Raw genomic sequence first — 72089 nt, 5'->3', positions numbered from 1 at the left:
CATAGAATGCACCGTCTTACCACCCGGTAATAACAGAGAAGCAATACCACTAGAAGCAACATTTATAACAATCTTTTTCTCAGATCGCAATCTAGCTGACAAAACTCTGTATAAAAAAGTTTTTCCAGTGCCACCAAATCCGTACACAAAAAAGAATCCATGCTTCTTATTCGAAACACAGTCAATAATTTTATCGTAAACCACACTCTGTTCTTCATTTAATTTTAAGATATTTGTATCGTGCTCACGAGACAAAGAAATAGTATCATACTGCAACTCACGCAGTAGTATCAAATTGCTAAATTGAGAGACTAAAGAGTTATCAGGAATCGGCATGCTAGCATAATTTCTCAATGATTTTCCATTACTCTGCAATAGTTTCTCAATCTCCAACAAACAAAACATTTGTAACTCATCCTGACTCATAGTTAGATCTACGTTTAACAATAATTAATAAATATTAGCACCATAATATCACTTCTCTACTGTGTGCATACGTGTGTGCCCACCTGTCATGTAATAAATTCACGATGAACAAAAATCTTACCAGGATATTGTAGGTCATGTCTTCTACAATAAAGAATATCATCAGACAAATAAGCCCAAGTTTTCTCCCAAACTGACAGAGGTCTTCCCATAGAACCAGATAGCAGCAACATCACAAAAAGCCTCCTTAGCTGTGCAGCTGACGCTAACTCGGCAACTTCCTTAATAGCAGAAACATACTCCTTATCATCTATCAAGAATCCCATGGTGGAACATGCCTCTTGAAATGTATCATAAGTAACACCATTCACAGTTCTTATACTTCGAAAACTGGTACAATCTCTCTGCACATTCAAAAGCATCTGCATGTAGAAAAGTTCACCGGATGAGGGATGAGCGAAACTCAATCTTCCAATTGAGAATCCCCTCTGTCTTGGCTTCCACTCCATACTCTTCAAACAGTAGACAAATTTACCTGAATATTCAACATATGTTAGAGACCGCCCCTCCGGGATCCGCCTGTTGGCCATCATCCAACCCGTAAACATCGTCAGCAAATCTTTGTTGCGCAAATAAACATGAGTAGTGCTATCAGCATCATCGAATACAATATGTTGCTGGTTTGGCAAGTGAAAAGTCAACCTCTGTACCGACGGCCATCTTTGATGAATATCGTAAGCAAAAATTCTCCACATGGATTCAGACGGTGACAAATAATGACAATTATAATACTGTTTGATCTCATTAACCACCTAAGAAGATTCACCAACATCATATCTTTCTCCAACAGTTGCAGTCACCCGATCTGGACCCTTATTAACATACTTAAAAAGATACTTAATGACGTTTGACTTGTTACAGAACTCGAGATTTATGTGAGCTTGATATCTCATTAACAACAGTGGATTATATGGCACAACAAATCTGTTGTCAATATCAACATCGTTGATTTCACTGTGACACCCATATTACGATGTCTATATATTGGATACCCATCTTCATCAAAACTCGTTTGGTCAACGAATCTTTTCGGATAAAATTTTGAGCACTTACCATCTTTCATGCAAGGAGAACTCGGTCTAAGTCGACCACAGGAACCATGGATCATATACTTGGTGACGACATTATAAAGAGATGGAAATTTCTGTGGATTGGGTAGCTCGGCACAGATGAATTCATCAATAATTTCAACACTTTGTAAATTGCTTTCCCCATTAATCCAGAGTAACATGTGTGCATGCGGTAGACCTCTTTTTTGGAATTCAATAGTATACATACCTAAAAAATACAAAAAACATACTAAAGAACCAAACAACTACATGTCCAACAACAACAGACAGAAATTGAAATGCTAAGCGAGAAAAGAACATACCTGCATTAAGTGGACCAAAAAACACACCTTCCTGGAGATCGCTAAGGAGGCACTTCAACTTGGCATGAAATACATGACAAGAGATATCAGGACGATTAGCGATGGGAATTCGCTCTCGCTCTGTGAACCGCTGAAATTCAGGCCAATTTGGATTACATGTAATAGTGAGGAATAAATCTGGATAGCCAAAATGTTTACAAATTGCCATGGCATCCTGACAACGGTTAAACATATAACGTCTACCACCAGTGAAGGAGGAAGGCAAAATGATTCGTGTTCCAATTGAAGAAGCCTCATCATCGCCACGACGCATAGCCTCCTCTATTCCTTGAAGGACTTCTCCTCTAATTGTACTTTGCTTCATTCTAATCTCATACAATCTCTGGGACTCAATCATCATGAAACAATCAACAACAAATTGTTGAAATAACCGCCTACACTTGTGAATAATTCCATCTTCGTGCTCCATAATATGGAGACAAAAACATATGAATTCCCTGAGGGAAACTCTTGTTCTCCTTCCAGGAACATATCCAGGCTGTTCACCTCGATAACCAATGTTTAGCTGATAACCATCCTCACCATATGGAAACAATAGAGGATACTGTAAGGGCCAATACAGAGCATGAGTTTCATATATACGTTGCAACCGACCACTAGTAGATCGAACAATAATGTCATGACCATGGTCCGACGAATCAAAATCTCCAACAATCAAAGCAGCAACTTCATCGCAAGAGGGAGCACTGTACATTCTTCGATCAACGTTCCATTGCGAATACAACTTCAATGAGAAAATCTCAGATGGATGACACTGATAGAATTCTCTAACTCTTCGAAATGACTGTGCTATGACATTATGCGTATCGATAATTTGCAACAACTCAGTTATCAATTCTTTATCTATCTCAGATGTTTGCCTAAAACAAATATATATTAACCACAAAATATATTTAAAACCCACACAGAATACAATTGTAACATATTTTGATATATAATTATTAGCAAAAAATGACTAATAGCATATTATAAATGAAACAAAACACAGTATAACTATGAAGTCACAGCTATAAACCTGTTTTCCAATACAGATAACACTAAAACATCAGGAAAATACAACAAAAAGGCTAAACAATAATGTTTCAAACACACATACCCAAAGATTCGCTACCTATGCATTATCTCATGCTGAGTGTCGTATATGTATAACTGCGCAAATTTAGGCTTCTCACCAGCATCTGGGAGCAAACTTCCAATTCGATGATAATTTTGACTACTTATTATAAACTACAGTGGACCCCTCCCATCATTCACTGAATCCAATACCTTACCGCCAAGAGACGTGAAGGCAAACATACTGTTATAAGATCGAATATTTTTTTGGAAGTACAAACTCTTGCTATCATGTCCATTGATCAAATCATATAACAGATCTGGGGGCTTTTGGAGATAAGGTAACTAAATTTTTCCCTTTGAGCAACAAACAGTAAAAATAGGACGATTAACTGTAAAATCTCTTTCAACATGTTCTAATAACCAGAAATACGCGCCACACATTGAACATTCATAGTTAGGGTCACCAACATCAAGGCAACCTGGTAAACATAAAATTGAGAAAAATATACACAACAATAAAAGAATTTTATCTGAATTATATGACACGAAATAGATTCAACACAAAATAAATAAACCATTAGTATAAAGATATAATATAGACTAAATACTTGACTCATTTGAATGTTGTGAGAAAAATATATCACAAAACACTATTTCTATTTTACACTAATTGAATAATATCTCATGACATAATCACAATCGGATGTTTTAGAACTAAATAAATAAGGTTTCTATTTTACTATTCTTGAATAATATATGATTTAAGAAAGAGAGCGTACCTTGTATCTCACTTTGCAAGAACAGAGGATGATCAATAACAAAACCAACTTGACTGAATGAATTTATGGAAGGATCATATATTTCTAATTGGTCTATATCATCCATTTTGATTTAAAATAAGACAAACTTATGTAAAGATATATTCAACAACCAAATATAAACAAAAATTAATCATGCAATAAGAAATCGATTAATTATCTAATAATGAACATGCAAGCTGAACACTACAAATATAATAAAGTATGAAAATCAATAAAAATTAAACATTCATTTATGAACTAAGTAAATATAAATAAAACTAAATGCACATTCAAAAAGAGTTTCACTTTTAATAACATTAGAATAGACTTTGTTTTATTATTTTAATCACTGATACTAACTACGAACGTTCAAATTAAATAATCTAAATTACTATTAGAATCATTTTGTATTTTTTTAGACGCTAATGAATCAATTGGTCCTTAGAATTTTGTAAAATTTTAAAACAAGTGCCTATATTTTTGTTTTTAACTTTAATTGAGTCATTGCACAATTTTTTTTCTTAATTGGCTACGAAGGCATTCTTTTTCTCTTACTTCAATCCATGCACCACATTATTTTTTGTAAATACCTCGTCATACAATTGATGAAATCACTATCGAGAGAGGCATAATTGAAGAAACTGAAAAAAAAATTTGACAAAGAGAACTAAAAGAAAAAATATTTATATGGAACTAATAGAAGATTTGTAAAAATTAAAGGAATGGACAGAATAATTAAACCTTTTTTTTAATGTACAACTACTGATTATGACATAAAACCATAGCTGTAAGAACCGGACCGGACCTGCCGATTCAGCCGAAAAACTGATAAATCAATCGAACCGGCAGTTCAGCCGGTCCGGGTTTAGATTTCAACCGAAGAAGGATGTCAACCGCCTAAAACCGGCCGATTCCTCACAAACCGGACAAAACCGGCCAGTTTGATGCAATCCATGAACAGGTTGTGCTCACAACAAATGCAAGTCTTGGATGCTCCAACAGCATTTAAATATTGGATCCATTATTCAAAAATGCTTCCAATGGGCATTGAACCAATGTCTCCTTACTAGGCAAGCATAAGGAATACCATCAAGCTGTTGTGTTCATTTGTAAATCTACATCTTGATTATTCTATATATTATATACATACACAACTGAATTATTTTATTTTTATTTGATTTAATTTTAGTTTTATACTCAATTTTTTGAATTCTTTAGAATTTATAGAATTATTAAAATAAGTATCAAATATTTTAATATTTACATTTACATATTAAAATCTTAGTAAAGATATCTATGTGAAATTTTTTAGAGTATTGAGTTAATAAGTCTTTGAAGATTTTGCCCTATGACAAATTAGTAAGAACATCTAAGCATCACCACTAAATTTCACATGATAAATTAATGGAGAGACGTAATCTGTTCATGGTTTACTATCTTGAAGGACCAAATTCATATTTATTTTTTTTTCAAGGGCTAATTAATCTGAAGTAGAAAAATTTAAGGATGGACCTAATTGTCACTTTATTCAATTTTTTACTATTTTATATCTTTTATTGACGTACAACCAGTTATATCGGTTCAATCAGTGACTCACCGGTTGAACCAATGAACCAGTGACCCAGTAACCTGAATAGTTCAATCACCAGTTTAGTTCTGAGAACTACACATAAAACTAAGAAACTTTCAACAAATACCCCTGGTCTATTATTTAGCTAGAAAAGTTAACTAATTAACTAATTACGTGATTCCAATCACATAACCAACAAAATTTTCATATTCTTCAAGACAAAAATAAACACTAATTAAACAATTTAATAACCTCTAGTCCTTGTATATGTTTGAAAGAACTATATAAATTAAACCTATCTATTGATTGATCTAAATGATTCAATAAAGAATTTTATAATGGCATTAATTATGTTTATCACATGCAACAACTGGTCAGGCTAACGCTAGCTAATCTAATTACCTTCAATAACTGTACACTCTGAATCAATTATTAACTATTTGAATAACTTTCAGACATGTAAACAATAACAACTAAACAATTTCACGATTATGTTACCTAATTTAATAACAAGTTATCACAATTTAGGGTTATTATAATTACTTTAAATCATATCTAGAATTATTAAATCACGACTGATTCTAAAAATATTAATTGAGTTGTCAAATTAAAAAGAGACCAAGTACAGAAGTCTAGTCATATGTTTAATTATAAATTCTCTGGGTTACTAATAGTTAAAGTAACCCTTTTAGGTGTAACAACACAAAAAAAATAATAATAAATGACTTAAATACATTTGCTATTAGATATAAATCAAAGAAACTTAAAATATAATTTAACAGAAAAAAATCAGACGGGGATAAAATATTTAAAGATATTATTATACCTGACAAAATAAGATTTGAACTCTGATTAACATTCTGGGACACCTCAAATAAATTTTCTAAAACATAAGAAGAAATAGAAACATTGAAAACATATAAAATAAACAGATAGATTAATATAAACACAAAGATTAACTACAAAAATATAAAGAGAGCAATAAAAATTACCCATATAATCATTCAAAGAGAGAGCAGGCATCGAGGAATCAAGGACCTCTAAAACATTAACATTACAAAACGAAGAAAAATTACAAACACTCGCATAGATATCAAATCACTAAAAATTGGAGTATAAAACACTAAAAATATCATGAAAGTCAATTCAGTACTGACCTCTTGCATTTCGATGGTGACTTTGTGTTCGCTTTCTTTTCAAAGAATTTCGCCTATATTCTCTAGCACGAACAGAGTTATGAGACATCTGTGTTACTCATATTAAACAAAACAAGAGGTTGGAACATAAAAGGCAAGAAGTACGCCTAATTCATTCCCAAAAAGACATGCACATCATTAAGTTCCTATAAGCAACAAGTGAAAAAAAAAGGAAGGGGGAAAGAGGGATGGCTGGCAGCAAAGGTTGTCAAACACACCAACAAAGAACTCATATAACCATTCACACCTTTGATAACGTAGAAAATGAAAGAAATAGAGTATTATAATGAACACCAATAACTAATCAATATGAAAAGATAAAGTTGTACAACAATAAAGAAATACAAATAAGAACTGCTGCATTTCATTAAAATATTGATTGATAGTGATATTGACAATTACATATAGCTATCTCCCCTATGATAAGGAGTATTCCAACATCTGACCACATATCCTAGTATGTAACCTAAAGAGGGTACAACATTGAAAATATGTCCAATCCCTAGCAGAGTCACTATTACAAAAGGAGGAGTTGACAATAGACCAACTTGGCACATTACCCGAGCCATCACAAAAGGAAAACCCCTATATCTGACAATCCTATTTGTTGGACACAATCTAAAAAAGTCAAATCAAAATAGCGTCCAGCCAGCATGATTACATGTCCATCTATTTGGAATCACAAGCCTTCCTAAATACTTATAGATACACTATATAAAACACCTACACCTAGACATAGCAGCTCAATTCCACACCTTCAATCAAACTCCATTAACCTTGACAACCTTGAACACACGCCCATCTACAACAATAGCAGCCTCATCAAATTGAGGATTCAAATTCCTCTTACCCTTGGAGGTGACAACATGATTCTCATGAATAAGCTTCTCTCCATATTGCGAAGGTGCTTCAAGAACATGGGACAACATCTCCTATCACAAAGAAATTAAAAAAAGGCATGAAACTCACTCAAGAATGCAAAATACAATTAGAAACAGCACACATAGGAATGAGAAAAAAAATTATTATCCATCAGCACCTGAGTTTCTTTTTCTGCTGAGCTAAGCAATATATCCAGTTCAGCATAAAGATCATCACTAACAGTATCATTGCTGGGTGTTTTCTCTTCTTTTCCATCTTTACCATCATTTAAGCCAACAAACTCAGTCCCTCCAGAAACAGCAGGCCATTTTTCAGCAAAAAAAAAATCTATAAGAATGGGGGATTTACACAAAATCCCAGAACACTCACCAGCATCTTTCTCACTTTTGATAAAACTATCTGAAGACTCCTTCTTAATAACCAACATCCCCTTTTCCACAAGGAACAGATTTGTGTAAATCATGCTCCTATTCATATGCCATAAGAGTTTAAAAATACATAAGACCATAACAGAAATTCACCACAGTAAGATACATAAATAAAAAATAACAAATTAATGATGAATTAACACGATCTAAAAATATTTGTATGTATATCTAACCTTTTTTGGAGTAGACTCGTCATCAGCATTATAATCGAGAAGTTCAAACATCGCAATAATGGTGGAATCATCACAAATTCTCCTAACCCGAAAAGTCCCATAAAATGTATCATGTGGGACACCTTTGGTATCAACCTTGAGCAGCAACTTCTTTCCAATGAGCCCTTGGAATATGGGAGGATAAGTATCCCCACATATATAAGCTATTTTGAAAGTAATACATAAGAAATATAGAGTTTGAATAATAAATATGGCAAACCATAAAGTGAACAACACATAAAAGAAAACTAAAAACATACACTTGCATCTCTTTGAACCTCAGTAAATAAGTCAGCACATGATTTCTTAAGCAAATAAGATGCCTCACGATCAAAGAGAAGGAAAATACCCTCCCTAGTATGATCTTCAACTGTTATTTTAATTTTAAATCTGCATAGAGAAAAAAATAAAAAGAACACAATCATTCAGATAAATAATACCAAGAAACGTTATTTTTATAAACAATCCACTCTACAATATGAGAAGACATTTTCAACAAAATTTCTGACCTTGGAGTGACATTAGTTATGTGCTTCAAACAAAAATTATAGTAATATGCACCATTTTGAGGATAGATACCCTTTCCACACATACAAGCAAAATACCACCAACCTCCATCCTTAACAATACCTTGAATTGCACCAAAAATGATAAAAGAACCCTCCTATCCAATGGGCATTTCAGAGTTAATTAACAACATGAATGAAAAAACAGATCTGGAAATTCTTGTTTGATTTTATTTTTCGGTTTATTTGTGTATAAAAGAAACAGAAACATAACTAACTCAAAAGAAAACAACCTGATTGTTATCTTGAAGCTCTTCAATAGTGCATTTTCTAGTTAAACGCATGAAATCATCTTCCAAGGAGAGAACTTTACCCTCATTTGCAATAAACAGTGGATGGGTACCATTGACACCTTGCTCAATCATACTAAAAAAAATTAATGCAAATACTTGTACTTGTTACTCCAGATTGCTTGTAAATAAAGAATACAATAAACATCAACAAAATAAAGCATGCTAACCTCTGCCTGAATTCAACAACTTCAGGAATATCAGGATTAAATAACATTTGAGTAGCATACATCACATTTTGAAGACCTACTTGACCTACACAGCAACAAAGAAAGAGTCTAGCAATCTTTATTGGAGACAATACCTATAGCAGCCATGAGATGTACAGAAAAAAAATACCCCTAAAGAACTTGACTTTTGCAAGTTGAATCACTACAACAGGCTGCTCCACATAGCCAGAGGCAAGGAAATGATTTACTTGATTAACATAATTCCTAAACAATGCACATCACACTGTAAGACTGAAACTCAAAAGATGACAAAGAATCAAACAGAAAATAAGCAAAAAGATCATTAAAAGATAAAGAGAAAGCGCCAGAAATGACTCAATGAACATACTCTTTTGAAGTTAATTCCAATGCAATCATTTTCATAATTTTCCCCTCTTTTGCATATTCTTTCTCTTCTTCGACTGAAGTTAAAAGACCAATGATATCTATTCCAAATAAACACAATCTATTAACTATTCAAAGGATTTGTTAAAAAAACTTCAATAACAGAAAAGCATGAAGTTATACACACCAACTAAGAAATCATAATCTTGGGTCATGTTCAGCAGCTCAGAAAAAGGAAACATGTTGAAACAAGTCTTAGGGATAACATCTTCATCAACAGCTACAACAGTGGTTCGGTGAAGGAAAACCAATTTGAATTCATAAGAAGTTGCGTTATAACTACCATGATTTGACACAACAGTAAAATATGCCATTCTATAAACTTGTCCTTCAACTATATGATCCCTAAACCTATTAAGCAGTGGTTTCTTGACTGTAGCTTGTATTTTTTCACACTAGAAATGGAACAAAAGAACAAAATCAGAATAATAAAATACATAATTTAAAGTTGAAAACTTAAAAAACAACAAGTAAGACCATATTTAAAAGAGAAGCTAATAGGGGCTAACAAGCTCATCAAGGAGAATCATCTCCATTGAGTTAGGAACCTCATGGTTACCAAAAGAGGGTACAATCCAAAGTCTTAGAACCTTAACTTTTAGCCTCTAAGCCTCTCTAGGAGGATGCATCTTAGAAATCATATCAAATGGAGGAGGCATTGCAGTAAAAAGAAAGGAGATAAAAAGAGTTAATGAAATAGATCAAAATGTAAACAGAAAAATTCTGAAATAAATATAGCTTAGGAGCAAATACAACACAGCAGATGTTTGTGCATTCAATGTGCTTCACCAACAATCCTTTTATAGAAAAGATCCAGGACACAATCTCACATTTTTGAATTCAAATTCAGAAGGGAAATGGAGGGTATTGAGTTGAATAACCAAATTTTTCATTTAATGAGGAGGAAGCTATGAATCAATTCATATCAATCACATCACCACTCACTAAATAGATGAGATAGAAAGCACATACCTTGATAAACATTCCCACATTCTCATCTCCATTCAATGGCACATAGATAACTAATCATAGCAGCAAAAGCTGAAACAACACAAAAGCAAGAAAAAGAATTGATACTTTCGAGAAATAAAAAAATAGGGACCAGAAATTGAGATATCACACCACACCTACTACAGTGCAACTACATGTCATTAGACCATAGGAAAGGCAGTCACCAACTACCCCAAACAATGATTCTAGTGATGGTAATGAGAGTTGGTAAATGTGTTAGGTAGAGATACATTCGAAACAGCAGATAAATGGGAACAAAAGTATAGACAAACATGAATAAAAATCTGTCAATCACATCAACATTAATGAAATGGATGATAATGAAACCTGATACCTTCATAATGATTCCCAAATTTCCAATTTCCAATAAAGAATATATAGCACAACCTTATTATGTGTTGAGAACATATTTTCATGGGAAGACCAGCTGCTGGATAGTTTTTTCTTTGGCTAAGGACATGTGCTAGTTAGACAAAGAATACCATGAACCTATTTTACTCACACAAGGCCATTCTTTTCTCAATGAACATCTTAACTTGAGGCCAAGGAGGTGTATGTCCATCTAACAGCTGAAGTATAAAATAGAATTAACACCATCAACAGAAAAATGTAATCCACTTCAGTTGAACTTAAAAAATAAATAAATAAATAAACAATAGGCTACACATCAATTTTCGTGAATGACATCACCACTGATAGAATAGATTAGGTACAAAACCCATTCCTTCATAATCATCCACACAACTCACATGCAACAAGAAACACAAATAGTGGAGTGACGCCATCATTTTTTTCTCTAATTATCAATAGAAAATAAGAATGGAAAAAATTATGAAAGTTAGTTAAACTTTGGGGCAGACCTAGTAACAAAAATAGTGGAATGATACCATCTTATTCTAACAAAGCCAATTCCTTTGTGAATGACATCTTAAATTCAGGACAAAGACCACCATGTCTTTTAAAGAGCTGAAATACAAAATAATTTTTACATAAATAATTAAAAAAAATGAGAATGAAATTGAGTTGAATAACCAAATCTTTCATTCAATGAGGAAAAAGCTATGAATAAATTCATATCAATCACATCACTACTCACCAAATAGGTTAGATAGAAAGCCCATACCTTTATACGCATTCCCACATTCTCATCTCCATTCAATAGCATAGAGACAACTAATCATAGGAGCAAAACCTAAAACAACACAGAAACAGGAAAAACAAGTGAAACTTTTAACGAAACAAGAAATAGGGACCACAAATTGAGATATGAGACAATAGCTACTACAGTGCACCTACACGTCATAAGAACATAGAGAAGGCAGTAATCAACTATCCCAAACAATAATTCTACTCATGACAATGAGAGTTGGTATAAATTAGTTAGGTAAGGATACATTCAAAACATCAGATGAGCGGGGAAAAAAAGTATAGACAAACATGAGTAAAAATCTCTCAATGACATCAACATTCATGGAAGGGATGAGATTGAAACCTCATATGTTGATAATGATTCCCAAATTTTGAATTTCCAATGAAGAATATAGAGCACAACCTAATTATGTATCCAGACCACATTTTCATGCGAATATTACATCAAACATAGATAAGGGGACATGTTTCTGAACACAGAAAATAGTTTAAAAACTCAAGGGATTTGTTGAATGTGCACAAAGTAAAAAATTAAAAATATATTCATGAAAAAAAACAAAACACATGCAATAAACAATTCAGTAGGTAACAAATGGAGATATGATAATGAGTTCAAACTGAAAGTTAATGGTAACTCCAAAATATTATAACAAAGAAGATGAACCCACAAAAAAATTGAATAATCAAATTTTTCATTTAATAAGGAAGAAGCTATGAATTAATTCATATCAATCACATCACCACTCACCAAATAGGTTAGATAGAAAGCCCATACCTTGATAGGCATTTCCACATTCTCATCTCCATTCAATGGCACATAGACAACTAATGATAGCAACAAAAGCTGAACCAACACAAAAACAGGAAAAAGAAGTGAACCTTTGGAGAAATGAAAAAATAGGGACCAAAAATTGAGATTTCACACCACACCTACTACAGTGCAGCTACATGTTATTCGACCACAAGGAAGGCAGTCATCAACTACCCCAAACAATTATTCTAGTGCTGGCAATGAGTGTTAGTAAATGTGTTAGGTAGGAATAAATTCGAGACAGCGGATAAATGGGAACAAAAGTATACACAAACATAAATAAAAAGCTGTCAATCACATCAACATTCATGAAAAGGATGAGACTGAAACCTTATACCTTGATAACGATTCCAAAATTTTCAATTTCCAATAAAGAATATATAGCACAACCTTATTATGTGTGGAAAACACATTTTCATGGGAAGACCAATTGCTGGATAGTTTTTTCTTTGGCTACAGATATGTGCTAGTTAGAGAAAGAACACCATGAAGCCATTTTACTGGCACAAGGCCATTCTTTTCTCAATGAACCTCTTAACTTTGGGGCAGACCTAGTAACACAAATAGTCAAGTGATGCCATCTTATTCTAAGAAAACCACTTCTTTTGTGAATGACATCTCAAATTCAGGAAAATACTCCCATGTCTTTTCAAGAGGTGAAATACAAAATAATTTTTACATAAATAATAAAAAAACTGAGAATGCAATTGAGTTGAAAAAAAATCTTTCATTCAATAAGGAAGATGCTATGAATCAATTCATATCAATCACATCAATACTGACCAAATAGGTTAGATAAAAAGCCCATACCTTGATAGGCAATCCCACATTATCATCTCCATTCAATGGCATAGAGACAACTAATCATAGGAGCAAAACCTGAACCAACACAAAAACAGGAAAAACAAGTGAAACTTTCAAGAAATCAAGAAATAGGGACTAGAAATTGAGATATGAGATCATACCTACTACAGTGCACCTACAGGTCATAAGACCATAGGGAAGGCAGTAATCAACTACCCCAAACAATGATTCTACTCATCACAATGAGTGTTAGTAAATGTGTTAGGTAAGGATACATTCAAAATAGCAGATGAGTGGAAAAAAAAGTATAGACAAACATGAGTAAAAATCTCTCAATGACATCAACATTCATGAAACGGATGAGATTCAAACCTCATACCTTGTTAATGATTCCCAAATTTCGGATTCCCAATGAAGAATATACAGAACAACCTTATTATGTATCCAGACCACATTTTCATGCGAAGATTACATCAAACATAGATAACAGAACATGTTTCTAAATACAGAAAACTGTTTAAAAACTCAAGGGATCTGTTGAATGTAAACAAACTAAAAAATAAAAAATATATTCATGAAAAACACAAAACATATGCAACAAACAATTCAACAGGTAACAAAAGGAGATCTGATAATGAGTTCAAACTGAAGGTTAACAGCAACTCCCAAAAAAATATAACCAAGAACTTGAACCCACAAAAAAACCAAGTCACATACACAATTTGCAAATTAGAAATTTCAGAAATCATAGACAATAACATGTGCGTTAAACATCGAACATATATCCAAAACGATCACAATTTGCAAGATTAGGAATTTCACAAACCCTAGAGAATAAAATCTCAATTAACCATAGAACAGATACAAAAAATGATCAGAATTTGCACAATTAGGGATTTCACAAACCATAGACAATAAAACCTGGATCAATCGTGGAACATATGACAAAATTCACCACAAGGATTGACAGAATGAAGGAAAAGAAAAAGGATGAAGAGAAAAATAGGTTTGGATGCACCTGATTGATTGATCTGAGATCTTGAATCTGACCGAAAAATTGGGAAATCAGTAACTCGGATGAACGGCGACGAACAAACTCCCAGGAGAACACAGGTCGTAGACAGAGGTTCATACGGCAGATGAAACGAAATTTGGAGAAGAAAGCAAAGCTCCTAGGGTTCAAAGAAATCATTACCTATTCAAACAAATCCATCAAGAAGGAAGGTTGCCTCAGTGATTCGGTGAAAAGGATGAGACGTTGCGTGAGAGAGAAGGTGAAAGGGATGGCTGACGACTACTGTCAGAGGAGCACATGCATCACTGAAAGAAAGGGGCCAGGTGGAGGAGGTGCCACCGTGGAGGAGAGCCTCCATCTTGGACTAGAATCGGCGTGGGTTGCGGGGAGGTCTCTAGCTCGGAGATGAATCCACACCTATCTAGTGTATAATGATATCTGGTCCATCAACATAGAAAATAGAGTAAATATGAATTCAAAATTTAGTAATATGAAAGCGGTTGAAAAAGCAAAGTATAATTATCATATCAGAGTAATTTTTTTAAAACGGAAAAGATTTAAGATGCACGAACATTAATATAGATATTGGATACGACACAACACAGAATACATTGATACATGTACTTTAAAATTTTATAAGATATGAGAACACATATATATAAAATATAGGTTTATTTTATATGTGTCTTTAAGGACACATGTTAAGTTTATAAATTAAGAAAGTTTACATTTGTATTCTGACTTTAAGTAGAGATTTTCATAATTCTAACAAAAGTTTATGATGTGTAATTGACGGCATGATATATTGAATCATTTTTATAAACGTTAGGGGCATAAATAGAATGATTTAAATGTTTGGGATATAAATAGGACTTACCCCAAATGTTGGGGACAAAAACAATACTTTACTCTTTTATTTTTTATTAAAGTATAGTTGGACACAGCAGACATGCATGTTGGACGAGTGTCAAAAAATTTTTACGGTAATTCAACAAAGTTTCCGTGCTTCATAGAAAAAGATAAATCAAATATTAAATCTAAAAAGTAGAGAGACACATAAAAATCAATCAATTTATAATTATAAAGATGGCTAGCAAAATAGTAAAACTACATCCACAAGCTTCGTTGGTGTATTAATGAGACACATGTTTCTTATGTTATTACAATTTTGTCCTACATATACATTGTTATTTACAACCTCTGTGCTTTTTGTATCTTTCTTTTAACCCATTTGAAGCTGAAAAGGTGAGGAACTACTTATTTCTCGAATTCTCTCCTACAAGGTCCCTTTTTATCTACTGGATCGAAGGCAGAGGTGGCTTCAGCAATCTCCAAATCATTCTTTCGAGTTCAAATGCTGCTTTGTGATTGGTTTTGTGGTATAAATATGGGATTGTCGAGTAATTATCTCGCAGGTAATTGTTCTAATTTTTGGGGAAGAAGTTTCAGCAATTTTGAGCGCAGATCTTTCAAAAATTTTTGAATTTCAATCCTTTTGAATCTTTCTCTTTTTTAACTTTCCTCACCATCACTCTCATAATCACTCTCTCTTCCCCTGAAACCCTTGCCCTTTTTCACTCTTCTCTTTATGTTTTTGGTTCCCCTTTCTATCTTTTCTGATCTCATTTGATTAGAGTCTTCCCAATTTGTAGGTCAAAGTGATTCCAAAGCAAGACACTATCCTAGAAGAGGTTGCAACCACCGACTAAGAGGGATTTACAGCGACAAGGGTTATACTAAAAAGCCAACCGATGTGGATGGTGGAAGATGTAACACCCTAATTACCCTAAACTTTACCTCTAGCCGTAAAGCAAAGGTTAATCAGAGGTTACGACAGTTCTAAGGCTTATACATAGGATATATATATATATATATATATATATATATATATAATCTAGAAGCCTGATGAAGGATATAGCTCAAATACAGGATTTAAAAGCACAAAGCGAACTAACAAAGCGTCCAACTTAAAATACAAGAAATAGATATGATGTAAACAAAGATAGTAGTATAATAGTGTAACATCATAAGAAACTAGCCATGGCTCGCGGAGTTTAAACTGGCTAGCCAAACATACAGACAAGAGGAGACTGAAGTTTAAAATGGTTTATACAAGTTTTGTTCTCACTCAAATACAGGCCTCTAGGCTAAAAACAAGAATATAAAAGCGACAGACAAATACAAAACAAACCAAAAAAACTCCAAAAGGTATCCGGATCCTCTGCTTCTGTCACCAACCAAACAACTCACCGAGGTGGGGTTGCGACTTGCATATGAAAAACAACCACAAAGTATGGAATGAGAACCAGAGGTTCTCAGTATGGTAACAGTGCCCAATGATGTAAGATGTAAGGCCCCGAGACGCCGAAGGCAATCCTAGAACTTCACATCACATACTAATATTCAAGCTTAGAACAAAATAAATAAATATATAAAGAACTTAAACCATAAATCAGGGTTGTCTAAACCTAGGGGAATTCTAACTAATACTGTTCACACCGCTGTATCCCATAGTCGTCGCCAATCTAACCTCCGTGCGATCCCATCGCCACCGCCTACCTAACCTCCTCAGCACCAGACAATCACAATATAAGTGCAAGCAAGTAAAACACAAGTAGAAGCATGTAGAGCAAGTAGTTCAAGTAAGCAAATAGGCATGTTATTCATTTAGGCATACAATTACAAGTCGACAAAGCAAACAATCAGATAGAAAATGCACATGATGAATGTCTATCCTATTGGCTCGTGATATCACTTGTCGGTCCATAAATGCCAACCCGACACATCCTTTCGGATGTCACTTTTCTGCCGCACCCACGAATATAGTGTCAGGCACACTCTATTGACCCACGGATATAGTGCCGGGCACACGCTATTCACCCACGGATATAGTGTCGGGCACACTTGCATGCATAACCCAAGGATATAGTGCCCGTCACACTCTTGCAGCAGAAAAGATTATCAATCATAGTTCAATCCCAAGAACATAAGACCCTGCTCATTCTCATACTTAACCCAAGGATATAGTTCCTGGCACACTTTCATTATTCAACAAGATCATCATTCCTCTTGGAATCTTCAACTCGTCATAACCATCATCAATTCATTACTTCCCTTCCGGGCACATTAGTTCATCAATTTCCCAATTCATTGTCAACAATCACCACATGCACCACTCTTTCTTCCCTCTCAACTAACTCTTCTACAATACACCAGAAACCTAAACATCCGTTTGCTAGCTTTTCAGAGAAAAACCCAAATCAAACCCCCTAGGACTTTTTCCATGTTCTAGTACCCAAAAATAAGTCAAAGAGTCTTAAAATGGTATTATAGAATCTTACAACCTTGTCGGGAAGGTGAAATAGTTGAAAACAAAGTTTAAAATTATGAAAAAGGGCATGTGCATCCGCACAGGGGTGTGCGTGCGCATGCCCAGGAAGATTTTGAAAGTGTGCGTACGCACAGGTACTAAAATTTATAAAGTTTGTTCACTCACACAAGCTGTACGAGAACCCCTAACAGACGTCCCTTCTCGACTTGTGCGTGCGCACAGTGCTGTGCGTCCGCACAGGTCGTAATCCTTCATTGATATGCGCGCGCACAACCTATGCTAGCGTTGCTACAAGAGCCCTTTTCCCTGCCTGTGCATACGTACAGATCTGTGCGTCTGCATAGAATAACATTTTCGCAGGGTTGTGCGTGCGCACATATCAGAAATCCTGAAATTCTGCAACTTTGTAGAATTTCAGATTTTCAACACCAACTTTGAATAATCATAACTCCCTCTACAAAAATCTATTTTTCTCAAACTTTATATCATTTTAAAGCTCTTAAAATCATCTTTAATTTAAAATAAATTCCAATCAATTTTGAAAATCAAGGCAAAAGTTATGATCAGACAAAGTTTACCCAAAATCCACTTTTACCCAAAACCTCAAATCCTCAAACTTAACCCACTTTCAAACCAATACCAATTCAATCACATATCAACCATACCAAAGCAACCCAATTCATACAAACATTACTTCAACCATTTTCTCAAGCACACAACCTTCTAAACCATTCAACAACTCAAAAATCTAACCTAATTCACATATCTCAATTTACCAACTTCCACTAACTACATCCGACCAAAACAATAACAAACTTCCAATTACAACACAATCCACCCTTTTGGATCACCATTCATCATTCACATAAATATTTCCATCACACCTCATCATTCTCAATCTCAATTCTCAAACATATAACATTACAAACAAATTTCTCACCAATACATTCACCAATCATTATTCTATCATCAATTTCAATATCAATCTCCCATATCCAACTACCAACATCAATATAGCCATTTATCACCCATTCCAAATCATCAATTACCATACAACACTTTCATCAACATAACCAAAATTCATCCATTCATCATACCTCAACATTTAACAACTCAACAACCATATCAACAACCCTCACCCACAACACCAATCATCAATATTCATTAACACCAACAATTCCCAATAATCATCATCAACCACACTAATCCAATACAATCAACAATTAGCATCAGTTCATATATAATCATTCATACACCAACACATTCAATCTTATCTTAGGGTCAACTAGCCTAAGTGTCCATGAACATTACATATTACATAAAGAAAATTGAAACCATACCTTGGCCGATTTCCAAACGTACCAAACACCAAAACAAAGCCACCAAGCTTGATCCAAGGCCTCAACCAACTTCAACCAACACCAAAGCTAAAACTAACAACACATATATCACCAAAATCAAAACCTAATATACACAAAACAACCAAACACAAGGGTTTAGTGAAATCTTACCTTATCCAATGAGAGTAGAGGTAAAATCCATCAATTACCCGTTACTAGAGATCACCTAAACAACCAAAACCACAAAATCTACTCAAAAACCAAACATGAAATCGCGCAGAATCTTAGAACAGAGAACTGGGAGTTGAGCTTCGATTTCTTATCAGAAAAACTTAGATAGAAAGGAAGAGTCATCCAGAGCTTCGCGTGACCGCAAACGACTCGTCAATCGGAGGTCCGTAGCTCAAGTTATGGCTCCCGGAAGGTGGAGGTGAATAGTGTCACCACCCTTCACCTCTTTTCACTCTCTAACCGTGCCCCTCTCTCTTGTTTGGGTGAAAATGAGCTGGTTTGGCTCATTAACCCACTTATATGTTGGGCCTTGGGCCCGGTTTGGACCCGGTTCAACCCGTTAGCGTTTTAGGTCTGTTTGGCCCACTTTGGGCTAAAACCTTTAAGATTAGTGTCCAGTTTTTTATTCTAAATTATTTTTGTTCTTTTAAAACAATAAACCAATTTTCCAAAATCTTATTTTTCTAAAAATACAGCATCGGGCAGACTTAAACCGGTTCAACTGTCGGTCCGTGGCTTTTTTCGGTTTTTCTCAGAAAATACATTTTCCAACTCAGAAAAATTCACTGAAATCAAATTTCACATTTTTATTTTCAAATTAAAACTTCTAAATTTTGAATTTATTCCGGACACTAAAATTATTATTTTTAAAACGGTTTTACGTGAAAACACGGGTTCTTACAGAAGAAGTCAGGAACAGATTTGAGATCGACGTCTCCTACTAAGAGAAAATGATGGTGAGTCTTTTTCTATGCGGCACATTCATCACTTTCTCCTTTTACCCCTTTTGTTTTTCAATTTTTTCCACGGTTTTAGTGGTTTGTAATGTGAATTTTATGTTGAAATGTGAAACTGTGTTGTGGTGTTGTGCATTTCTTTGGTTCAGGTCAGGCTTACCCTTCTGAAGCAGTGCGAGCTGAGTCATTTTGAGCATACTTTTTAATATTGGTAAGTGGTAACTAAGAGCTTTGTTACACTCTTCTGCTTCTATAAGAAAAATTAAAAGGATGGTGAATATAGAAGGCTCTATGTAAAATATTGGCTTGACAAAAAAAAATTATTTATTTATTTATTATTATTATTATTTGCAGGTTTTATAAGATGAATTGAATTGTTCAGAATGTAATATTAGACTAGGATTTGTTTTTTTTAACGGATAAGGAAATAAATGAAATTATTGAACTTGAGTGAAATGGTGTTGTTCAAATTCAAACAATGAAATGGAGCAAAATCATTTAAAATGACTAGTTCTATTTAAACAATGAAATGGGGCAAAATCATTTAAAATGACTAGCTCCTATGGAATTTGAAACACAGTGTTGATTCGCTGCTTTTCTATTTCTGTGATTCTTTTATTAGTCTTTTTGCCTATCTCTCTCTTTTTTTTATTTTCTCATTATTTTTCTTATCTTCCTTTTTAGTGTTTTGATAAACCCCAATTAAATTTTGCTAAGAATATGTTTTAAACTTAAGTTCAATTTCTAATTGGTTTCGTTGAGATGATTACTGATAAAATCACGAAAGAATAGGAAAAGAAAAGATGAAGAAATTTTATTGATTGTTGATTGATTGAATTGAATTGAATTGAAGTTTGAAGGTAAAACTAAATATATATAGAGCATTGACCTAAGAGGCAAAGAAAGATAAAAGCAAATAAAGATAATATAAGAACAAATAAAGATAAGATAAAGAAAAGATAATAATGACTAAAGTTGTAATTGAATTTATGTATTCTGTTGGGCTGAATTTGTGGGCCACGAGACTTCTTTATTGTTGTCATGGACTAAGGTGGAAGAGTAATTTAATATGCCCCTGCTGGTGGATGAAAGATGTCAATAATCCACAGCTTGGATAAGTTCCGATGAAATTGTTGAGAAAAGCGCGTCTAACGTAGTGACGCAGAGGAAGATGCGTGCGGCGGAGCTTGAGCTGCCGGCGGCAAAAAAATAAAAGGAGATGCTGTACTTGAGCAGCGATCTTTAAAAAATGCGTACGGCAGAGCTTGAGCTGCCGGCGGCAAAAATATAAAAGGAGATGCTGTACTTGAGCAGCGATCTTCAAAAAAAATGAAAAAATAAATAAAAATGAAAAAATAAGCGCGTAGAGCGCAATAAGATTGATTTTTAGAGGACGCGTATAGCGCAATAAGAGAGGACGCGTAAAGCGTGATAAGAAAGAGGGCGCATAGAGCACGTTAAGAGTGCAGATGGAACTGCTAAAACAGAATGCAGATTAAACTGCTGATATAGAATGCAGACGAAACTGCCGGAAGAAGGCGCAGATGAAACTGCCGGAAGAAGGTGCAGACAGGCCATAGTGACTATTCCATGAATGATAGTTGTTCCTGTTAGAACAGGGATAACTAAGACTGATGTTGGATTTTTACTTAGATGGGTGTAATAGAGATTGGTTGAATTTTGAGCTAAATAAGAAGATTGATTATTCATCGTGGGAGGAGGTTGAAAAAGAAGTAAGGTGACCAGAAAGATGATAGCTTGTGTATCCTCTTCAAGGAGGATACCAAGGCTCTGATACCATGATAAAACTATGAAAGAATAAGAATGAGAAAAGATGATAACTTATATATCCTTTTCAAGGAGGATACCAAGGCTCTGATACCATGATAAAATCACGAAAGAATAGGAAAAGAAAAGATGAAGAAATTTTATTAATTGTTGATTGATTGAATTGAATTGAATTGAAGTTTGAAGGTAAAACTAAATATATATAGAGCATTGATCTAAGAGGCTAAGAAAGATAAAAGCAAATAAAGATAAGATAAGAACAATTAAAGATAAGATAAAGAAAAGATAATAAAGACTAAAATTGTAATTGAATTTATGTATTCTGTTGGGCTGAATTTGTGGGTCACGAGACTTCTTTATTGTTGTCTGGGCTAAGGTGGAAGAGTAATTTAATAATTACTACTTCTCATACTTGAATTTCATACGTTTTGTATTGCTTTGTGATACATTCCTTTATCACAAATGCAAAATCACCAGGACAAATTCACTTTCATTGTTAAAAGGGACTCTTTTTACAAATCTTTCAGCTTATTTTACGAAATGGGAGAATAGGAGTTGAGGGCTGACAAGAAAAAATTCCGAGTAAGTTAATGTTCAGAGGGGGAAGAAGAAGAAAGGGACTGTGTTTTCTGTTATAAGTGAAAATTCCTCCAAGAGTATATGAAATGTTTGCATAAAGAGGATTGGTTAAATGCCCTTTTGAGGAACTTTGTCCTAACTTAATTTTGTATTTTTGTTTGCCAAAATTTTGAAAATAATAATTTCAAGGATGTTTCAGGTTCATAATGATGATGAGGTAAAAGCATTGTTCATGCTGTTCTCCAACTCAAGCAATTGGTACATTCATATTTTATCAATACCCATCTTTCATTTCTCTCTAATTTTTATAAATTTGGTTTTAATTCTTATTTTTATAATGTCGGATACCGTCAAAGTTGGCAGCTTTTTTCTTTTTGCATTTTACTCACCAACTGTTTGTAATTTTGTTTCTTTTGTCATTGTTTTCAAACCTTCAGATAGTGAAGAAGACATGGAGGTTTCGAGTGGGAGACATGCAACGCACTATACCCGTTACGCTTGGGCTCTCTAGACAGCATTCTTTCCTCAGGTAAGTTTGAATTTAAATATTTCAAAATGATCAAAGTATTTGGTGGTCTGCCGTGAGTTTAAAATCTTGCTATGGATTAATTTCACTTTTTTTTTTAATTCTTTCCTTATTTTGATTAATAATTTCTTTTCAATGTTTTAGCTTTATATGTCAAATCAGAAATTTATTTAATTTATTTTTTTAACTTAAGATATTTTTCTAATTTTCACTTTTCTTAGTTCTTTTGTATGTGGAGTCTCCCTCCTTTTGTAGTATGATGATAATTCTCCCCTTTTTTAGTTATTTGAGTAACATTATGATGAATTTATGATAATTTAGTCCTTAAAATTTCTGTTTGGATTTCATATTGTGGTATGTTGGTTAAAGTGGATTACCTACTAGAAGAGAATGCAAGATACAAGAGACTGCAACGCATCTACATTTATATATCTATGTAAACATACATGCATATATTATATTGTTACCCATTTAGATCAAGTTTTTGTTCTTCGCATTTTAATTACAAGTGGTTTTGTTTGTTTATGTTTGCTTTAATAGTCATACTACTATCTCTTTTGCGAATCACTTTTTAGAAAGTGTTTTACTAAAGTGATGTTGCAATTGTATCATCATTGTTGCAGCTTTGTGGACTCGTGTAAATCAACAAAAAGAAGAAGAGTACCCTGTACAAAACATTTATGGCACCGTTTTGAATATGTATCTAGATTCTTAGTCAGTGTACCATTTATTCCTGCTGCAATGCAATTGATGATTGAAAAAAAAAATAGAAAAAAAATAAGATTATATTTTAGTTAATCCGTAAGCTCAAGAAATGCAATATAGGAATGTAAGAAAAGTTTTGTGCAAGGTAATGTTGTTTGTTTGTTTTAACTATTATTAAAAATCAAATGAAATGTTGTGGTATTTTTTCTTTTTCTTCTTTCATTGTTTGTAAGGTGTTCATTTTATTTGGTCAAAGAAAGATGGTTTCTCTGTCAACTAACTAATTCAATTTTCATGCTTAAAGTTTCTCTTTTTATATAGATGATGCGATTTGCTGTTTTATTGTTGTGATTAGTTCCATCAATACCAATAATGAAATGTTTTATTGTTTTGATTAGTTCCTCAATACCAATAATGAAAATTTGTATGTTTTATGCCTTATTTATAGCGTTATCTTGCACAAGTGTTTGCCTTTCAATATCAGCATCTTATCATTACAGATGTTAAAATCTGGGTATGTTTCCCTTATTTAATGCAAAAGTGTTCACTTATATTTTGGAGTACCTATGATCTTCTTGAGGTTGTACAAAATGACAAAATGTATGACAAGGAATGAAATGAAGTAAATTAAGCATTTTAGAAATTTCAAGCATAACTATTAGATATCACATGATGAATATACCATTTTAGGAGGAAAAATATGATGGGAGTATGTCAATGTGTGTTTGATATAATGTTTCAATATGTCCAAATAATTTTAAAATATAATAAAAGAAACCCAATCACCCAAATGCTTTCTAATTAACTTAAATTTAACTCAAAATTTGGGACTTCTCTCTAAACAAGTATCTATGTTGAATCAATATATTAATTTTAGCGCTAAGTGCATGTTCTAACTAGCTATATATCTTAGTATATTAATGTCTTAAATTTGTGGACGAGCTCTGATTTTTGAATGAAAAATTGCCCTTAACTTTTGTTGTTCAAATCCTGATTTCCAAAAGGAAGATCATGTTCAAATTGTGTACTTTTATTTTTATAACTGAAAATATGAATATGAAATACAGCTGAGTTTGAAAGCAACTTAGTGATAAATATGGTGAAATACATTGTGTGTTTAACTATTTAATATTGAGTTACATGTGCTGCACGAATGGTATACAATTGTATTTGAAGTTGATAAATGGTAAAATATACCATGGCTTTTCTTTCTTTTCTTTAAAGTTGAGTTTTTCTAAAAAAAAAATACCATAAATTTAGCCATTGTATGATATTTATGCAAAATCAAATGGGCCGCAAATAGCAGCAAATATGCTTCCAAAGCAAAAAATTTAACTGTTTTAAAATACTTATATTGTAATGTAGTAACTAATTGCTGGAGCGATAAAATAATTGACAAGAAACTCTTATTTCGATTATGAATTTATAAATGCATGTGGTGGTTTTACTGCATTAATAAAATCTATCATAAAAACTAATTTGCTAGATCTTTTGAGTAGTCTTTTTTTGAATCATCTAATGGGTAAAATGATACTTGCTCCACTAAATATAATCACCATTCTAGAAAAAAGAATTTATATTAACATAAGAATTTATATTAACATATTTTTTTCCTTGCTTATTTATGTTGATTTCTAATATTATTTATATTTTTTCCTTATCAACTTTGGATTTACGACTTAACCAATAGTAAAATATTTTTGATAAATAATAAACGAGAAAAATTGGACGACAAAAAAAATTAAAAGGGAAATAACCAGTTTGGTTAAGCCATCAGCAGTGGTTGTTTGGTTAGAGAAAAAGGATAAAGTTAAAAGATTAAATGGTAAAATTTTTTTACAGAAAGAACAAATTAGAAAAAAATTTTGCTACGTTTTGGGGTGAGAGTGGCACGAATGTAAATGTAAAAAATGATATTAATTTAGTAAGATTAGTTTTTTATTTGTTCTTTTTTTATATCCTTTTTTATTGATATCATTGTTGTGTTTTTATTTGTTGTTTTTGTACATTAAATTTAGGTCATTTTTTTTTTCTAATGATATCATCTCATTCATTTTGATTACTTGATAAAATTTAAAAATTAACCAATTAACTTTTAGTCAAATATTTTAAAAAAATTAACACCATAACTCCTATAATTAATTAATTTATTACATATTATTATTCAAAGAAAATATAAAATATTAATTAAATGTAGATTCAAAATTAAATTAAAAATTTTAGATCAAAGTGCTACAATTTTTTTGTTATTTGATATAGAAGCAAAAAATTATTAAACTCAATTATTTTAAATCTAATTTCATTCTAAAATAGTAACGACACTAAAACATCATCTCAATTAAAAACTTTATACCAATTATATTTGAAGTCAAAGTAAATAATTTTAGTTTTAAAAAATAATATATTGTTCCCAAGATATTTGTCAACAAAAAATATTAAAATTTAACTTCTATTGCAACAAATAAAATAAATAATACCATTAAAAAAGTTATTTACTCAAAATATTCATTTATATTATTTATTGATTATAGGAACTAACTTCACCAACATTAATATCATAATACCTAAATGATATACCAATCAAAAGATTAAGGAGAAAGAAAAATAAACAAATCCAAGAAAAAGATAAACAAAAAAAGACAATAAAAAATGCATATATATCAACAATTCAAAAAGAACATGTCTTAACAAGAACATATGATAGGAAAAAAAAAGAAACAACTTAACAATAATTAAAAATAAAAAAAAAGATAAATACCATATAAAAAAACTAAGTCTATTAATTAAAATAAATACAAAAATTTTTTATAGAATAACTATTATATTATAAAATATTTCATTAAAAATATATCAAATTTAATATCAATTTGTGTATATTTTAATTAATATTTAAATAATATAATATTTATTAAAATATATTTTATATTTTTATTAATTTATCGTCCCGCGCATCGCACGAATTTTACTCTAGTAATTCAACAAAAAGCTCAATAATACATAACTTCTCTTTACATGTTTCAAAGCAATATCACAAGAATAATCTTTTGTAAGAAGCTCATCAATAACTTCATTAACATATGTCAATATAAACTCTGCAACACCAAGAGCACCAAGTAAATTATCAATAAAACTAATAAATACAAAAGCATCAAACAACACATTTTTCACCCGAAATATAAGAGACGTCTTATGTCCATTGTAAGAACTGTAATTAATTAATCGCTTAATTAAAAAAATTTAATTGTCTAAAATAGATTTTAAAATTTAGAATGTTAATTAGAAAATTTAAGTATGATATTTGGACTCAGTATATTTTTCTGAGTTGAAAAATGCAACTTTCTACAAAAAATTGCGTAAAAATACATATCGGTAAATTAGCCGACAGTACCGACTTAAATCTGTCAGGTACTGTGTGAGAATAATAAAAATTGTAGAAAAACTTAGGAAAATAATTAAAGTTAAAAATCGAGCGCTAATTCTAAAAGATTGGCCCAAAATTGGACCAAACAGACAAAAAATACTAATGGATTGGACCGGACCTAAATTGGACCTAAGCCCAACATATATAAGTGTGTAAATGAACACAAAGGCTAAAAAAACACACTTAAATCCAAAACCCTAGTAGTTGGCAAAAAAGAGTGAAGGAAAATCCAACAATTCACTCATGGCAAATTCATCACTTACCGTGACTTACTACTATATAGGGATATCTCACCCTATTTCGGCCTCCGGTCAATTCTACACCAATCAATTTATTAATGATCATACCAAAATATTCATTTATAACCTTACATCCATATAATCATACATAGCTCACCCAACACACAATTTATACAATCAACTATATGACAATCCATCATCAACATTTTCATCCAACGCTAACCTAAGAGCAACTAACCTAGGTTTTCACATAGTTTTACACAATGCCTATCCGAAATCAAGACCTATACTTTCGTTGACGGTAGTCTCAACCTCAAAAAGTCTTCTTGGGCAATTTTCACCTTCACCGATTCAAACTCTACTAATTCCACACCAAAGTGATCCGTGGACTCCAATCCCGCGTAAAATTTCACCGGGCTAGGTCCGTTTCACCCCAAATCAATCCAAACAAGTTTTATTCCATCTAATTACAAAATTTTCACATAATTCATACCAAGTTCATAACTCAAATTTGGACAAAACAATGGTGAAAGGTTCTCTTACCTTATTTCTCATAGCCTTGGGTCAAAACTTTGCTAGAAACTCAAGATTGAGCCTCTCCTAAACATCAAAAATTCGAATTTTTCTCAACACACAAACAAAACACAAAATTGAAAGAGAAAAGGAGAATGGGGTAACAATTTTGAGTTCCTTACTACAATGGTTACATAGAATCGAAGAGCGCGACAAGTGCGATGCGTGGCCACAAACAGGTTTTCGTTCATAGCTACGGTTTGCAAGTTATGGACAAAAGAAGGTGATGATGAATAGTATTTTAGGGCTTTTGGTTACTCTCTCCTTCTCTTCTCCGTGGAACTCTATGAAGAAAGGAGAAATGCTACATCTTGGCTTGTTTAGGGAAGTTATGCATGTGGGCTTGACCCAACATGGGCCCGGTTCATTCGTTTTAGCCTGTTGGCCCAATTTTGAGCCAAAATCTTTAAGATTAGTATTTTAATTTGTATTCTAAATATTTTTATTTTCCCTAACTATGAAATTTTAAATTCTTAATTTTTTTTGCTCATAATTAATTTATTAGTTAGTCATTCATTATTTAATTGGGTTTTACATCCTACCTACCTAATTAGAAATTTGGTCCTCAAAATTTAATGACAATTACCTGTAAACAGGTGAGGTTAATCCTTCCTTATGTTGGACTCAAGATCCCATGTATGATCCTTCACTCCGGCCTGACTCCAAGAAACTTTTACCAATAGAACTTCCTTTCTGCGCAGTTGCCTGACACTAATATCATCAATTCTTACTGAGGCCACTTGAAACGTGAAATTTTCTTTCAACTGAATCGAATCAGGCTCTAGTACATGAGTTACATTAGAAGTAAATTTTTGAAGCTGCGAAACATAGAATACCTCGTACAGGTTTGAAAGATGTGGCAGTAAAGCCATCTGATATGCCACTGGTCCAATCCTCCTCAGGATCTAAAATGAACTAATATAACGAGGGTTCAACTTTTTCACTTTTATCGCTCTATCCACTCCCGTAGTTGGAGTAACCCTTAGGAACACATGGTCAAAGGCTTTTGCCTCCAATCACCTAGCTTTTTTGACGACTCAGAGTGATAATAATTCTAGCTCGAATCTTTCTAATATGTTCCGTCGTCTCGACCACCAATCTAGACCCCTAACAAACTCAATTCGCCGGCTTCATACCAATATAATGGAGATTGGAATTTTCTCCCATAAAGAGCCTCATACAGAGTCATTCCAATACTCGCATGGTAACTATTATTGTACACAAACTCCACTAGCGACATATAACGATCCCAACTCATTGGTTGGTCCAGCACACAAGCTCTTAACATATCTTCCAGAGTTTGAATTGTCCTCTCTGATTGACCATCGATTTGAGGATGGTATACCATGCTTAAGCACAATTGAGTTCTGAATGCCTTCTGGAAATCTCCCCAAAACTGTGAAGTGAATCAAGGATCTCTATTCGACACTATGGTTGTAGACACACCATGCAATCTTACGATCTCCTTAATATACAACCTCGCCAATTCCTCTGAAGAATAAGTCATACGAAAGGGCAAGAAATGAGTGGACTTTGTCAATCTATCAAAAATTACCCACACCGCATCAAACCCCGCTCTAGTCTTCGGCAAGCCTGACACAAAATCCATAGAAATACCTTCCCACTTCCATTGGGGAATCTCCAAAGTTGCAATGTCCCTAATGCCTTCTGGTGTTCAATTTTCACTTTCTGACAAGTCAAACACTTAGACACGTGTACTACCACATCATTCTTCATTCCTAGCCACTAGAACATCGCCTTCAAATAATGATATATCTTAGTTGTTCCAAGGTAGATTGCAAATCTGCTCTTGTGAGCTTCTGACAACACTTCTTGTCTCAATTCTCCCATATTTGGCACACAAATCCTCCCCCTATACCTTCAAATCCCCTCTCTATCTTGGGTAACCTATCCTTGTTTCTTCTATCGAATCCCTTGCATAATCTTCTGCAACTCCTGATCACCCTGTTGAACTTTCTGAATCTCTGCCTTAAAATTCCTAGAGATGTGCAGCTGGTTTAAGCATACATTTCCAGCCACCTCTCTAACACCCAAGTTAAGATCTACAAGCTTTCTTTGCAACTCTTCTTCCTTAATAATCATCCACGCAACGCTTAAAGATTTTATACTTAATGCATCCACCACCACATTAGCTTTCCCTGGATGGTAGTTTAGTTCAAAGTCATAATTTTTCAGCAGCTCCATCCACCCCCTTGGGTGCATATTCAGTTCTTTCTGATAAAAAAGGTATTTCAAGCTCTTATGATCAGATAAGACTCAAAATTTAACTCCATATAGGTAGTGTCTCCACACTTTCAGCACAAACACAATCGCAGAAAGTTCCATGTTATGAGTTGGATAATTCAATTCATGCGGCCTTAGCTATCGTGAAGCATAGGCAACTACGTTCCGATGTTGCATCAGAACACACCCCAAACCTTTCAACGAAACATCACAATAAATCTCAAATGGCTCATGGTGTTCGGGCAACACAAGTATAGGCATTGTAATTAATTTCTCTTTCAGAGTCTAAAAACTATCCTCACATTCAGACGTCCACACGAACGGTGTATCCTTGCGAGTTAACTTGGTTATCGGCAATGCATTTTGCGAGAATTCCTTAATGAATCTCTGGTAATAACCAGCTAATCCTAAGAAACTTCTCTCCTCTATCACAGAGGTTGGTTGTCCCCATTCTGTCACTACTTCCACCTTAGCAAGATCCTTCGTTATACCTCCACGGCTCACTACATGCGCCAAAAATTTAACTTCCTCCTTCCAAAAGTCACACTTTGAAAGCTTTGTATAAAGCTTCCTCTCCATAGAATCTACAACATTATTCAAAAGTGTTATGCGTTCTCCGCCGTAGTTGTAGAATAGGTCAGGATATCAAAATAAACATGACAATAAACTTGTCTTGAAAGGGTTGGAATACTCTGTTCATGTAATCCACGAACACAGCAGGGACATTTGTCAACCCAAAAGACATCACTATGTACTCGTAGTGACCATAACGAGTTCATAAAGCTGTTTTTGGGATATCTTCTTCTCTCACCCTTATCTAATGATAACCAAACCTTAAGTCGATCTTAGAGAAAACTCGGGCTCCTTGCAACTAGGGCTGCACACGGATCGGATCAGATCGGATCGGATATAGCTTAAAATTCTATCCGATCCGCACTGCATTCATCGGATCGGATCGGATACGATATCCGCATTTTTTTAGGCTGGATCCGATCTGATTCGATCCGCAAGTATGCGGATCGGATCGGATCGGATATCGGGTATATCCGCATAATTAAAAAAAAAAACTATTTTAAGATTTTGTTAGGCTATTTTTACAAAAAAATCCAGAAATTTTATTTTTTATCTGTTTAAGCCTATTTACTCCTAGAATATTATCAATAATAGTTCTTTTGAATAATAAAAATAAAATAATAACACAAGATTTAAGTTTAATTATTCTAAGTTGAAGTACAACATAAAAAATTAAAAACAAAATATCATAAAATAACACACTAAAATTCATATCACATTAGGGTTTATTGTCTTAAACTATGTTATTTATATGTGATGTGTGGATATGCGGATTTGCGGATTGGATCCGCGGATATCACTGTCGAATCTGCAATCCGATCCGACCATAGTGCGGATCGGATCGGATCCGATCCGATGACTCTGCGGATCGGATAATATTTGTAAAATTCGGATCGGATGTGGATAATTACCGCGAATATGCGGATATTATCCGATCCATGTGCAACCCTACTTGCAACTGAAGCATCAGGTTGTCAATTCTTAAAAAAGGATTTTTTTTCATTATCACCTTGTTTAATTGTCTGTAGTCCACACACAAGCATATACTACCATCCTTCTTCTTCACCAATAAAATCGATGCTCCCCACGGGAAAATACTTGACCGAATAAAACTCTTATTCGTCAACTTCTCCAACTAAACCTTGAGTTTTGCCAACTCCAATGGCGACATCTTGTCTGGCACAATTGAGATTGGTTTGGCTCCAGGCATCAACTCTATTGCGAACTCTATTTCTCGAAGAAGGAGAAATTCATGTATTTTTTTGGAAAATACCTCAAAAAATTCACTCACTATCAGAATCTAACTTAAATTCTGCTCATCTCCCAACGAACTTGCAGCTAACAGCACAAATCTCTAACATTCACTCCTACTACAATTCATCACAATTGAGTTTAAATAGTAACCCTTTGCTACAATTGCCCCTTCTGACCCTTCAGTCATAGATTGAACCGAACCCTCAAAACAATATAATAATACGTGGTATTTTGACAACCAATCCAAATCCAAAATTAAGTCAAGTCTAGTCAGTGACAAGCATATCAAATCATGAATAAACTGTTTGTTTTTAATTCGAAAGGGTACTTGTTGACAACTTAGCCTAGTTACCAACTCTTTAGAGGCTAGTGTATGTACGTGTAAATCATAGGCTAAATCAGATATTTTCAACCCTAATTCATCAGCTTTCTCAAATGAAATAAATGAATGTGACTCCCCAGTATCATATAAAGCAGTTAAGAATTTGTTACCAATTTCACAGTTACCTTTGATCAAAGTGTTCGACCTAGCCGCACCATCCGCAGTCATAGTCAAAACCGGCCCTGTTGTTGAGCTATACCAACATCCTGATTCTTTTTCTCTGGACAATTTCTTGACATGTACCAGCTCTACCACAATAGTAACATAAGCCTCTACACGGAGTACTAGGATGATAACTTCCACACCTCTTACAAGTCAAGTCATTTTGAGGAACTTGAGCTTGCTTCCCTTTTCCTCTTCCTTTGTAATTGTTGTTATTGTTCCTTCGAAAGTTGTTCTGGCCTTGGATATATTGAGGCGCACAATTGTCTCTTTTGAAGTTTTGACTTCTCGGTGCATAACCTTTGCCTTGTTCCCTCTTATAGCATTCTCAGCAATCACCCTTCGCCAAAGCAGTCTTTCTTGAGCAATCTTCAATAACTCTGTTTTTGTTCACTAACTCGGAGAAGATTTGGATCTCCATAAGCACAACGACACTCATTATGTCATTCTGAAGACCACCTTCATATTTAATACATGTCTAATCTTTAAACCCTTCCGAAGCACCTTGACACACTTTCAAAAATCAACATAACTCCTCAAATTTGCTGGTGTATTCTTTCACCATCATAGAACCCTGCTTCAACTGCATAAGCTCTAACTCTTTAGCCGCCCTAACTGAGCTCGAAAAGTATTTCTTATAAAATTCAACTTCAAAATCATCCAAAGTTATTATAGCATCACCTTGCTGTAGTAGACGACTAGCTCCCTACCACCGGAATCGTACTTCTCCCTCAAACTTATACACGGAAAATTTCACATATTGCTCCTCTGGAACGTGCTAAGCTTGCAGAGCCCTTTCCATGGCTAAGAACCAGTTATCCACTTCAGTCAGATTAGTTGTACCCCTGAAAGTTGGTGGATTTACCTTCAAAAAAGCAGCTAACGTCATTAGCCCTCCATTAGTCCCATTGCCACAATTTTTTCCATTGCCATTACTAGCCTGCTACTCCAGCATTCAGCAGTGGCCTGCATAGCAGAACCCATATTCTCTAATGCGGCCATAAATTTCACCAGGTTATTGCCGGTCGGTTCTGGTTCCACATTACCTCTCCGTCCTCTCCCTCGACCATGTTCGCATCCACGAGACGCCATTCAGGTTCTGTTCACACCAAACAATTAAGATTAACTTGATCAGTCAAAATATCTTAAGTCTAGTGCTTCAAAGTCCCAAAAGTATGCTCATGAACATGCTATGTTTATCAAGTAGATATTCTAAATAGTATTTACACATAATTCAGAGTATGCTCTAAAGCATAGTCAGTCCATTCCTCAGGCTCTACGTGAACGAACTACTCTGATACCATAATGTAACACTCTACCACACAAAGCTGTATGCCATAGTTTTAAATCAGAGATGGTGTGGCATTATGACGTATAAAAGCAAAAATACATACATATATTTGAAAGATAAAATATAGCTAGGAGCCTGTGAAGAAAGAAAACAGAAAAATGTCATACTGCACTTGAAAACGTTGAAGAAAACAAGCATGGTATATAGAAAAGAGCGAGACATATAAATATATACATAAGATTCAGAAAGATACATAACAACACTAGTCATGACCTACAAAGATAAGGCCAGCTAGATAGTATAATACAACCTGTTTCTCCATAATCAACCTCTAAGAGGGATATATAGTTACAATATACAAAAATGGAGAATAACAACATCTAAAGCAAAATAAAAAGTCCCAAAAGATAGTCTTCGCATTCGAGAAAAAACCAGCACTCTTAACGAGGTGTATCGCATCCTGCATCTGTAAAATAAATAATTCCCAAAACGAGTGAGAACCAAAAGGTTCCCAGTAGGGTAATAATTTCAAATAGAGATAATGTAAAAAGATATAAACCAGCTAGGCAATCCTATACTCCGATCAACCCAAAGTTCAAGCCTAGCGTCCTTTCTAAATCAAATAAGGTAATCAGAAACTAAATATCACCTAATTAGTGCTCTCAAATTTCCGATTTTTCTCAATACAAGTCATTAGTATTCTCATTATCACAATGGTTTAAACTCAGTAATTTAGTATCAAAATTCAGTTTTTCACATCACATCAGGAACTACCATCAGCGTCACCACCACTATCATAAGGGATCTTTTAGTTGTCCAAACAAATACAAAATAATAAAAAATACACAAATAGAGAGAACAGATAGAGCAATTAGATCAAATAGCATACAAATACAGTTATTAAATAAGGCAAGCCAAATACAAGATGCACACCTAATCAATACACACAAATGCAAATGATGCATATCTGCCCTATGGTCAATGAGTTCATCTGTCAGTCATACAGCTAAACCCGACATATCCGGTAGCGAACCTTGGACAGTCCTTCGGTGCGCGCATCTCCAAGAGGTATTCACTTCTCTTGGAGGAATCATCCGGAAAGGTATATGTGTTTGGCCACATCTTGCGATGGAGGATTGGTGCACGAAATTGTGATCAATACTTTTCACAACTCAAATAATCCCTAGTAACGAATCCAAAAACTTGGCGTTCAATACCATGGCATAAACACAACTTCGCACAACTAACCAGCAAGTGCACTGGGTCGTCCAAGTAATAAACCTTACGCGAGTAAGGGTCGATCCCACGGAGATTGTTGGTATGAAGCAAGCTATGGTCACCTTGTAAATCTTAGTCAGGCGGACTCAAATGGTTATGGATGATATATGAATAAAACATAAAGATAAAGATAGAGATACTTATGTAATTCATTGGTGAGAACTTTGGATAAGCGAATGGAGATGCTTTGTCCCATCCGTCTCTCTGCTTTCCTACTGTCTTCATCCAATCCTTCTTACTCCTTTCCATGGCAAGCTGTATGTTGGGCATCACCGTTGTCAATGGCTACAGTCCCGTCCTCTCTGTGGAAATGTTCAACACACCCTGTCACGGCACGGCTATCCAGCTGTCGGTTCTTGATCATGTCAGAATAGAATCCAGTGATTCTTTTGCGTCTGTCACTAACGCCCCATAATCGCGAGTTTGAAGCTCGTCACAGTCATTCAATCATTGAATCCTACTCAGAATACCACAGACAAGGTTTAGACCTTCCGGATTCTCTTGAATGCTGCCATCAATTCTAGCTTATACCACGAAGATTTCGGTTAAAGAATCCAAGAGATAAACATTCAAGCCTTGTTTGCTTGTAGAACGGGAGTGGTTGTCAGGCACGCGTTCATAAGTGAGAATGATGATGAGCGTCACATAATTATCACATTCATCAAGTTCTTGAGAGCGAATGAATATCTTGGAATAAGAACAAGCTGAATTGAATAGAAGAACAATAGTAATTGCATTAATACTCGAGGTACAGCAGAGCTCCACACCTTAATCTATGGTGTGTAGAAACTCCACCGTTGAAAATACATAAGAACAAGGTCTAGGCATGGCCGAATGGCCAGCCTCCCAATGATCTAAGAACTAGACGTCCAAAGATGATCTAGAGATCTGAAGTGATCAAAAGATGAAAATACAATAGCAAAAGGTCCTACTTATAGGGAACTAGTAGCTTAAGAATTACAAAGATGAGTAAATGACATAAAAATCCACTTCCGGACCCACTTGGTGTGTATTTGGGCTGAGCATTGAAGCATTTTCGTGTAGAGACTCTTCTTGGAGTTAAACGCCAGCTTTTGTGCCAGTTTGGGCGTTTAACTCCCATTCCTGTGCCAGTTCCGGCGTTTAACGCCGGGCATTCTTGAGCTGATTTGGAACGCCGGTTTGGGCCATCAAATCTTGGGCAAAGTATGGACTATTATACGTTGCTGGAAAGCCCAGGATGTCTACTTTCCAACGCCATTGAGAGCGCGCCAATTGGGCTTCTGTAGCTCCAGAAAATCCACTTTGAGTGCAGGGAGGTCAGAATCCAATATCATCTGTAGTCCTTTTCAGTCTCTGAATCAGATTTTTGCTCAGGTCCCTCAATTTCAGCCAGAAAATACCTGAAATCATAGAAAAATACACAAACTCATAGTAAAGTCCAGAAAAGTGAATTTTAACTAAAAACTAATAAAAATATACTAAAAACTAACTAAAACATACTAAAAACAATGCCAAAAAGCGTATAAATTATCCGCTCATCACAACACCAAACTTAAATTGTTGCTTGTCCCCAAGCAACTGAAAATCAAATAAGATAAAAAGAAGAGAATATGCAATGAATTCCAAAAACATCTATGAAGATCAGTATTAATTAGATGAGCGGGGCTTTTAGCTTTTTGCCTCTGAACAGTTTTGGCATCTCACTTTATCCTTTGAAATTCAGAATGATTGGCTTCTTTAGGAACTCAGAATCCAGATAGTGTTATTGATTCTCCTAGTTAAGTATGATAATTCTTGAACACAGCTACTTTATGAGTCTTGGCCGTGGCCCAAAGCACTCTGTCTTTCAGTATTACCACCGGATACATACATGCCACAGACACATAATTGGGTGAACCTTTTCAAATTGTGACTCAGCTTTGCTAAAGTCCCCAATTAGAGGTGTCCAGGGTTCTTAAGCACACTCTTTTTGCCTTGGATCACAACTTTATTTCTTTCTTTTTCTTTCTTTTTCTCTTTCTCCCTTTTTTTTCGTTTTTTTTTTTCGCTTCTTCTTTTTTTTTTGTATTCACTGCTTTTTCTTGCTTCAAGAATCATTTTTATGATTTTTCAGATCCTCAGTAACATGTCTCCTTTTTCATCATTCTTTCAAGAGCCAACAATTTTAACATTCATGAACAACAAATTCAAAAGACATATGCACTGTTTAAGCATACATTCAGAGAACAAAAGTATTGCCACCACATCAAAATAATTAATCTGTTATAAAATTCAAAATTCATGCAATTCTTCTCTTTTTCAATTAAGAACATTTTTCATTCAAGAAAGGTGATGGATTCATAGGACATTCATAACTTTAAGGCATAGACACTAAGATACTAATGATCATAAGACACAAACATAGATAAACATAAGCATAAATTTTCGAAAAACAGAAAAATAAAGAACAAGGAGATTAAAGAACGGGTCCACCTTGGTGATGGCGGCTTGTTCTTCCTCTTGAAGGTCTTATGGAGTGCTTGAGCTCCTCAATGTCTCTTCCTTGCCTTTGTTGCTCCTCTCTCATGATTCTTTGATCTTCTCTAATTTCATGGAGGAGGATGGAATATTCTTGGTGCTCCACCCTTAGTTGTCCCATGTTGGAACTCAATTCTCCTAGGGAGGTGTTGATTTGCTCCCAATAGTTTTGTGGAGGAAAGTGCATCCCTTGAGGTATCTCAGGGACTTCATGATGAGTGGGGTCTCTTGTTTGCTCCATCCTTTTCTTAGTGATGGGCTTGTCCTCATCAATGGGGATGTCTCCTTCTATGTCAACTCCAACTGAATAACAGAGGTGACAAATGAGATGAGGAGAGGCTAACCTTGCCAAGGTAGAGGACTTGTCCGCCATCTTATAGAGTTCTTGGGCTATAACCTCATGAACTTCCACTTCCTCTCCAATCATGATACTATGAATCATGATGGCTCGGTCTATAGTAACTTCGGACCGGTTGCTAGTGGGAATGACTGAGCGTTGGATAAACTCCAACCATCCCCTAGCCACGGGTTTGAGGTCATGCCTTCTTAGTTGAACCGGCTTCCCTCTTGAATCTCTCTTCCATTGGGCGCCCTCTTCACAGATGTCTATGAGGACTTGGTCCAACCTTTGATCAAAGTTGACCCTTCTAGTGTAAGGGTGTTCATCTCCTTGCATCATGGGCAAGTTGAATGCCAACCTTACATTTTCCGGGCTAAAATCTAAGTATTTCCTCCGAACCATTGTAAGCCAATTCTTTGGGTCCAGGTTCACACTTTGATCATGGTTCTTGGTGATCCATGCATTGGCATAGAACTCTTGAACCATTAAGATTCCGACTTGTTGAATAGGGTTGGTAAGAACTTCCCAACCTCTTCTTCGAATCTCATGTCGGATCTCCGGATATTCACTCTTTTTGAGTTTGAAAGGGACCTCGGGGATCACCTTCTTCAAGGCCACAACTTCATAGAAGTGGTCTTGATGCACCCTTGAGATGAATCTCTCCATCTCCCATGACTCGGAGGTGGAAGCTTTTGCCTTCCCTTTCCTCTTTCTAGAGGTTTCTCCGGCCTTGGATGCCATAAATGGTTATGGAAAAACAAAAAGCAATGCTTTTACCACACCAAACTTAAAAGGTTTGTTCGTCCTCGAGCAAAAGAAGAAAAAAGAGAGTAGAAGAAGAAGAAATGGAGGAGATGGATGTGGCTTTGTGGTTCAGCCAAAAGGGGGGAGAAGTAGTGTTTAGGGTGTGTGAAAATGAAGGAGTGAAGATGGGTTTATATAGGGGTGAAGAGAGGGATAGGGTTCGGCCATTATGGGTGGGTTTGGGAGGGAAAATGGTTTGAATTTGAATGGTGAGGTAGGTGGGGTTTTATGAAGGATGGATGTGAGTGGTGAAGAGAAAGATGGGATTTGATAGGTGAAGGGTTTTTGGGGAAGAGGTGTTGAGGTGATTGGTGAATGGGTGAAGAAGAAAAGAGAGGGTGGTGGGGTAGGTGGGGATCCTGTGGGGTCCACAGATCCTGAGGTGTCAAGAAAAATTCAACCCTGCACCAAGTGTTGTGCAAAAATGTACCCTTTGCCAATTCTGGCGTTAAACGCCGGGCTGGTGCCCATTTCTGGCGTTTAACGCCAGGTGCTTGCCCTTTTCTGGCGTCTAACGCCAGTCTGGTGCCCCTTTCTGGCGTTAAACGCCCAGAATGGTGCCAGACTGGGCGTTAAACGCCCATTTGCTAACTTCACTAGCGTTTAAATGCCAGCAAGTTCTCCTCCAGGGTGTGCTGTTTTTCTTTCTGTTTTTCATTCTGTTTCTGCTTTTTCAATTTATTTTGTGACTTCTCATGATCATCAACCTACAGAAAACATAAAATAACAAAGGAAAATAGATAAAATATAACATTGGGTTGCCTCCCAACAAGCGCTTCTTTAATGTCAGTAGTTTGACAGAGGGCTCTCATGGAGCCTCACAGATACTCAGAGCAATGTTGGAACCTCCCAACACCAAACTTAGAGTTTGAATGTAGGGGTTCAACACCAAACTTAGAATTTGGTTGTGGCCTCCCAACACCAAACTTAGAGTTTGACTGTGGGGGCTCTGTTTGACTCTGTTTTGAGAGAAGCTCTTCATGCTTCCTCTCCATGGTGACAGAGGGATATCCTTGGGCCTTAAACACAAAGGATTCTTCATTCACTTGAATGATCAGTTCACCTCTATCAACATCAATCACAGCCTTTGCTGTGGCTAGGAAGGGTCTGCCAAGGATGATGGATTCATCCATGCACTTCCCAGTCTCTAGGACTATAAAATCAGTAGGGATGTAATGGTCTTCAATCTTCACCAAAACATCCTCTACAAGTCCATAAGCTTGTTTTCTTGAATTGTCTGCCATCTCTAGTGAGATTCTTGCAGCTTGTACCTCAAAGATCCATAGCTTCTCCATTACAGAGAGAGGCATGAGGTTCACACTTGACCCTAAGTCACACAGAGCCTTCTTAAAGGTCATGGTGCCTATGGTACAAGGTATTGAAAACTTCCCAGGATCTTGTCTCTTTTAAGGTAATCTCTGCCTAGACAAGTCATCCAGTTCTTTGGTGAGCAAAGGAGGTTCATCTTCCCAAGTCTCATTACCAAATAACTTGTCATTTAGCTTCATGATCGCTCCAAGGTATTTAGCAACTTGCTCTTCAGTGACATACTCATCCTCTTCAGAGGAAGAATACTCATCAGAGCTCATGAATGGCAGAAGTAAATCCAATGGAACCTCTATGGTCTCAATGTGAGCTTCAGATTCCCATGGTTCCTCATTAGGGAACTCATTGGAGGCCAGTGGACGTCCATTGAGGTCTTCCTCAGTGGCGTTCACTGCCTCTCCCTCCTCTCCAAATTCGGCCATGTTAATGGCCTTGCATTCTCCTTTTGGGTTCTCTTCTGTATTGCTTGGAAGAGTACTAGGAGGGAGTTCAGTAATTTTCTTGCTCAGCTGTCCCACTTGTGCCTCCAAGTTTCTAATGGAGGACCTTGTTTCAGTCATGAAACTTTGAGTGGTTTTGATTAGATCAGAGACCATGGTTGCTAAGTCAGAGTGGTTCTGCTTAGAATTCTCTGTCTGTTGCTGAGAAGATGATGGAAAAGGCTTGCCATTGCTAAACCTATTTCTTCCACCATTATTATTGTTGAAACCTTGTTTAGGTCTCTGTTGATCCTTCCATGAGAGATTTGGATGATTTCTCCATGAAGAATTATAGGTGTTTCCATAGGGTTCTCCCATGTAATTCACCTCTTCCATTGAAGGGTTCTCAGGATCATAAGCTTCTTTTTCAGATGAAGCATCCTTAGCACTGCTTGGTGCATTTTGCATTCCAGACAGACTTTGAGAAATCAAATTGACTTGCTGAGTCAATATCTTGTTTTGAGCCAATATGGCATTCAGAGTATCAATCTCAAGAACTCCTTTCTTCTGATTTGTCCCATTATTCACAAGATTCCTTTCAGAAGTGTACATGAATTGGTTATTTGCAACCATTTCAATTAGTTCTTGAGCTTCTGTAGGCGTCTTCTTCAGATGAAGAGATCCTCCAGCAGAGATATCCAAAGACATCTTGGACAGTTCAGAGAGACCATCATAGAAAATACCTATGATGCTCCATTCAGAAAGCATGTCAGAGGGACACTTTCTGATCAATTGTTTGTATCTTTCCCAAGCTTCATAGAGGGATTCTCCTTCCTTCTGTCTGAAGGTTTGGACTTCCACTCTAAGCTTACTCAATTTTTGAGGTGGAAAGAACTTTGCCAAGAAGGCATTGACTAGCTTTTCCCAAGACTTCAGGCTTTCTTTAGGTTGTGAGTCCAACCATATTCTAGCTCTGTCTCTTACAGCAAAAGGGAATAGCATAAGTCTGTAGACCTCAGGGTCAACCCCATTAGTCTTGACAGTGTCACAGATTTGCAAGAATTCAGCTAAAAACTGATGAGGATCTTCCAATGGAAGTCCATGGAACTTGCAATTCTGTTGCATTAGAGAAACTAATTGAGGCTTAAGCTCAAAGTTGTTTGCTCCAATGGCAGGGATAGAGATGCTTCTCCCATAGAAGTCGGGAGTAGGTGCAGTAAAGTCACCCAGCACCTTCCTTGCATTGTTGGCATTATTGTTGTTTTCGGCTGCCATGGGTTCTTCTTCTTTGAAGATTTCTGTTAGGTCCTCTACAGAGAGTTGTGCCTTAGCTTCTCTTAGCTTTCGCTTTAAGGTCCTTTCAGGTTCAGGGTCAGCTTCAACAAGAATGCTTTTGTCTTTGCTCCTGCTCATATGAAAGAGATGTGAACAAGAAAAATGTGGAATCCTCTATGTCACAGTATAGAGATTCCTTGAGATGTCAGAGGAACAGAAAAATAGAAGGAAGAGGTAGAAGAATTCGAACTTTAGTGAGATAGAGTTCGAATTGTGCATTGAAGAGGAGTGGTATTCCATAAATAGAAGGATGTGAGAAGAGGGGAAGAGGTTTTTCGAAAATTAATTAAAAGATTTTAAAAATATTTTGAAAAATACTAATTGATTTTTGAAAAACAAGAGTGGAAAAGAACTCAAGTAATTTTTTTTGAAAAAGATTTTGAAATTAGAAATCTAAAAGATATGATTGAAAACTATTTTGAAAAAGATGTGATTAAAAAGATATGATTTGAAAAACAATTTGAAAAGATTTGATTTTAAAAATTAATGACTTGCCTAACAAGAAAAGATATGATTCAAACATTAAACCTTCCTCAACAGAAAAGGCAACATACTTGAAATGTTCAATCAAATCATTAATTGTTAGCAAGTATCTTTAAAATTGGAAAGAAATTGATTTTGAAAAAGATTTGATTTTGAAAAACTTTGAAAACTTGAAAAAAAACAAAATCTTCCCTCTTATGCCATCCTGGCGTTAAACGCCCAGAATGGTGCACATTCTGGCGTTTAACGCCCAAAGCACTACCCTTTTGGGCATTAAACGCCCAGCCAGGTATCCTGGCTGGCGTTTAAACGCCAGTTTTTCCTTCTTCACTGGGCGTTTTGAACGCTCAGCTTTTTCTGTATAATTCCTCTGCTGCATGTACTGAATCTTCAGTTCCCTGTATTATTGACTTGAAAATAGAACCAAGATCAAATAAACAATGCATGCAAGACACCAAACTTAAAATGAGACTAGTGTCTCAATAAGAAACATAACATACTTTTGGTTTTTATGATTTTGTAATTTTTTTGGTTTTTTTCGAAAATTAAGTGGAAAAGAAAATAAAGGTATCAAAATTCTTAATGAGAATTCCAGTAATCATGCAATGTTAGTCTAAAGCTTCAGTCTAAAGGAATTAGACATGGGTAGCCAAGCTTCAGCAGGACATTGCATTCAAGAGCTAAATTGATGAGAATCAATCAGCTTTGGTGATGATAAGAACATCACCTTGAAACACTGGAATTCATTCTTAAGAACTCTGAAGAAAAATACCTAATCTAAGCAACAAGATGAACCGTCAGTTGTCCATACTCGAAACAATCCCCGGCAACAGCGCCAAAAACTTGGTGCACGAAATTGTGATCAATACTTTTCACAACTCAAATAATCCATAGTAATGAATCCAAAAACTTGGCGTTCAATACCATGGCATAAACACAACTTCGCACAACTAACCAGCAAGTGCACTGGGTCGTCCAAGTAATAAACCTTACGCGAGTAAGGGTCGATCCCACGGAGATTGTTGGTATGAAGCAAGCTATGGTCACCTTGTAAATCTTAGTAAGGCGGACTCAAATGGTTATGGATGATATATGAATAAAACATAAAGATAAAGATAGAGATACTTATGTAATTCATTGGTGAGAACTTCAGATAAGCGAATGGAGATGCTTTGTCCCTTCCGTCTCTCTGCTTTCCTACTGTCTTCATCCAATCTTTCTTACTCCTTTCCATGGCAAGCTGTATGTTGGGCATCACCGTTGTCAATGGCTACAGTCCCGTCCTCTCAGTGGAAATGTTCAACGCACCCTGTCATGGCACGGCTATCCAGCTGTCGGTTCTCGATCATGTCGGAATAGAATCCAGTGATTCTTTTGCATCTGTCACTAACGCCCCATAATCGCGAGTTTGAAGCTCGTCACAGTCATTCAATCATTGAATCCTACTCAGAATACCACAGACAAGGTTTAGACCTTCCGGATTCTCTTGAATGCCACCATCAATTCTAGCTTATACCACGAAGATTCCGGTTAAAGAATCCAAGAGATAAACATTCAAGCCTTGTTTGCTTGTAGAACGGGAGTGGTTGTCAGGCACGCGTTCATAAGTGAGAAAGATGATGAGCGTCACATAATCATCACATTCATCAAGTTCTTGAGAGCAAATGAATATCTTGGAATAAGAACAAGCTGAATTGAATAGAAAAACAATAGTAATTGCATTAATACTCGAGGTACAGCAGAGCTCCACACCATAATCTATGGTGTGTAGAAACTCCACCGTTGAAAATACATAAGAACAAGGTCTAGACATGGCCGAATGGCCAGCCTCCCAATGATCTAAGAACTAGACGTCCAAAGATGATCTAGAGATATGAAGTGATCAAAAGATGAAAATACAATAGCAAAAGGTCCTACTTATAGGGAACTAGTAGCTTAAGAATTACAAAGATGAGTAAATGACATAAAAATCCACTTTCGGGCCCACTTGGTGTGTATTTGGGCTGAGCATTGAAGCATTTTCGTGTAGAGACTCTTCTTGGAGTTAAACGCCAGCTTTTGTGCCAGTTTGGGCGTTTAATTCCCATTTGATGAGCGGATAATTTATACGCTTTTTGGCATTGTTTTTAGGTAGTTTTTAGTAAGTTCAAGCTACTTTTAGGGATGTTTTCATTAGTTTTTATGTTAAATTCACATTTCTGGACTTTACTATGAGTTTGTGTGTTTTTCTGTGATTTCAGGTAAATTCTGACTGAAATTGAGGGACTTGAGCAAAACTCTGAGAGAGGCTGACAAAAGGACTGCTGATGCTGTTGGAATCTGACCTCCCTGCACTCGAAATGGATTTTCTGGAGCTACAGAACTCCAATTGGCGCGCTCTCAACGGCGTTGGAAAGTAGACATCCAGGGATTTCCAGCAATATATAATAGTCCATACTTTATTCGGAAATTGACGACGTAACTTGGCATTGAACGCCAAGTTCATACTGCTGTCTGGAGTTAAACGCCAGAAAAACGTCATGATCCGGAGTTGAACGCCCAAAACACGGCCCAAACATACACCAAGTGGGCCCCGGAAGTGAATTTATGCATCAATTACTTACTCATGTAAACCCTAGGAGCTAGTTGATTATAAATAGAACATTTAACTAATGTATTTGATATCTTTGATCATTCGGTCTTGTGACCACATGGGGGCTGGCCTTTCGGCCATGCCTGAACCTCTCACTTATGTATTTTCAACGGTGGATTTTCTGCACACCATAGATTAAGGGTGTGGAGCTCTGCTGTACCTCAAGTATTAATGCAATTCTATTTTCTTTTATTCAAATCTCTCTTATTCTTATTCCAAGATATTCATTCGTACCCAAGAACATGATGAATGTGATGATTATATGACCCTCATTATCATTCTCACTTATGAACGCGCGTGATTGACAACCACTTCCGTTCTACATGCAACAGAGCTTGAATGTGTATCTCTTAGATTCCCCAACAGAATCTTCGTGGTATAAGCTAGATAGATGGTGGCATTTATGAGGATCCGGAAAGTCTCACCTTGTCTGTGGTATTCCGAGTAGGATCCTGGGAATCCGGAAAGTCTAACCTTGTCTGTGGTATTCCGAGTAGGATTCTGGTAATGAATGACTGTGACGTGCTTCAGACTTGCAAGTGCTGGGCGTTAGTGACAGACGCAAAAGAATCAAGGGATTCTATTCCAGTAGGCGCGGGAACCAACCAGTGATTAGCCGTGCTGTGACAGAGCGCGTGAGCGTAGTTTTCACTGCGAGGATGGGATGTAGCCTTCGGCCAGGTGAGGCCTCCAGACGATTAGCCATGCGAGTGACAGCCGCAGAGGACCATTTTCCCGAGAGGATTCAAAGTAGCCATCGTTGAACGGTGAACCCCTATACACAGCTTGCCATGGAAAGGAGTAAGAAGGATTGAGTTGAAGCAGTAGGAGAGCAGGCGTTCTTGAGCCATACAGTATCTCCATTCGCTTATCTGAAATTTCCACCAATAAATCTGCATAAGTATTCTATCCCTTTTATTATTTCTATTTTATTATTTCTATTTTCGAACCCATAAACAAATTTAATCTGCCTGACTGAGATTTACAAGGTGACCATAGCTTGCTTCATACCAACAATCTCTGTGGGATCGACCCTTACTCACGTAAGGTTTATTACTTAGACGACCCAGTACACTTGCTGGTTAGTTGAACGGAGTTGTGAAAAGAAAGTGCTGAGTTAGATTTCTTTTTGGCACATGCCAAAGAATCATCAATTAAGGATCACAATTTCGTCCACCACCATTCCTGTGCCAGTTCCGGCGTTTAACGCCGGGCATTCTTGAGCTGATTTGGAACGCCAGTTTGGGCCATCAAATCTTGGGCAAAGTATGGACTATTATACATTGCTGGAAAGCCCAGGATGTCTACTTTCCAACGCCGTTAAGAGCGCGCCAATTGGGCTTCTGTAGCTCCAAAAAATCCACTTCGAGTACAGGGAGGTCAGAATCCAACAGCATCTGCAGTCCTTTTCAGTCTCTGAATCAGATTTTTGCTCAGGTCCCTCAATTTTAGCCAGAAAATACCTGAAATCACAGAAAAGCACACAAACTCATAGTAAAGTCCAGAAAAGTGAATTTTAACTAAAAACTAATAAAAATATACTAAAAACTAACTAAAACATACTAAAAACATACTAAAAACAAGGCCAAAAAGCATATAAATTATCCGCTCATCAAGGATCAACAAAGTCTTAAATCTCAACTCGGAGCAAGTGGGGCGAACCACTACATCTATCCAGGGAGTTCCAATCCTCAACCCAAAACAAGTGAGGCAAACCACACCGTTGCATCTACTCAAGGAGGTATCATATCAATCAAATTTAATTCATTACGCAAGCAGGATAACACACAGATCTGGCCATAAATAGATATTTAATTAATACACAAGCGGGATATCATTCTCGAGCCTAAAAACAAGTTGTCAAACCTTAATTAGGGGTTATGGAAGTTTATAAGCTGTCGAAAAAATCAAACAGTCAAAAACAGAGTTTAAATGTGAAAACAGGACTTATGCATACGCATCACCCTTATGCGTACGCATACCCCTCGTGAGTACGCACGAGCCTTATTGCCCATTCTGTGCTATGCGCACGCACCATAGTGTGCGTGGGCACGCATATCAGAAATTCTGGTTTTCTGCATAATCTCAGAATTCAATATTTTATACTAGTTTTCATTCATCCATATCTTTCTCTATAAAATTTTGATTTTTTCATTTTTAAACTATTTTAAAGATTTTTTAGCTAGCTTTGATTTGAGATAAATTTTGTACAAATCCAAGCTACGAGTGCCAAGTTATGGCGTGCCAAAGTTGTTTAAAATTCTGTTTTTACCAATTTTATCAATTTGTCCACTTTCACCAAATTCAGTTCAATTCATTTTCAAACCATTCTAAAACCTCTTCTATGCATTTCAACATTCACTCATTATCTTATATCCATTCCACACCTAACCAAACAAGCTCCAACATAATCATTCCAATTTCATAATTTTTCCATCAAAATCAGACTAACAAGTTATTCATATAATCAAATCCTCATCAATCCAACAATAATTCACTCATGGCAAATTCATCACTTACCGTGTCTTACCATATAGGGGATATCTCACTCTATCTCAATTTTTGGCCTAATTCTCTACCAATCAATATATTAAGGATCATACCACAACATTCATTTATAACCTTAAATCTATATAATCATACATAGCTCACCCAACACACAATTTATACAATTAACTATATCACAATCCATCATCAACATCTTCATTCAACGCTAATCTAGGGGCAACAAACCTAGGTTTTCACATAGTCTTACATAATGCCTATCCAAAATCAAGACCTGTACCTTCGTTGACGGTGGTCTCAACCTCGAAAACTCTTCTTCAGCAATTCCCATCTTCACCAGCTTAAACTCCACCAATTCCACACCAAAGTGATCCAAGGAGTCCAATCATGTACAAAATTCACCAGGCAAGATCCGCTTCACCTCAAAATCAATCTAAACAAGCTCTATTCCATCTAATCACAAAATTTTTACATAATTCATATCATGTTCATAACTCAAATTTAAACTAAATAATGAAAAAAAACTCTCTTACCTTATTCTTTGTATCCTTGGTTCAAAGCCTTACTAGAACTCAAGATTAAACATCCACTAAACATAAAAAATTCGATTTTTTTTAACACCCAAACCAAAATACAAAAGTGAAAGAGAAAAGAAGAACAGGGAAACAATTTCAATTCTTACTAGAATGGTTACATTGAATCAAAGAGCACAGCAAGCGCGACGTGTGGCCGCAAACGAGTCTTCGATCAAAGCTACGGATTAGAAGTTATGGATAAAAGAAGGTGATGATGAATAGTATTTTAGGGCTTTTGGTTACTCTCTCCTTCTCTTCTCCGTGGAACTCAATGAAGAAAGAGAAAATGCTGAATCTTGGCTTGTACAGGGGAGTTATGTATGTAGACTTGGGCCCAACATAGGCCTAGTTCACTTGTTTTAGTTTATTAGTCCAATTTTAGACCAAAATCTCTAAAATTAGTATTTTAATTCGTATTTTAAATTTTTTTATTTTTTTAATTGTGAAATTTTAAATTTTTAATCCTTTTTATTCATAATCAATTTATTAGTTAATTATTCATTATTTAATTGGGTTTTACGTATAAAGTAAAAAGGAACAACATAGTTTAATGGCAAGAGGAGCATGCAATAACAAGGAGGCTCTAGGTTCAAACCACATCTTCAACAATTTTAAAATTTTCTCTAGCACGATTCGGTTGGATACCAGACCAGTTGTAAATTTGGTTCATTAATTTTTCAGTCGAACCGGTCGGTCTAGTCCAATTCTTACAACTATGTACTCATCAGGTATTTGTACTTGGTTATTGATATCTAATTCATCTTATTACAATATTATTTTAACAAAAATAGATCAATAAAATTACTTTATTACTTTTGCTGCGTGTTATAAATACATAAAAGTCTTTCACAATGTGTCTGATATAAAAAGAACCTCTGATAAAAATTCATATTTTTGCACCACCAAAGATTTTAAATTGCCAAATAAATTATGATGTTCTTTAACATACCAAAAGTCTCTCAACTCTAGATAATTAGACAAGGTCAAATGTCTGAATCTATAAAATGATACCTGTTTAATAAAATTTAAATATTAGCAGACAGAAAAGAAAAAAGAAAAACATAGTAACGAGAAAAGTATGGTCAAACAACATTTAAGCATGCATGTGTGTGGATCTTGTTGCTATGATTTCTCCTTAACTAAAAGTCAACGATACATATAGGAGAAATTTAATTAAAATGATAATTAAGACAAACCTTATCTTCAAACATCTATCTTATTTATTGTTCCATTCAAGTCTGCCTCCAATAATTTTGTTTACAACAATACTAGGAAATCAAGAGGGTACTAATAAAAAACCAGTTAAATATCTGTGGGTGAATCCAAAACTTCTATGTGAATGGTGCTTATGCTAGGTATTAGGATGTTTCTTCTACTAAGTATCAGAATGTTTCTTTTCCATACTAAATGGATGTTCTTTTATATATTTATAATTTTTTTTAGGGATTGTTGGAAGCAGAGTTGCGTGATTCCCGCCTCTAATTCTCCAATGTATCATTCAGAATTTTAATTTGGGATGAGAAGGAATTAATATCAAATATTATAAATTAAAAACAAATAAAATTAATTAAATATAATTATAAATTAGTTAAGTTGTTTACTTTTTAGCCGACCACCGCTTGGTTCCATATACTTTTCCTTTTGTTTATTGTAATTTTCTTCTATTTGAACTTTGTGAAGATCAGGTGTGCTTGTGACTCCCGTAGAGAAAATTTTCATTCGAGGACATTCTTAATTTTACCAATACATTCTCCAACAATGAAAATAGAAGGGAGCATTTGCATGAGCAAAACCTACGCAACCTTGACAAGACTCTTTGCTATTGAGTATGTTATCAAATTGATCATTCCATTGCAGTTTGATACCTCCATGTATGTCAAGTAAGCAAAGGTAACAGAAGAAGGCACCAAGTTTACCAGACTAAAACACTGTTTAAAAACTATCATTTTAAGATGTTGAAGAATGGGGTGAATTTCAAATCCTTCTTTGCATATATGATGAAGATCATGTAGCTGATATATATAGAGTAAGGTCCTTTATTCGTGTGCTAGTTGTGACTTCTTGATGAGCGGATAATTTATACGCTTTTTGGCATTGTTTTTAGTATGTTTTTAGTAGTTTGAGTTGAGTTTTTAGTATATTTTTATTAGTTTTTAGTTAAAATTCACTTTTCTGGACTTTGCTATGAGTTTGTGTGTTTTTCTGTGATTTCAGGTATTTTCTGGCTGAAATTGAGGGACCTGAGCAAAAATCTGATCCAGAGACTGAAAAGGACTGCAGATGCTGTTGGATTCTGACCTCCCTGCACTCGAAGTGGATTTTCTGGAGCTACAGAAGCCCAATTGGCGCGCTCTCAACGGCGTTGGAAAGTAGACATCCTGGGCTTTCCAGCAATATATGATAGTCCATACTTTGCCCAAGATTTGATGGCCCAAACCGGCGTTCAAAGTCACCCTCAGGAATTCCAGCGTTAAACGCCGGAACTGGCACCTAATTGGGAGTTAAACGCCCAAACTGGCATAAAAGCTGGCGTTTAACTCCAAGGAGAGTCTCTACACGAAAATGCTTCATTGCTCAGCCCAAGCACACACCAAGTGGGCCCGGAAGTGGATTTTTATGTCATTTACTCATCTCTGTACACCTTAGGCTACTAGTTTTCTATAAGTAGGACCTTTTACTATTGTATTTATCATCTTGAGATCTTTGAATCTTTTGATCACTGAGAGGCTGGCCTTACGGCCATGCCTAGACCTTGTTCTTATGTATTTTCAACGGTGGAGTTTCTACACACCATAGATTAAGGTGTGGAGCTCTGCTGTACCTCGAGTATTAATGCAATTACTATTGTTCTTCTATTCAATTCCGCTTGTTCTTGTTCCAAGATATCACCTGTTCTTCAACTTGATGAATGTGATGATCCGTGACACTCATCATCATTCTCACTTATGAACAAAGTGACTGACAACCACTCTTGTTCTACAAGCATACGAGGCTTAGTGAATATCTCTTGGATTCCTGATACACGATGCATGGTTGATCGCCTGACAACCGAGTGCTCGCCTGACAAACAAGCCAGCCATTCCATGAGATCAGAGTCTTCGTGGTATAGGCGAGAACTGATGGCAGCATTCAAGAGAATCCGGAAGGTCTAACCTTGTCTGTGGTATTCTGAGTAGGATTCAATGATTGAATGACTGTGACGTGCTTCAAACTCCTAGCAGGCGGGGCGTTAGTGACAGACGCAAAAGAATCGATGGATTTTATTCCGGCCTGACCGAGAACCGACAGCTGATTACCCATGCTGTGACAGAGCATAGGCAACGTTTTCACTGAGAGGATGGGAGGTAGCCACTGACAACGGTGAAACCCTACATGAGCTTGCCATGGAAAGGAGTAGGAAGGATTGGATGAAGACTGTAGGAAAGCAGAGAGACGGAAGGGAAGGCATCTTCATACGCTTATCTGAAGTTCTCATCAATGATATACATAAGTATCTCTATCTTTATCTTTATGCTTTATTCGTTTATCACTATACCCATTTGAGTCTGCCTGACTGAGATTTACAAGGTGACCATAGCTTGCTTCATACCAACAATCTCCGTGGGATCAACCCTTACTCGCGTAAGGTTTATTACTTGGACGACCCAGTGCATTTGCTGGTTAGTTGTGCGAAGTTGTGTTTATGCCATGGTATTGAGCACCAAGTCTTTGGAGCCATTACCGGGGATTGTTCTGTGTAAAAGTAGTGATCACAATTTCGTGCACCAAGTTTTTGGCGCCGTTGCCGGGGATTGTTCTTGAGTATGGACAACTGACGGTTCATCTTGTTGCTTAGATTAGGTATTTTTCTTCAGAGTTCTTAAGAATAAATTCTAGTGTTTCATGATGATCTGTTGAAGTCTGGCTGGCTGAGAAGACATGTCTAATCTTATTGGACCGAGGTTTCAACTAATCATCACAATAGCTTGTTGATTTCTATCAATCTTGCTATTGGAGCAATGATCTGCTAAGGCTTGGCTGGCCATTGGCCATGTCTAGTGTTTTGGACCGAAGCTTTCTTTGAAAGCTTGGCTGGCTGTGAAGCCATGTCTAATTCCTGGACCGGAGTCTTAGACTAGCACTGCAATGATTCCTGGAATCCAAATTAAGAATTCTGAAACCTTTATTTTCTATTCTCATATAATTTTCGAAAAAAGCACAAAGAAAATTTACAAAATCATAAAAAAAAACCAAAAATATTTTATGTTTCTTGTTTGAGTCTAGTGTCTAATCTTAAGTTTGGTGTCTTGCATGCCTTGTTTATTTGATCTTGGTTCTATTTTCAAGTCAATAGTACAGGGAACTGAAGATTCAGAACATGCAGCAGAGGAATTACACAGAAAAAGCTGGGCGTTCAAAATGCCCAGTGAAGAAGGACAGACTGGCGTTTAAACGCCAGCCAGGGTACCTGGTTGGGCGTTTAACGCCCAAAAAGGTAGCATTTTGGGCGTTAAACGCCAGAATGGATACCATTCTGGGCGTTTAACGCCAGGATGGCACAAGGGGGAAGATTTTGTTTTCAAAATCAATTTTTTTTCAAGTTTTCAAAGTTTTTCAAAATCAAATCTTTTTCAAATCATATCTTTTCAATCAAATGTTTTCAAAATCAATTTCTTTCCTTTTTCAAAGATACTTACTAACAATTAATGATTTGATTGAACATCTCAAGTATGTTGCCTTTTCTGTTGAGAAAGATTTAATGTTTGAATCATATCTTTTCTTGTTAGGCAAGTCATTAAATTTTAAAATCATATCTTTTAAAATTGTTTTCAAATCATATCTTTTAAAATTGTTTTCAAATCATATCTTTTCAATCATATCTTTTCAAACACATCTTTTTCAATTAGTTTCCAATTATATCGTTTTTAACTTCTAATTTCAAAATCTTTTCAAAATTACTTGATTTTTTTTTCCTTTCACTCTTGGTTTTCGAAAATCAATTAAAATTTTTCAAAATAATTTCAAACTTTTTCACTTAATTTTCGAAAATTTCCTTCCCCTCTTCCCACATCCTTCTATTTATGGAGTACAACTCCTTCTTAATGCACAATTCGAACTCTATCTGATCAAGTTCGAATTCTTCTACCTCTTCTTTCTATTTTTCTGTTCCTCTGACACCTCAAGGAATCTCTATACTGTGACATAGAGGATTCCACATTTTCTTGTTCTCTTCTCTTTCATATGAGCAGGAACAAAGACAAAGGCATTCTTGTTGAAGCTGACCTTGAACCTGAGAGGACCTTGAAGCGAAAGCTAAGAGAAGCTAAGGCACAACTCTCTGTTGAGGACCTGACCGAATTCTTCAAGGAAGAAGAACCCATGGCAGCCGAAAACAACAACAATACCAACAATGCAAGGAAGGTGCTGGGTGACTTTACTGCACCTACTCCCGACTTCTATGGGAGAAGCATCTCTATCCCTGCCATTGGAGCAAACAACTTTGAGCTTAAGCCTCAGTTAGTTTCTCTAATGCAACAGAATTGCAAGTTCCATGGACTTCCATTGGAAGATCCTCATCAGTTTTTAGCTGAGTTCTTGTAAATCTGTGACACAGTCAAGACTAATGGGGTTGACCCTGAGGTCTACAGACTGATGCTATTCCCTTTTGCTGTAAGAGACAGAGCTAGAATATGGTTGGACTCTCAACCTAAAGAAAACCTGGACTCTTGGGAAAAGCTAGTCAATGCCTTCTTGGCAAAGTTCTTTCCACCTCAAAAATTGAGTAAGCTTAGAGTGGAAGTCCAAACCTTCAGACAGAAGGATGGTGAATCCCTCTATGAAGCTTGGGAAAGATACAAACAATTGATCAGAAAATATCCATCTGACATGCTTTCTGAATGGAGCATCATAGGTATTTTCTATGATGGTCTCTCTGAACTATCCAAGATGTCTTTGGATAGCTCTGCTGGAGGATCTCTTCATCTGAAGAAGACGCCTGCAGAAGCTCAAGAGCTAATTGAAATGGTTGCAAATAACCAATTCATGTACACTTCTGAAAGGAATCCTGTGAACAATGGGACAAGTCAGAAGAAAGGAGTTCTTGAGATTGATACTCTGAATGCCATTCTGGCTCAGAACAAGATATTGACTCAACAAGTCAATTTGATTTCTCAAAGTCTGTCTGGAATGCAAAATGCACCAAACAGTACTAAGGATGCTTCATCTGAAGAAGAAGCTTATGATCCTGAGAACCCTTCAATGGAAGAGGTGAATTACCTAGGAGAACCCTATGGAAACACCTATAATTCTTCATGGAGAAATCATCCACATTTCTCATGGAAGAATCAAGAGAGACCTCAACAAGGTTTCAACAACAATAATGGTGGAAGAAACAAGTTTAGCAATGGCAAGTCTTTTCCATCATCTTCTCAGCAACAGACAGAGAATTCTAAGCAGAACCCCTCTGACTTAGCAACCATGGTCTCTGATCTAATCAAAACCACCCAAAGTTTCATGACTGAAACAAGGTCCTCCATTAGGAATTTGGAGGCACAAGTGGGACAGCTGAGCAAGAAAGTTACTGAACTCCCTCCTAGTACTCTTCCAAGCAATACAGAAGAAAATCCAAAAGGAGAGTGCAAGGCCATCAATATGGCCGAATTTTGAGAGGAAGGAGAGGAAGTGGACGCCACTGAGGAAGGCCTCAATGGGCGTGCACTAGCCTCCACAGAGTTCCCCAATGAGGAACCATGGGAATCTGAGGCTCAAAATGAGACCATAGAGATTCCATTGGATTTACTTCTGCCATTCATGAGCTCTGATGAGTATTCTTCCTCTGAAGAGGATGAGTATGTCACTGAAGAGCAAGTTGCTAAATACCTTGGAGCAATCATGAAGCTAAATGACAAGTTATTTGGAAATGAGACTTGGGAGGATGAACCTCCTTTGCTCACCAAAGAACTGGATAACTTGTCTAGGCAGAAATTACCTCAAAAGAGACAAGATCCTGGGAAGTTTTCCATACCTTGTACCATAGGCACCATGGCCTTCAAGAAGGCTCTATGTGACTTAGGGTCAAGTGTAAACCTCATGCCTCTCTCTGTAATGGAGAAGCTAGGGATCTTTGAGGTACAAGCTGCAAGAATCTCACTAGAGATGGCAGACAACTCAAGAAAACAAGCTTATGGACTTGTAGAGGATGTTTTGGTGAAGATTGAAAACCATTACATCCCTGCTGATTTCATAGTCCTAGAGACTGGGAAGTGCATGGATGAAACCATCATCCTTGGCAGACCCTTCCTAGCCACAGCAAAGGCTGTGATTGATGTTGACAGAGGTGAACTGTTCATTCAAGTGAATGAAGAATCCTTTATGTTTAAGGCTCAAGGATATCCCTCTGTCACCATGGAGAGGAAGCATGAAGAGCTTCTCTCAAATCAGAGACAAATAGAGCCCCCACAGTCAAACTCTAAGTTTGGTGTTGGGAGGCCACAGCCAAACTCTAAGTTTGGTGTTGAACCCCCACATTCAAACTCTAAGTTTGGTGTTGGGAGGTTCCAACATTGCTCTGAGTATCTGTGAGGCTCCATGAGAGCCCTCTGTCAAGCTACTGACATTAAAGAAGCGCTTGTTGGGAGGCAACCCAATGTTATATTTCATCTATTTTCTTTTGTTATTTTTTTTTTGTAGGTTGATGATCATAAGAAGACACAAAATCAATTGAAAAAGCAAAAACAGAATGAAAAACAGGAAGAAAAATAGCACACCCTGGAGGAAGAACCCACTGGCGTTTAAACGCCAGTGAGGCTAGCAGTTGGGCGTTTAACGCCAGAAAGGGGCACCAGACTGGCGTTAAACGCCAGAAAAGGGCAAGAACCTGGCGTTAAACGCCAGGAATGGGCACCAGCCCGGCGTTTAACGCCAGAAATGGCTCAAAACGTGATTTTGAGTACCATTTGGTGCAGGGATGACTTTTTCTTGACACCTCAGGATCTGTGGACCCCACAGGATCCCCACCAACCCCACCACTCTCTCTCTTCTTCACCCATTCACCAATCACCTCAATACCTCTTCCCCAAAAACCATTCACCTATCAACTCCTATCTTTCTCTTCACCACTCACATCCATCCTTCATAAAACCCCACCTACCTCACCCTTCAAATTCAAACCACTTTCCCTCCCAAACCCACCAATAATAACCGAACCCTATCCCCCCTCTCTCCTATAAATACCCTTCTTCACTCCTTCATTTTCACACAACCTAAACATCACTTCTCCCCCTCCTTGGCCGAATACATAAGCCACTCCCTTCTTCCTCATTTCTTCTTCTTCTACTCTCTTCTTTCTTCTTTTGCTCGAGGATGAGCAAACCTTTTAAGTTTGGTATGGTAAAAGCGTTGCTTTTTCGTTTTTCCATAACCATTTATGGCATCCAAGGCCGGAGAAACCTCTAGAAAGAGGAAAGGGAAGGCAAAAGCTTCCACCTCCGAGTCATGGGAGATAGATAGATTCATCTCAAGGGTGCATCAAGACCACTTCTATGAAGTTGTGGCCTTGAAGAAGGTGATCCGAGGTCCCCTTTTCACTCAAAAAGGGTGAATATCCGGAGATCCGCCATGAGATCCGAAGAAGAGGTTGGGAAGTCCTTACCAACCCCATTCAACAAGTCGGAATCTTGATGGTTCAAAAGTTCTATGCCAATGCATGGATCACCAAGAACCATGATCAAAGTGTTAACCCGGATCCAAAGAATTATCTTACTATGGTTCGGGGGAAATACTTGGATTTTAGTCCGGAAAGTGTAAGGTTAGCATTCAACTTGCCCATGATGCAAGGAGATGAACATCCTTACACTAGAAGGGTCAACTTTGATCAAAGGTTGGACCAAGTCCTCACAGTCATATGTGAAGAGGGCGCACAATGGAAGAGAGATTCAAGAGGGAAGCCGGTTCAATTGAGAAGGCATGACCTCAAGCCCATGGCTAGAGGATGGTTGGAGTTTATTCAACGCTCAATCATTCCCACTAGCAACCGGTCCGAAGTTACTCTAGACCGAGCCATCATGATTCATAGCATCATGATTGGAGAAGAAGTGGAAGTTCATGAGGTCATAGCTCAAGAACTCTACAAGGTGGCGGACAAGTCTTCCACCGTGGCAAGGTTAGCCTTCCCTCATCTCATTTGTCACCTCTGTTATTCAGTTGGAGTTGACATAGAGGGAGACACCCCTATTGATGAGGACAAGCCCATCACTAAGAAGAGGATGGAGCACACAAGAGACCCCACTCATCATGAAATCCCTGAGATGCCTCAAGGGATGCACTTTCCTCCACAAGACTATTGGGAGCAACTAAACACCTCCCTAGGAGAATTGAGTTCCAACATGGGACAACTAAGGGTGGAGCACCAAGAATATTCCATCCTCCTCCATGAAATTAGAGAAGATCAAAGAATCATGAGAGAGGAGCAACAAAGACAAGGAAGAGACATTGAGGAGCTCAAGCACTCCATAAGACCTTCAAGAGGAAGAACAAGCCGCCATCACTAAGGTGGACCCGTTCTTTAATCTCCTTGTTCTTTAATTTTTCTGTTTTTCGAAATTTTCATGCTTATGTTTATCTATGTTTGGGTCTTATGATCATTAGTGTCTTAGTATCTATGCCTTAAAGTTATGAATGTCCTATGAATCCATCACCTTTCTTAAAAGAAAACTGTTTTTATCACAAAAGAACAAGAAGTACAGGATTTCAAATTCATCTTTAAAACTAGCTTAATTAGTTTGATGTGGTGACAATACTTTTTGTTTTCTGAATGTATGCTTGAACAGTGCATATGTCTTTTGAATTTGTTGTTCATGAATGTTAAAATTGTTGGCTCTTGAAAGAATGATGAAAAAGGAGACATGTTGCTGAGGATCTGAAAAATCATTAAAATGATTCTTGAAGCAAGAAAAAGCAGTGAATACAAAAAAAAAAAAAGAGACGGAAAAAAAAAGAAAGAGAAAAAGAAAGAAAAAGAAAGAAATAAAGTTGTGATCCAAGGCAAAAAGAGTGTGCTTAAGAACCCTGGACACCTCTAATTGGGGACTCTAGCAAAGCTGAGTCACAATCTGAAAAGGTTCACCCAATTATGTGTTTGTGGCATGTATGTATCCGGTGGTAATACTGGAAAACAGAGTGCTTTGGGCCACGGCCAAGACTCAATAAGTAGCTGTGTTCAAGAATCATCATACTTAACTAGGAGAATCAATAACACTATCTGGATTCTGAGCTCCTAAAGAAGCCAATCATTCTGAATTTCAAAGGATAAAGTGAGATGCCAAAACTGTTCGGAGGCAAAAAGCTACTAGTCCCGCTCATCTAATTTGGAGCTAAGTTTCATTGATAATTTGGAGTCTATAGTATATTCTCTTCTTTTTATCTTATTTGATTTTCAGTTGCTTGGGGACAAGCAACAATTTAAGTTTGGTGTTGTGATGAGCGGATAATTTATACGCTTTTTGGCATTGTTTTTAGTAGTTTGAGTTGAGTTTTTAGTATATTTTTATTAGTTTTTAGTTAAAATTCACTTTTCTGGACTTTGCTATGAGTTTGTGTGTTTTTCTGTGATTTCAGGTATTTTCTGGCTGAAATTGAGGGACCTGAGCAAAAATCTGATCCAGAGACTGAAAAGGACTGCAGATGCTGTTGGATTCTGACCTCCCTGCACTCGAAGTGGATTTTCTGGAGCTACAGAAGCCCAATTGGCGCGCTCTCAACGGCGTTGGAAAGTAGACATCCTGGGCTTTCCAGCAATATATGATAGTCCATACTTTGCCCAAGATTTGATGGCCCAAACCGGCGTTCAAAGTCACCCTCAGGAATTCCAGCGTTAAACGCCGGAACTGGCACCTAATTGGGAGTTAAACGCCCAAACTGGCATAAAAGCTGGCGTTTAACTCCAAGGAGAGTCTCTACACGAAAATGCTTCATTGCTCAGCCCAAGCACACACCAAGTGGGCCCGGAAGTGGATTTTTATGTCATTTACTCATCTCTGTACACCTTAGGCTACTAGTTTTCTATAAGTAGGACCTTTTACTATTGTATTTATCATCTTGAGATCTTTGAATTTTTGATCACTGGGAGGCTGGCCTCACGGCCATGCCTAGACCTTGTTCTTATGTATTTTCAACGGTGGAGTTTCTACACACCATAGATTAAGGTGTGGAGCTCTGCTGTACCTTGAGTATTAATGCAATTACTATTGTTCTTCTATTCAATTCCGCTTGTTCTTGTTCCAAGATATCACCTGTTCTTCAACTTGATGAATGTGATGATCCGTGACACTCATCATCATTCTCACTTATGAACAAAGTGACTGACAACCACTCTTGTTCTACAAGCATACGAGGCTTAGTGAATATCTCTTGGATTCCTGATACACGATGCATGGTTGATCGCCTGACAACCGAGTGCTCGCCTGACAAACGAGCCAGCCATTCCGTGAGATCAGAGTCTTCGTGGTATAGGCGAGAACTGATGGCAGCATTCAAGAGAATCCGGAAGGTCTAACCTTGTCTGTGGTATTCTGAGTAGGATTCAATGATTGAATGACTGTGACGTGCTTCAAACTCCTAGCAGGCGGGGCGTTAGTGACAGACGCAAAAGAATCGATGGATTTTATTCCGGCCTGACCGAGAACCGACAGCTGATTACCCATGCTGTGACAGAGCATAGGCAACGTTTTCACTGAGAGGATGGGAGGTAGCCACTGACAACGGTGAAACCCTACATGAGCTTGCCATGGAAAGGAGTAGGAAGGATTGGATGAAGACTGTAGGAAAGCAGAGAGACGGAAGGGAAGGCATCTTCATACGCTTATCTGAAGCTCTCATCAATGATATACATAAGTATCTCTATCTTTATCTTTATGCTTTATTCGTTTATCACTATACCCATTTGAGTCTGCCTGACTGAGATTTACAAGGTGACCATAGCTTGCTTCATACCAACAATCTCCGTGGGATCGACCCTTACTCGCGTAAGGTTTATTACTTGGACGACCCAGTGCACTTGCTGGTTAGTTGTGCGAAGTTGTGTTTATGCCATGGTATTGAGCACCAAGTCTTTGGAGCCATTACCGGGGATTGTTCTGTGTAAAAGTAGTGATCACAATTTCGTGCACCACTTCTCCTTCTTCACTAGAAACTCTATGATATCTTGAAATATTTCTGTAAAAGAACTCCATTATCCAACAGTTAGTGATTCCAAAAACCAATATGGAAATGTGATGACTTCAATATCAAATTCGGACACTGTAAGATGTTCAAGGTTCTTGTATTGGTCTTGTTTTGTAATATAACCTCAACATCATTATTGTTCACTATCAAAGCATTCAAGTTTGGAAATACCTGATGAATAAAAAAAACAATACAGGTTTATATTCCATTAATTATTGTGTGAATATATACAACAGCAAAGAATAAAAATATCTCCAATTCTCTAACACGATATATTATTTATCTTCAGAGTTTCCAAAATACTTTTTTTATAGAATAAGTGATTTTTTCTTCAAGTAATTAATTGATTACCATAAGATAATCAAAGAGAAATGACATTAAGTTATTACTATATTTGGCTTTTAGAAAAAAATGACAGCTACACTAAATAAAAATAGTGAAGTTCATAATTCTCATATAAATATTATCAATATAGTTTTCTTATGAATATTTAGCAACACAATTCAGCTACTTTATCTTATTTAATTAGATTCTTTACACAAAAATGAAGAAAGACGTTGGAACTGCTTCAACTGTTAATGGCATACGAATATTAAGAGAAATGCAAATAACTTGCCAAAAGAAAATAAAATTAAAATAAATATTTCTATCATTTTACTCAAGTGACAATTAATAAATTAAAGGTGGACGACAATATGTATTCAATCAAGTTGTTCCCTAATTCAACTTTTGATTTTCATCATGTCATTTGACTCATGCTAATATGCATGGTTAAATTTCACAAAATGACATCATTTTTTACGGTAGACATCAAACAACACGAAGTGAAAAAATGTGTTGGGAAATAACATGATGCATGTGATGTGATGTGGTGTGTTGAAATTATATGAAATTTATATCACTATTTATGATAAACATGTTATTTATTTTACAATTAAATTTGGACATCAATTTGAGGTTTACTGAAAATTTTTGCAGAATTGTTTTGTATTTGGATCATAACTTTGAATTATTTGTAGTGCTATAACACATGTTTCTTTGTCTTGTAGAAAAATTAAGAAAATTACTTGCAAATCTTATGAAGATCATTGAAGGTGAATCACAACTATTGATGAGGATGGCTTTTAGGTAAGGTTGCTATACTTCTGAAGTCCAAATATCTTTTTAGATAGAATCGGTTAAGACGAGTAGTGATGATAAGTTGATAACCTCAATGTGGTAGAGCAGCTCATTGAGCCATGATTATATGAGAGCTAATATGTCTTGCAGTAACTAAACGAGACATTGCATGAAATACTTGAAAGGATGGCACTAGAAATATCGGGCATCCCAAACACAAAAAGCATCGGTACTTATTTGGAGTTATTAAAGCCTATATTTGGTGAAGCCGCCAATTACTTAATGTGAAGAGTCCCTTTTATTGCATGATATATCGGATTCACATAACATAGTTTGTAGTCCATATTATGATCATTGTTCTTATGTTGAACCAAGTTCACCGCGTGTTGCATATATAGGGGACATTTCACATAGAGGATTATTTGGAGAGGAAAAAGATTAAGAAGTCCACATTAATTCAGCCAAAAACTTGAAAATTAGATAATAATTAGATGAAAAAGAAAGAACTTCTAAAAAAATTCAAAACTAGACAATCAAAACATCCAAAAATTAAAGTAAAAAAAACATTTGAAAGTGAAAAAATAAAACTAATTTCAGGCATTGAATTTATAATTTAGGATTTAGAGTTTATAATTTTGGATTTAAAATTTAGAATTTAGGGTTGAGGGTGGCTGACCGATGACGACAGCAACGGGGTGGCGGGCGGCAGTAGTAGTGGTGGATGGTTGGTGGTATGGGTGAAATTATAGTATTAGAAAGATGGAAAAAAAAGTGAGAAGGATGAATAGATAGAAAAAGTATAAGTAACCAACTCTATATGCAGCCAAGAGGAGCCAACTTTTTAAAAACTCTAGTTTTTAAATTTCAAAAAACTAGTACGCGCCCTTCTTACCTCTCTTATTGCTGATCGTCACTTGTCATTCTCCTCACTAGCTCATCTGCCTCGTTCCCGCGCTGTCAGTGTTTACTCTCCTCTGCTTCTTCCACGCCTGTGCCTCCTCAGTTAGTGTGATGCCAACCGCCTTGGCTCTGTCGTGGTCGCCGCGATGTCGCTACTCTGCCCCTCTGAATCCTCTCATTGCTGTACTGGTTGTGCCTTTTCCTGCAAATCCACTCACCAAATGTCGTGCTTTCTTCCTCTAACTCCTCTAGTCGCACCGCTGCCGCCTCTCTCACCAAATCCTCTCATCGTGCTGCCACTTAATTCTTCAACGTTTCCATCATTTTCTTTGCCAAATTTTTTTTCTTCTTCTTCTTATAGGTTTTGGATGATTTTTTTTTTACTAATTTTGGATGTGTCATTCTCTTAGGGCTCCTTTTGGCCCATTTCTGAAGGCTTGAGGCTGGTTCAAGAGGCTATATTAAGGGAGCAACAACACATAGCAAAGGGAGCTATCTTAGATTAGGAACAAGACATTTTAGGAGTAGTTTTAGGGTAGTTTAGTTTTAGGTTTTCTCTCTTAGGATTTTAATTAGGGTTTTGTAGAATTTTATACTTCAAGTCTTGCTCTTGGATTTTGCAATTTACATTGTAAGTATTTCTTTAATTGTCTCTTCCAATTACCATACTTCTTCTACACTTGCTTCTATTTTACTTTCTTTTATCAATATATGTTTGATTTTACAATTTTGATGTTCTTGTCAATGAATTTGATGTTGATGCTTGTTTTATGTTTGTTTGAGTTGCCTTTATTGATTTTGATCATTTATGGTTTATAGCTTTTACCATTTTCCCTATTTTTCCATGTTTTGTTAATATGCATACTAGGTGTTTGATGAAATGTCAACCCTAGTTATGGGGTAATTTCCACCCCTTGGCTTGAGAAAAATGAGTTTATGGATTACTAGAGCTATAATGTCCAACATTTAGTGATAATTATTGGGTTGTTAGTTGTTATTGTTTCCACTAACGCTAGCTTTTTACTAAGGTAATTAGTAAGTTAGCTAGAATTTGTGGATTAACAACAATTATGCTCACTTGACTTATCCTTCGATGTTAAGGGTTGACTTAGTGAGATTAATCAATCACAATTCTCATAGTTGTGGTTATGGCAAGGAAGGGATTCCATCACTCGTCCCAAGTCAAGGTTTCATTTATGTTTTGAACCATTTTTCAACCACTTTATAGTTTTACTTGTTTATATTACATACATAGTTCTTTTGTTCTTTCATTAGTTTATTAATTGTAATTTTGTCTTGTTCTTTTATCTCTTTATTATTCGCTTCCTTATTATTGACAACACCCTTTGCTTTTCCACAACCAAAATTGTGTGCGCTCATCGACACTAGTTCCTAGGGAGAACGACCCGGGAGTCTAAATACTCTCGGTTTATATTTGCTTTGATTTGTGACTATCCTTTTGAATTGAATTTTGATTGAGAGGATCCATTGCCGATTTGGACTATACTCACAACGGAATTACTTTATCTAGTTTTCCAAATTGGCATAAATTCTCTCTTATCAGGTATCCGATATAACTTTTTTATATATTTTTGGATATTTATTTTTTTTTATGTTTTGGATTTTTTTTCTTTTTATGTTTTATATGTAACACATTGTATTTTATTATAACAGAATTAGATCAATAACCGGAGTATTGATATACAATGAACATGGATATTTCGCATCTCATGAGACCCTGGTTTAACATTCTCTATTATATGCAAATATCAAAGAATTGTATATTATTTACATCTGCTTGAATTAATCATGAATACACGAAATTATGATGAAGTTACTTCACAATCATAGACCTTTGTCAATAGATTCAGAGCATCCTCACATTTGTGAGAGACTTCAGCCGAATAAACGTCATTAAACCACTTTTGTATTGCGGACATGAACAACAACCAAGAACAAAAAAGTTTATAACAAAAGAATCAGAAGTTCTTTTTTTTCCTTTTATGCACATATCAAAAGATCAGAATTTTAAAGTTGATTTAAAATAAAATAAAAAGTTTTATTTTAATCACAATACTTCGCCATCAATAAAGAGTAAATTCAACATGCTTCACTATTTAGGTCTGCTACTTTACCATTATTTTTATCAGTTCCATCACAACAATCTATATATTATGGCAACAGAGTAAAAAGAAAAAAAAATACTTCCTTCAAAAGTAGATGCCACTAATTTATTAATTTTAACTTTATGATAAAGCAGACAACACTTATAAGCTATTGTTAAAACAAAAGTAACAAAATCTTATAAATAATGTGGACTAAAAATAAATTAGAAATGATGACAAATTGTAATGAACTAGAGTATTACTGCAAAATCAACCAATATATCATGCAAACATGCACTGGTAGCAATTATTCTTTATTATTTGGATTTATGTTGACAATTATACCACCAATGAACACAATAGAAATAGTAAACATGATAACCACCTTCAATTTCTCCATAAGAAAGTCAGCCTCACTGAGAACATCTCTAGCTTTTCCCTAAAAAAATTTAAAACAGGAATCATATGCTTCAATCTCCTTGTTAACAGCTTCAATCTCCTTATCAAGAAGCTTATCACACAATACACACATACAGTCAAAACACAAAGACTGCTCAACCTGGGATGAAACAATTCAATTACTTTTGAGTTTTTGGTCAATTTTTATGAAAAAAAATATATGTATCTAAATAAAGATCATTTGATATGATAAATTTATTATTATTAGATGAAAAGAGAAATGTATCAATGACAATTGCAGAATACAAAATATTCTAAAATTAAATGTTATTTCTTCTTTATAAGTTTGAGTAATTTCTAATTCAGTTTTGTTTTTATTTTTTTGGTGGAACTAATGAATTTGCAGTTTCACCTAATGATTGCATTTGAGAAAAAGATCAAAATTGTTTAGATGTCCTAATAACAATAAACTAAGCTTTGAAATTTGTAAACATCTTGCAAAGAACCCAAGAAGAACCCCAAGGACAGAAATGTAAGCTCTTATTTCCAAAGAGCAAAAATTCCCCAAGTGTGCATATTGTGCCTATATTCTTTATCACTAACATATTTAAAGACATCTAGGTTTGGGACAAAATTTCACTATCTCTGGCACCTGAAGATCTGTCACACTTAGAGGACATGTTATCGATAATATAAAAGAAAGGAAAAAGGCTAAGTATTAATAGATACTAAATAAAAGAATCATGTTTTAAATTAAGAAAGATATCCTTCACATGTGATACCCGTACACTTTCAGATAGTTCTAAGTAAATAATAATGGCATAAAGACAATTTCTGAGAATGGATAAGCAGTAAGATTACTTTCCATTCTTCACAAAAATAGTATTTGCTAGAGTATAATTAGGATCAATTAGATTAATTAGCATCAATTATAATTATTTAGTATATCTGTTATTGTAGGATATTATTTCTTTATTACTTTGATTCGTCTAGCATCTATATATAGCCTTGTATATTGTATCATTGGTCACCATACTAAATAATAGACCTTATTTTCTTCAGTTTAGTCTCTTGTTTCTAACATAGTATCAGAACCTGTTTTCTTTTTCTCTCCATGAAAATTAGTTTATAGTTCTTTTTTTCTCTTCCGACAGTATTCTGTTCTTATTTTCACTCACTTTCTTGACATTTTCCTTCGTCACCAACCATACCATTGTCTTCGTCTCATCGTTCAAAGTACACAAAGCCCAGCCCTGCCACAGAATATTGCTGGACGCACCGCCATACGCCGCTGCAAGGTCATTGTCCGCTTTCATGGTTTTTCTCTCTCTAGACGCTTCTAGCACCGTTGGATCTGCGGCAATGATCAATGGTCCAGGAGCCTCACATGTGTCAGGCATCAACACCTCCCACCAACCCGCATTCCAACCCGCGTGTCACCCGGCCTGACCCGATGGTTTGACCCGCATGCCAAGCCACTCGTTGACGTGTCTGCTGACGTCGCAGATAGTATGACCCCTCCTAAGATTTTTTTGTGAGATCTTTTCGATTTTTTCTTCCGTTTCCTCATTTTTTGCTCTAATATTGCAGGTTCTTTCATTTCTTTGTCTCTATAGAAACATTAGATATTTTTCAGCCTATTCTTATTATTCTCAATGGCTTTAACTATGTTCATTGGGTTGAAGCTATGAGATGATCTCTTAAAGGGTGCAAGTTATAGTGCTATGTGACTAGTGATGTTGTTTGTCTTATTAAGACAACTGTGACTGAAAAATCAAAAGATCAGACCTCCAAATTTAAGGAGGATGTTGAGAAAGACTTTGCAGAGAAATTGAAAGATTGGAATAGTAAAAATCATTAGATTGTCACTTGGTTTTGCAACACCTCTACTCCAGACATTAATTTATAGTTTGGACATTTTGAAACTACTAAAGAAGTATGAGATTATTTGTCAAAACTTTACACTATTTCTGACCTCTCCCATCAGTACCACCTGCTAAAGGAGCTTCATAGTCTTAAGCAAGAATGTGGACAAGCGATTTTTTATTTTCTTGCTCAAATAAAAATTAGGGTTAAATACTATTTTCATCCTTAAGGTTTGAGACCAAAATCAAAGTCATCCCCGACCTTTTTTGTTATTAAAATCATCCTCAACGTTACAAAACGTTATAAAATCATCCTTTTCTACTTTAATTTTATTTTTTTACCAAATTATCCTTAATAATTAATATAAATAATAAAAATAATATTAAAAAATAAAAATAAAACTCTTTTCCCATGCATCCCACTCCTGTATCTCTTCCCTTTCTTCTCTCCCCATCCCCTTCCTCATTCCCCCCAGCCGCGATGAAGTTTGGATCCAAAGCAATGGCTGCACTCACTGTCTCCACCATAGACGGGGAATTGGATGGCTGTGGTTGTTGTCAATGAACCAAAGGAGGCATCAGCTTTTGGTGGTGAAAGATTAAGAACGGGTGCCTTGCTATAAGCTGATGTGGAGGAGTAACTGCATGCAATGGGAGAGGGAAGGTAACACCAGGAGGAGGGATCACACGGTGGAGTTGGAGTGTGTTGTGGTGGTTGTGTGTGAGGTCGAGAGTGATGGTGGGAAATGGCGCGGAAGCTGATACCGTCGCCATTGATATGTAGGGCATTGATGAAGAGAAGTATCTGCTGAAGCTGCTAGGGTTTTGTTGGATGATTATGAGGTTGATTATGATAGTAGCATGGCTGCTGCGGCTAAAGTCGTGTTTGCCATGGCTTTCCTAAAAGGAAGGTCAGAAGAAGGAAGCTTGGGTTCTTCTAAGTTTGGGGGGAGGGGGTATGAGTAGGGGTGGAAACAGGCTAGGCCAGGCCAGGCTTTGCTCTTAACAGGCTTGGCCTGTCATACAGTTGATTGGCCTGAGCCTGGCCTGCAGCCTGTTATAGGCTCTTTATAAATTACTAGGCCTGACCTGTTATTCAGCCTGGCCTAGCCTGAAGCCTGTTAAAAGGCCTGATAATTTTTTTTACAAAAATAAAAATATTATTTAAAAAAATTATTTTTTAATAAAAATAGTTATATGTAATATGTCATATATTTAATATTTATACAAAATTTTAAACTTTTAACATATTTAAAATATAATAAATTTAAAATATCTCATAATTTTATTAATAATAAATAATTATTTATATATTTAATTATATTTTAACAGGCTCAGGCAGGCCTGACAGGCCTATAAGGCTAATTAGTAAGCATGGGCCTGGCATATTAATGTATTAAGGCTTTTAAAAGAGTCTGGGCCTGTACCTATTTTATAACAGGCCAGGCCAAACACAGGCCAGGCTGTAGGCCCTTGGCAGGCCACCTGGCCCTTTTCCACCCCTAGGTATGAGGAAGGGGATGGGGGTGGGGGTGCCGGTGTGGGGGGTTTGTTTTTATTTTTATTATAATTTTTATTATTTATATTAATTATTAAGGGTAATTTGGTAAAAAAAAGTTAAATAAAAATAAAAAGGACGATTTTATAGCGTTTTGTAACGTTAAGGATGATTTTAATAACAAAAAAAGTTCGGGGACGATTTTGATTTCGGCCTCAGACCTTAGGGACGAAAAAATACTTAACCCTAAAAATTATTTGGGATAAATTAATCTCTTATGAGCCTGTTCTTAAAGATTCAACTGATGCTAAGGCATATAAGCATTATTGCAACCGAACATGTCTCATACAGTTTCTTATGGCACTTACTAATGACTACGAGCCGGTTAGAGCTTCTCTTCTTCATCAGAATCCTTTGCCTAGTCTTGAAGATGCCCTTAATCATATTAAGTATGAAGAAACATGCCTAGGATTGACTCACTCTAAGAGTGAGACTACCTTTTGTTGTCACAGACAGAAAGGGTAAATTTTGTGGAAACCGTAACCGTTTTGGGCACCTTTTTTCAAACTATCCTTCTATTAAATGTCTGAAAATGCAAACAGAAAGATCACATTGGCTCCAATTGTCCAAAATTGTGCTGCCATTATTGCAAGATCTTAGGCCACTTGATTACTATCTGTCCTACTCACCCACCACATTTAGATCAGAATAAGTATCATTCTTGTCCAAACTACTCTAAGAATATGTCTGCTTCTATTGTTGTTGCTGCTGCTAATGAATCCACCAACTTTGCTTATCTCAACCTACCTTCTGTCTCTCCATCCGATATTGAGTCTCTTCTTATGTAACTTCTTTCATTCTCCACTGCTCTTTCCACACCTCTAGAGATTATAAATGGCATTTTGATTTTGGTCGTTTTAAGCACATGTCTCCTTTGTGTCATCTTTTCTCAACTTTGTCTACTACTACAAATACACCTTCTGTCAATATAAGGGTTTTATTTCACAGTAAAATCTTAATCTCCCTAATACTTATTTTACTCCAAAATTAAAGTTTAATCTTATCTTTGTTGGTCAACTTGTTGATCTCGATTTTGATGTCAATTTTTTTATTTTTGGTTATCGTGTGCAGGATCATCAGACGGGACAGATCATCGGGACTAGATGTAAGGTCAGAAGATTGTTTGAGCTTGAAAATCTTCATGTTCCTTCTACGTCAAATCTCTGTGTTATTTTTTTTTGTCTATTCTTCACTTATGGCACCGCCATCTTGCCCATAGCTCCTTAGAAAAATTGCATCCTCTTATGTCTAAGGGTGTTTTAGGTCAAGTTAATAATGAGTTTTTTTATTGCATCTGTTGTCAAATTGCAAAACAACCGGCTTTAACTTTTTATAATAATTCATTGCTTGCTTGCTCTCTTTTTGGTCTTATTCACTCTAATGTTTGGGGCCTGCTCCCACGGCTTCTATGGGAGGAATTCGATACTTTGTCACTTTTATTAATGATTATTTACATTTTACTTGGGTTTATTTTATGACTAATCGATATGAGCTGCCTCAGATTTATATTAACTTTGCCACTATGATTAAAACTCAGTTTTCCAATGTCATTAAACTTTTTCATCGCGGTAATACTATGGAATGTCGTAACTCCAAACTTTTAAATTTTCTTGCTAAATATGGTACTTTATTTGAGTTTTTTTACCCTGATACATTTCAACAAAATGGACAGGCTGAATGCAAACACCGTCACATTCTTGACTCTATTCGTGCAATGTTTATTTCTTTTTCGTGTCTTGAGCATATTTGGGGTGAAACTGTTCTCTCTGCTGTCCATGTTATCAATAGACTTTCTTCTTCTATTCTTGTTAACATTACTCCCTTTGAGCATCTTTATCATAATTCTCTAAATTACAACTCTCTTTGAGTTTTTGGTTGTGTCTGTTTTGTTCTTCTTCATCCTTATGAACATAATAAACTTGAACCTCGGGATCACATGTGTTGTTTCATTGGTTAAGGCATTGAACACAAGAGTTACCGTTGTTGGGATCCTATCTCTTGACGTATTCATATATCTCATCATGTTGTATTTTGGGAGCATCATATGTTCTCTAATTTCTCCTCATTTGTGTCTATTCCCTTTACTCAGTCACCGTTTTTCACAAACCTCAATATTAATATTTTTCCTAGCGATGATTATACAGGTTTTATGTCAAGTCATCCTCTCGAGCCTCTCATTCTTTCGCCTTCTTCACCTCCTGATAATTCCATACCGGACGATGATCTTACCCTTGCTACCATGTGTCCTCCTTCTACTCGTTTTTCTAGAGTAAGAAATTCACCTCGTCATCTTCTTGATTATCATTGTTTTTCTACTATTCTTTGTCACCATGAACTTGAGTCATTCTGAGAAGCCTGAATCAATCTTAATTGGCATCAAGCAATGCAGGAAGAAATCCAAGCATTAGAAAAAGCACACACTTGGAACTTGGTTGATCCTCCTTTTGATAAAAAAAATTGTGGGTAGTAGATGGGTATACAAGATCAAGACTCGCTCTGATGGTTCTATTGACCATTATAAGGCATGATTGGTTGCTCAAGGATGTACGCAAGAGTATCGTATTTATTATGAAGAAACTTTTACTCCTGTTGCTCGTCTCACTTCTGTTCGTGCTCTCGTTGCTATTATTGCGGTCAAAAAATGGTCTCTCAATCAGATGGATATGAAGAATACTTTTCTTAATGGGGAATTGAAAAAGAAGGACTATATGAAACCAGCTCCGAGATATCATTCTCCTTCTATCAAAGTTTTTCTTCTTTATAAGACACTTTATGGTCTTAAGCAAACTCCTCGTGAATGGTTTGAAAAGTTTAGTACCACTATATGCAATCTCGGTTTTACTTGCAACCTTTATGAGAATGCTCTCTTTATTCGTAAAAGTGAATGTAGAATTGTTCTTCTACTTTTGTATGTTGATGACATGATCTAGCTGGAGATGATGTTGATGGTATCATTGATCTTAAAGCATCCCTTCACTAAACTTTTGAGATGAAAGATCTTAGTTCTCTTAGTTATTTTTTTGGCATTGAAGTTATATCCTCTGATAACAGTATCTATCTCTCCCAAGCTAAGTATGCTTCTGATATTCTTACTCGAGCCGACATTACCGATAGTCACATTGAGTCTACTCCTCTTGAACCTAATGTTTGGTTTACTCTTATGGATGGCATTGTTTTGGATAATCATACTCTTTATTGATAGTTAGTTAGAGGTCTCATCTAATTCACTGTCACACGACCAGACATTGTCTATCTAGTTCATGTTGTTAATCAGTTCTTGTCATCTTCTCCTACTACTCATTATGCGGCAGTTTTTTGCATTCTTTGCTACATCAAAGGCACTCTGTTTCATGGCCTTCATTTTTCTGTGCATTCATCTTTAACTCTTCAAGCGTACTCAGGTGCTGATTGAGTCGATGATTCCACTGATAGTCATTCTACTACTAGTTATTGTTTGTTTCTTAGTGACTCTCATTTTCTGGCGAACCAAGAAGCAAATGTTCACTACTCGATCAAGCATCGAAACTAAATATCGTGCTCTCGCTGACACCACTGCTGAGGTTGTCTCGATCCGTTGGCTTTTCGAAAACTTGGATGCCCTTCAGTCGTCCCCAATTGATGTTTATTGTGACAACCGCAGTGCTATTCAGATTACCCATAATGACATTTTTTATGAACGCACCAAAATATTGAGATTGGTTGTCACTTTGTCTGGTAACGTCTCTTTATTGATGCTGTTCGTCTCGTAGCTATTGGGACTCTGGACCAAACTGCTGATATCTTCACGAAAACTCATCATTCTACTCGTTTTCGAACTCTAGTATCCAAACTCAAAATAGTATACTTAGTTCCCACTTGAATTTGAGGAAAAATGTTACGGTATAATTAGGATTAATTAGCATCAATTATAATTATTTAGCATATCTGTATATTTATTGTTTTGATTCTTCTAGCATCTATATATAGCTTTATATATTGTATTATTAGTCACCACACTAAATAGTATACCTTATTTTTATCAATTTAATCTCTTGTTTCTAAGAGTCTTACA

At 36.0% G+C, this 72089-nt stretch overlaps 1 protein-coding gene and 1 non-coding gene across 2 annotated transcripts; both read right to left on the bottom strand.

Moving 5' to 3' along the window:
• Nucleotides 1-29715: 29715 nt before the first annotated feature.
• LOC130963120 (uncharacterized mitochondrial protein AtMg00860-like) lies at nucleotides 29716-30615 on the bottom strand. Its single transcript, XM_057889268.1, has 2 exons — nucleotides 30339-30615; nucleotides 29716-29951 (listed from the first exon to the last, which is right to left on the bottom strand). The coding sequence occupies exons 1-2, from the start codon at nucleotides 30613-30615 to the stop codon at nucleotides 29716-29718; spliced, it is 513 nt and encodes a 170-aa protein (XP_057745251.1).
• Nucleotides 30616-53657: 23042 nt separating this feature from the next.
• On the bottom strand, nucleotides 53658-53761 carry LOC130964159 (small nucleolar RNA R71). The gene has a single exon (XR_009080266.1). It is a non-coding gene; the product is annotated as a small nucleolar RNA R71 (small nucleolar RNA).
• Between the last annotated feature and the right edge of the window lie 18328 nt (nucleotides 53762-72089).

Source organism: Arachis stenosperma, chromosome 2, assembly GCF_014773155.1.
Source record: "Arachis stenosperma cultivar V10309 chromosome 2, arast.V10309.gnm1.PFL2, whole genome shotgun sequence".
Taxonomy (NCBI): domain Eukaryota; kingdom Viridiplantae; phylum Streptophyta; class Magnoliopsida; order Fabales; family Fabaceae; genus Arachis; species Arachis stenosperma.
Note: the sequence above shows the minus strand (reverse complement) of the source record. Positions and strands in the feature narration are given on the sequence as shown.

Excerpts from the sequence above, each read along its gene's own strand:
- LOC130963120 (XM_057889268.1), bottom strand. The coding sequence starts at position 30,615 with ATGGAGAGGAAGCTTTATACAAAGCTTTCAAAGTGTGACTTTTGGAAG. Across the intron at positions 29,952-30,338 it reads GTTCGTGTGGACGTCTGAAT|GGAAAGCTAATGTGGTGGTG; the intron begins GTGAGGATAGTT and ends ACTACCATCCAG.